The 72089-nt window shown below is 41.5% G+C and overlaps 1 long non-coding RNA gene across 1 annotated transcript; it reads right to left on the bottom strand.

Annotated features, from left to right (window-relative positions):
* Positions 1–36815: 36815 nt before the first annotated feature.
* Positions 36816–47813, bottom strand: LOC309822836. The gene is made up of 3 exons (XR_014296775.1): positions 47690–47813; positions 45150–45318; positions 36816–36874 (listed from the first exon to the last, which is right to left on the bottom strand). It is a non-coding gene; the product is annotated as an uncharacterized lncRNA (long non-coding RNA).
* Between the last annotated feature and the right edge of the window lie 24276 nt (positions 47814–72089).

Genomic DNA, 72089 nt, shown 5'->3' with positions numbered 1-72089 from the left:
AAAGACCCAATGCAGCCAAAATAAATAAATATGTTCAAAGATTTTACTTGGAAGTTTCATAAAAATTCACTACTTCCTATTACATAATATAAGAAAAATGTGATGCATTTTTTTCACCATCCCCTACATAGATGTCTCCAGATAGCCTCCAGTTCTAGCTTTTAGTTCTGGCATTAGCCCTTTCTATGTAATTATGATATGCAAATGATTGGGAAGCTTTGGGACAGAAGAAGCCCCACTGCCGCAGGGCCCACACCAGTTCAGACCCACCTTTGGAGGTGGGGAAAGTGAGCCGAGGCTGTGTGCTGAGCTCCTCTCAGCGGAGTGGGTACCGGTGAGAGGCTAAGAGGGCATTCTACACAGACAGCTAGACCTTGCCACCTCCTCTCCCACCAAAAAGAGAGCTCCGGCCCCACCACCAAGGCCAGACTCTGTTTGCTGCTCCCTCCTTCTCCCCGATACTTCTCCGGATACTCTAATGCAGGTGGTGAGTCTTCATCCTCTGAGGGTGAATTAATTTCCCGAAAAGATTTGAGTCACCGGCAGCTACATTCAAATGAATAGAACACATTTTAAGGGGCTTCCCTGGTGGCGCAGTGGTTGAGAGTCTGCCTGCCGATGCCGGAGACAGGGGTTCGTGCCCCGGTCCGGGAAGACCCCACGTGCTGCGGAGCAGCTGGGCCCGTGAGCCATGGCCGCTGAGCCTGCGCGTCCGGAGTCTGTGCTCCGCAACGGGAGGGGCCACAGCAGTGAGGGGCCCGCATACCCCCCAAAAAAAACAACAAACAAAAAAAACGCATTTTAAGATGGATAATAACATTTGGAGTCCCAAAGAAGCATGATATAAATTGATTTTTTTAATATGTTTTCTAAATGGACTCGAGGGCAATTTCCTAAGCCAAAGGCTTTGATGCCTGTAATAATCATATTGGTTCCTGTGATTTGCAGGAAAAGTGTCAATTAGATACATCAGGTCCAAGATGTTTAATTAAAATCATTCCCATTGCTTTATAGCTGTGCCTCTCAAGATACACAAAACAAACTCTCAAAATAGAGGCTTCCAAGAGGCGATAAAATAGCTTTACTATTGTTTCCAATGAAGTTTTAACAATTTCATTTGGGGGTTTATCTTCATAAAGAAGTAGAAATGATAAAAGCTTCAGTTAAGAATGATTGCAAAACATTAATGTTAATTATTTATATTAATTTCAGACTAAAGGTGGTTTGCTCAGAAGACAATTACAATTCATAAGAGAATGAGTGAAGGAAAAGGAGACAATGGATGTAAATACAGATGTGGAGGCCTCCGGGCAGTCCCTGGTAACAAAGCAGAAAACCTGGACCGACACTGATTTTTCCCAGAACTCCAGAGCAACTACAGGATTTTTCCATCATTTTGCTCAGTTTGTTCTATCTTTCCCATTTGTTTTAAATATATGTTTATTTGCTGTTAATTATGAAAATAATGTCTTTTTGTTCCGAAAAAAAAATCAGAATAGTGCAAAGTAAAAGATGAAAATTCCCCGATTTTTTTTTTTTGCGGTACGCGGGCCTCTCACTGTCGTGGCCTCTCCCGTTGTGGAGCACAGGCTCCGGACCCGCAGGCTCAGTGGCCATGGCTCACGGGCGCAGCCGCTCCGCGGCATGTGGGATCTTCCCGGACCGGGGCACGAACCCGTGTCCCCTGCATCGGCAGGCTGACTCTCAACCACTGCGCCACCAGGGAAGCCCTCCCCGATTTTTTTTTTTTACATGAAATATGATTAATTACAATTTTGACACCCTCCCCCTCTGCTTTATTCAACAGTTCTCGCTTTTCTCACGTTCCCTCTGTTCTGCTTCCCACTCCCCAAGGCCTCCTCCTTCTCCCACTTTGGCGCTCCGTCCAGATTTCTTTTGTGGGTTCGGTCCAGCCTCTGAAGGATCATTCCTGGTGCAGGCGGCTCTTTTAAGGCGGGCTCTCCGCTCCACTGGCTCCCTCTTGTGGCTCTAGAAGGGCACTGCATGCCACAGAAGGGAGGCCTGACCTTGGGAGAGCAGATCCTGCATAGGATGGTGAGCTGAACAATTCTGAATACCATCAGGACTCAGCCAAGACTCTACCGTCTAACTAACTCTAAAGACATGTCCAGAGAGCGGTCTTGGTCTCCTAATAAATGGGATGTCACCTCTGATTGCCTCTCGATCCTTAGATTTCTCAAGCTGTCCTAGGCTTTCCAAGAAGTATCCAAAGAGCAGAGCCCGAACACTGCACTGTTTAATTGAAATTTGCTACAAGACTAGAACTTGAAAGTTCTCACTAAATAAATAGAGAGATAGAAAATGAGGTGATGGATGTGTTACTTAACTAAACGGGGAATACTTTCACCATGTATATGTATATCAAATCACCACGATGTACACTTTAAATATTTTACAACTGTATGTGTCAACTCCATCTCAGCAAAGCTGGGGGGCTGGGGAGTATAGCCTGCAGAGTTGAAGTGTGTGTGTGAGAGAAGAGTGCGGTTGTGTGTGTGTGTGTGTGGTTGTGTGTGTGTGTGTGTGTGCAGGTGTAGTCGGGAGGAGAGACCAAGGAAGGGGGCTTGACAAAAGCTGCTACCTCACCTTACAAGTCTTCTGGTGGGACTTCAAAATTCATTTGCTTAACATCCAGATATTAAGCACTCAGAATACGCCAGCACTGGGGCTGCCAAAGCGAACCAGATACGTTGCTGCAACCAAGGTGCTCTCTTACAGCAAATGGGAGAGACAGCTTATGGGAAACAGGAACAAGCTCCGAATGACACGGAATCAGAAGATCTGAGGTAGAGCCTCTTCTCCAGCACCACCTGGCACCAGGACCTTGCAGCAAGTCACTTAACCTCACTGCGTCTCAATGCTCTCATCTCTAAAATGAGGACAAATGCCCCCCTCATTTGTCTTCCTGGGGTTGTTATGAGTAAGTCGACTGAACTAATTAATTTATGAAAGTGCTCTGAGAACTCCATACAAATGCAAGTAGATGCTGTTAGTATTTTCAATATAATGAGAAAGGCTTTACCAAAAAAACCTGCATATCCATCACTTCCCTACAGCCTACGCCTGAAATTCTCACCCAAGGAGTCACTCTTTCAGGGGTCTTTTTCACAGGGATCATGTGTTGTTACCTGAGGGCACGGTGTTAATTGGTCAGATTAACCCATCCATGGACCACACCTCCTGACACCCCTGTGGAGAGTCTCACAAGAACCGGCTAGGTGACTCACCCCACACGGCAGTGCGGTATTCCAATCTTCAGCTGGAACTGTAGTTCCTGACCATCATGTCATCAGTGGCTCCAGCGCCCAGATCATTCCGTGTTCCTTTCCCCAAGAGTTTCCAAGCACCGTCCGCGTTTGGGCTGGCTCTACTCTGGATTTTTTTTTTGTTTTTGGCGTTGCTGCTGAGGCCATGGTGAGGTGACCATTAACTCCATTCTGTGACACAAGGTTGTAGCAGAGGCTGACATGCCCAGCCCACATCTCCTTAGCACTTGCCTTGAAATTCCAATGGCTACTTTTGTGAACACCTGATTTTTGTCTGCTGAGGGCTGTTTTGAGCTGCCAGGGAGTTAATGTTCTCCAGACACAGCCCTCAAGCAATGACAGCTGAGGTGTGGGTGGAGAAGCACATCAGCTTCCTCATCCCTCAGGGCAGTGGGTAACTCTGAGGAATGTTCCAGAGTATTTCCCAGTGCCATTAAGCCCCAGTGTTCCCAAGAGGGCGACTGCTGGATAACACACCCTTTATTAGCTACCTGCCCTTCCCTGTCTCTACCGGTGCTTCCTGGGATCCTTGTGAAAATAAACTACTTACACTCAAATCCTTGTGTCAGGGTCTGATTTGGGAGAACTCAACCTAAGACAAGTGGTGTTGGAAGTTGTCTTGAGGCAGAGCCTCAGGATGGAATTGTGGAATAGGGTCATTCCGCAGCCCAATGTTTGCAAGACCCCATTGTTGGTGCTGAGTGGAGTTCTGAAAGATTCTGTAAGATCCCCATCTCACTCAGCTGTGGATGAGTTCTCTAAGATTCTCATCGGCAGTGAGTTGAGATGGAATCTGCCGGAAGGAGATGCATCAGCTCATGCAATAGCTCCGGCCCGTTAGAGATTCGGTGGCAAAGACTGGAGAGTTGCTGAGTTGTTGTTAACTATAACTGAAACCCTGAAGGAAGAAAACGACAGGCTCAGTGCTGCCAGCCATCAACTTAGAACACAGTGCGAAAGACATAGGGCTTCCACGGCAGCATTTTTTAAAATCCTCGTCTCCTGCAGCTGGAGGGCGGGTCAGGAAGAAAACCAGGTCTAGGACCCGATTGTCAGAGTGTTGCAGTAACAGAGGAGGCTGCACCACAGCCTTGGCATGTCTCCTATGCGGAATTGAGGGCCCTGAGAAGAAAGAGTGGGACCTGGAACTTGAGGGAGGTGAGCCTGAGATCCATGAAGCCTCTGGTTTCCTAGAGGCTCTGGGATGGCAGCAGTCGCCCCCTCCTCCCACTTGCTAGAGGAGACCAGCTGCCCCTCACCTGGAGGTTAGACAAAGGCCTCCTCCGAGCCAGAAACCTTGCTAGGCTGTGTTCGCTGTCCTGAAGACCTGCTCTTGCGTCTCCTCACGGCTGCTGGATCAACAATTAGAGTCAAGGGTCAGTGATGCTTGGGTGGTGAGTAGTGTCCCTGCGTTGGGAGGAAAGGGGTCATTCACCCAAACAGCCACAGGACCTGGCCTGAGTGCTAACGGGCTCCAGGTGAGTTCTGCCAGCTCTTCCGTGCACCCGTCCTGATTCTACGCAGAGGGACTCAGGCATCTTTTCCCAAGTTCACGTTCAATGACTTCCTGTTGGTGGCTGGAAACCGGCCTTGGCGGGAGCATGTACAACATGAAAATCAGCCAGGGCCACACGTCCGGGTGAGGCTTTTTTCCTTTCTCCCCTTCCTCCCCTTCCTGGTCTCCTTCCTCCTTCTTTGGGGAAGCTGGTTTACAGGATACCATTGGAATGAGGAAGAGACCCCAGTGTGGTTCATGGACCTGTCTTGGACCCATTTTGAGACTGACTTGGGCCATTTATCACACTGTTCTCTGTACGCCACTCGACCAGGGAGCCATGGTGGTGTTTTGGGTCCCCTGTTATCAGTAACAACTCAGATCCTTGAAAGAGCTGGGTATTCTCTGTTCCCCAGTGTAGAATTACTGGGGTAAATGGCGATGGGGTTTGGAGGGCAGGGTTAGGGGAAGAGCTACCAAATATGTTTGGTGTGGAATGTTGCAGGATCCTTCCTGAAAAGAAACTGGCCTCTCCTTCCGTAATGTGCTCTTGGTCTGAGAACCGACTCACGCCTAAAAACTGGATGAGGGATTGTGATTTTTCATGGTGGCAGCTGGTACCAGCCTTCTGCTCGTTTGCTCTTGACCTTTTCGTATACATAGGTCAAGCAGCACCCCCGTGGGCTGCCTATGACCTCATCCTTAGACACACCATGGTCTATCAGTCATCACCAGAGGCCCTTGCAGGTCAAAGCCCTTAGGCTGTCCTTCTGCCTTGCCCCTCACCATGACAATTACTTCCGGCTTGCCTCTGATGATTGCCTCCACTTCGCCTTTGGTCTTCCAGAATGGTACCAACCCCATTGACCATGGAACCCAAGTCTAACGCAGCATCTCCTACAGTCAATCTTGGCCTGCAGAAGACAGCCACTGCTGTGCTTCCACGGTTGTTGGTGCCTCCCCGGCCGTAAGTAATGGATTCCTTGTTACTCTAGTAAAGAGAATGTCTTCTGTGTCCTCACCAGGGTAGGGATCCTGAGTCATGAGAAAGGGCCCTATATCAATCAACTCTGCCTTATTTTCTATCTCCCAACCCTGACTCAACACTCTAAAGGTCCATCCCCTAATATGTTCTCCCATGCCTCCCTCACCCGGAAGTTTGTTAGAAATGCAGAATCTCAGGCTTGTCCGAGACTTACTGGATCCGAATCGGCGTTCGAATGAGATCCCAAGTGATTCATATGTACATTTAAGGCTGAGAAGCACTGCCTCAGAACTCTCCAGAGACTCCCAGCAGAAAGAGTGTTCAGCTCCTTACGCCTGAGTAAAATAGCTGTGACTTTCTCCATCACCATCATCCCCACCCCCATCAATGTCATCACCACTGACTGTCATCAGTACCCCCATCGAGCGGTGTCCATTGCATCTCCACATAATCAAGGACCATTTTTATAGAAGCCTACGCTGAGCAGACAATGCCTGGGCCTAGCTGACATCATTTCCACAGATAATTTTACAGAGGAATGAGGTGTTTTCTTTTTTCATCCTCTGACAGGGTTCTGTAACTTACTTGCTTTCACTTACAGTTTTAAATCACCTTCCCCAGCCGTCCCCACTTCCCCTGCGCCCACACTTCACTGCTTCTCAGCTACCCAGCGCGTCCGGGTTCCTGCCTCTCGCTGCCCCTCCACCTTTGCCCACTTACTCGCGGGCTTCTGCTATTGTCAGAACAGCCAAAGACAACAATGCTTCAACTGGCAGGAAACAGTCTTCACACTCTCAGGATTTCCTATTATGTGATGTGCAGCCTTTTCCAGAAACACAATTGCACCTAAATATAGAAACTGCCTAGATGCACCTTCATCTCAACACAATGACTCCATGGCCACTGGGACTGGCCTTGAACAAGCGCCAAGCACTTTGAAATGCAGAGACACTCTCTCAGTGGAGGTGAAGGGAGCTGCTTCCAGGGATTTCCATGTGAGGGTAGGCAGCTGTTTACTTATTCCCCATTCTTTTGTTATTTTGTTTGATTTTGCCAGTAAAGCTTGGGTAGGAGGAAGGAAGGAGGTAGAGAGGGGGCCATGGACCAAAAGGAAGGGATGGAGGGGAGGGGGCTAAGGAAGACCAGGAGGCGGGAGTGATAACTATGGGATGGAGGAGATGACTCAGGAGAAAAGGAAAAGTGGCAGGTGACTCGTTGAAGGAGGGAGGATGAACTGCAGGAGGAAGAGAGGAAAAGAAAGATTGCAATATGCTTTGCAGCCATCTCTGCACAGCTGGAATGGTCAAGACTTCACAGCTGGTGGGCTTCCCTCGTGGCGCAGTGGTTGAGAGTCCGCCTGCTGATGCAGGGGACACGGGATCGTGCCCCGGTCCGGGAAGATCCCACATGCCGCGGAGCGGCTGGACCCGTGAGCCATGGCCGCTGAGCCTGCGTGTCCGGAGCCTGTGCTACGCAACGGGAGAGGCCACAACAGTGAGAGGACCACGTACCGCAAAAAAAACAAACAAAAAAACCCAGCATCTTCACACTAAAGAGGATATAGTTGTCGGTCTCATCAACCTGAGGCCAGAGAAAATAAACTGCAATTGAATTGCATGGAGCTAAATGCAATGAGATGGTATTAGGGAACTGTTAGAGAAAAAAATCCAGTTAAAAAATAAAGACCTGGATTGGATATTTTAGGAGGTGATCCTGGAAGAGAGTTTTTCAATGATGATTCTGGGAGAACACTTTAATGACCTGGAAATTCAGAAGAAAACAGAACTGGTGAGAAGCCAGGAGACAAGTGAGTTTGAAGTTACCTGAAGAGAAATAGGCAGAAGGCTGTGAGTGCCCCCCCTGGGCGGGGGGTTGGCAAGCTGTCATGAGTCAGAGTAAAGCAGACTCAGGTTCTAATGCCATCTCTGCCCATTACCACCTGGAACTTGCTTCTGGAAGTACCTGGACGCACTTGCTTCACCTCTCTAAACCTCGGGTTTCCCATCTGTAAGATCAGGACAATAACATGCATTCCACAAGTGAGGATTACACAAGGTGTGAATGAAAAGTTCCACTTCCCAAGTATTCTGTTCAGGGGATTTACAGGCAAGATTCAGGAGGTGATGAGAGGGTAGTTTTGTCCCGAAGTCAGGCGTTGGACCAGAGAGAAAAGGAGATGCCAGGAGGCCCAAAGTAGAGGGAGTTTAGATTAGACCTGGTGAATGAGCAAAAAGTGCTGTGACGCTAAAGACCTAGACCGTGTGAGAAGTGGAAAAATGGTGGCGCAGGGGAAAGAGCCAGGTTCTGGTACACACTGTGTCTCAGGGCAGCCAGAGATGTAGGAAGATTCTCCCTCTGGGATCAGTCCAACTACTAATACGAAGGTAGCTAGAATCACAACCCCTAGTGAAATAATGGACCTAGCCAATGAGCATTGTGTCCCTTATCAATTTATGGCTTCTCAGCCCCCAATGCCCCTTTCAGTACCTGCTCTGTGATAATGAATTGGACTCTTTTACAAAGAGTGCAATGTTAAGCTTTATCGGTAGAGGGCGCTAGATGGACATCGCAGGACAAAGGGGGCTCTTCTACTAGGTCCCAGTCTCTCTCTCTCTCCCTCCCTCTCTCTCTCTCTCTCTTTCTCTCTCTCCCTCTCTCTTTCTTGTTTCCCTTGCACTGGCTGCATAGCCTGTCAACAGTGCCTGCCCCGCCTCAGCCACATGCCTAGAATGTGTGGTCCATCAGAGACCTCGGAGACCGCGGACGCCCAGCCTGGGCCCAGTGACCGCCTTGCCTCAGCCCTGTGCTGTAGACACTGTGTACCCCAGGCCTCACACCTGCAGTGGAGCCCCACCTCCTCCTGTGAGCTGTTCTCCAGTGTCAGCTGGCCTGCACCCCAAGATGCTGTTTCCCACCACCCTCCCAACGTGAATGCCACACACCAGGCCTTCTACCCATCGCGGTACCCACCAGCCTCAGCGTGCCTGCATCCGTGGATTCTTTCTTGCTCACCTGGTGGTTGTGACTGACCGAGCAGCCCTGTGAACTTAACTGCTAACTTCTAGTGTGCCCAGCCATACCTTCTCCAACTGATTGGGAGACCCAGCCTTGTGGGGAGGCCCTCTCGCCAAGCTTATCTTTCCTTGAGTACTCTCCCTTAGATAGAGGATACCCAGTAGGGGTCTCTTTACATCTTCACAGTTACTTTCCTATCAGAATTAATAATTCTTTATATTAAGTGTCCCCTATTTGAATTATTGTGTGGTTTCTGTTTCCTGAGTGTGCCCAGACCAACACAATCATGAATGGCTGCTAACCTCACAAAGAGACAGCCAGAGGTTAGTAGCCATTCAGGATTGTATAGGTGGTCTTGTTGGAAATATACAACACACCTATAAACTGTTCTTGTCAAAACAACAATCCCATCAAGCTTTAGATCTAACTACAAGCATTGAAGAAATATACAGGACACAGGAACATGTTAAATGATATCATCAGAGGCAATCAGCAAAACCCAGGCTGAGAGAAAGTCCATAGGAAAAATAACCAGAAGTCTTCAATACATGAGGGGAAGAGCCTATAAATTAAAAGAGACTTAAAAAGCATATTAACCAATTAAAATTCACAGACATTCTTTGGACCTGGGTTCACACAGATTGTTTAAAAAAGATTTATGAGGCAATGGAGGAAATATAAACACTTACTGGTTATTTGATGACACTGAGGTAATTATTTTTTAAAAAATATAAAAGCTAATGGAGGAACTTTGAACCCTGAGTAATTGACAACATAAGGGAATTATTTTTCTTATTAGATATGATGATAATGTAGATATTTCTAAGAGCTTTGAGTTTTTAGATTTACTAACTAAAATATTAACAAATGGAACGGTATGATGTCGGAGATTTTCTTCAAAATAATCCTTGCATGGAGATGGGAGAATATGTGGGCCATGAGTTGATAATATTGCAACTAGGTGATGAGTACTTGAGTTCATTTAAAAAAAAATTTTTAACACTCCTACAAACTAATAAGAAAAAAAGGCAACCTAACTGAAAAATAAGCAAAGCTTATAAATAGGCAATTCGTGAAAGAATATACACGGCCAACACACACGTGTAAGTGTGCTCAACCTTGCTAATAATGGAGAAATGACAAATATTAAAAAGCAGGGCTTCCCCAGTGGCGCAGTGGTTAAGAACCTGCCTGCCAACGCAGGAGACGCGAGTTCGAGCCCTCGTCCGGGAAGATCCCACATGCTGCGGAGCAACTAAGCCCGTGCGCCACAACTACTGAGCCCACATGCCCTAGAGCCCGTGCTCTGCAAAAAGAGAAGCCACCACCATAAATGCGTGCACTGCAACGAAGAGTAGCCCCAGCTTGACACAACTAGAGCAAGCCTGCGTGCAGCACCAAAGACCCAATGCAGCCAAAAACAAATAAATTAAAAAATATATATATATTAAAAAGCAGTGGAGAATCAATGAGAATATGGGAAAATGAGTATTCCCATTGGTACTACCACATTAAAGGATTAGTTGGCAGAATTCTTCAAAATTTAAAATGTGCATTTCTGTAAACCTAACAGTTTTGCTTCTAGATATACCAATCTTAGAGAAATGGTCAAATGTGTGGACAAGAATATTAGTTTACTGCAATATTTTTTTGAAATAGCAGCACCTTAAGAAGCAAACCAAATATCCATCAATGGAGAAGTGGTTAACAAAAAGAAGTAGTTAAAACACCATATAGGGACCCTCCGCAGCAATTAATAAAAAAGACTACATGGGCTGGCATGGTTAAGAGTTCTAGGACATGTTGTCAAGTGAAAAAAGCATGATACAAAGAAAGATGTTCCGTTTGATCTCGTGTCTGTAAAAATAAATCTAAACTAAAATACCTAGAATAAGTCCCCCTAAAAAATGGCATCTTTGTAAATGTTTACACATATACATGACTTCATATATATACGTATTCTGCTTTCTTGATTTTTCATAAGAATACCCTCATAGTGCTTGTATAATTTTCTTTTACTTTATAAAGTATTTGAACATTGAATTTGGCAACAAATAAATCGTTAGTGATCTGAGCACGAGAAGTTTCCATGGTGCAGAAGGAGACGGACCACAGTGGACTGGGAGGGTGGTGGTCCTTCCTCAAAGGCTACGGCCTCCCGCCAGGCCCTGGCCCACACTCCTCACCTGGTCCCATCCATACGTAGGTAACCAGCCAAGCTGTAAGATATAGGAAATCAAATATGTTTTTCTTATTTAAAAGGGTTTCCTAAATCTGTCTTGTCATAGGATTTTCAGTCCAGAAGGGATCTTCGAGAACAACTCCTTCAATTTCTGGCTTTTAAGGATGAGAAAGCTGAGGTTCAGAGAAGCTAAAAGAGTTACCCAAGGCCCCCAGACTATCTGGCTATATACCAAGAGGGCAGCCATAAAGATGTTAAAAAAAAGAAAAAAAAAAAAAAAAAGAGGGCAGCCAGGGAAGCATGCCCAGGAAACTTCTGAATGTTTGGGAACCAGGAGGAAGTAAGTAGGGAATTATGTGTTCAGGACGAGCGTCCAGATTAGAATTCCTGCAAAGTTGCTGACAGCCACGTATGAATGACCACATCCAGTGATAAATCACCAGGATCAGGACAATGAATCATCCCAGGCTTTGTTCTTTGTGGGACGGCACATTTTTCTCTGGCTCTCTCTGTTCTATATCAGGAGACTGTTTCCACCGGGGTCACCGGGCTGAAGGACCCACTAAATTTGGCCTCATTCCTGTCTTGGCAAGCTGCCGTGGCCAGGGTGATGGAGGAGTGTTTACACGTGTCAGGCCCCAGGAACATTTTTTGCTGTTCTGTCTGATAAAGCCCAGAGTCAGATGGGCAGAGTGGTAAAAAGAGCACTGGACAAAGAGTCAGCTAGCTTGGGACTGGTTTCTGTTCCGTCGTGAACACGCCTGTGTAAGCTGGAGCCAATCATTCAGAGGTTTCTAAGCATGCAAAATAAACAGGTTCAATGTGATTCCCCCAGGTCTCGTGTTTTGGGAATCTGTTTGGGAGTGAAAGTAGCTTCCAAGCTGAGTTACCATTTTCAGAATAGATTCGCTCAAAAAGAATGAAAAATCAGTGCAATGTTGGAGATATAATCATAGAATCAAGGCCAGATACTAAGGAAGGCAAAGGAAGGATCAAGATTGCCATCACTACTCCATCCAGGGAGAGCAAGTAGGTTCATCCTCAGAGCCAGTTCTTTGTAGTGGCTGCCTGGAGCAATGTGTTGGGAAGGATCTGAAATAAGGCTGAGCTCAGGGAAGAGTGTTCTCTGATCCATTAATGATGTCTGCCAGAGGTGAGAAGGGGACAGAATGGGGGGAGGTTCACCATGTTTTTGTTACTCCTGCACCCAGTTTCTACATTTATGCTCCTGTAGCCATGAGCCCATGGACCCAACGCAAAGTAGGAAAATGCACGTGATGAAATCTTAGAAAGAAAATTTCACGAAGCTGGCTCATTTGGGATAAGAGAGCAGGGAATCATGAAGCCTGGGTTCTGTTCTTTGGTCTGTCACTAAATAGCTAATAATCTTGGAGGAAATCAGTAACAGGTTGGGAGCCCTATTGAAACCAAGTCCCCCTAAAACCGAGTTCTCCTGTCAAGTTTATGATTAACTTGTCCTACCAAAATTTCATTCCCTTTCTTGTCCTGCCTCTGTTCCCCTCAGGATTGAGGAGTATGAAAGAAAAGGGGGTATTGAAGCTGAGCAGGACCCTGTGGGACCCTCGTGGGTACAATCCCCTCCAAGTCCCTGCATCTCATTTAACCTTCCCTGCGTTCCAAAGAGCAGACTCAAGCAGTTAGTGATTAGAAAAATGGAATCACTTGTCTCCTAGTTCCTCCTAAAGGGATAGACGTAACAATCTGATGCACATCTCTGAGTTTTTCTGCAGAAATTAAGATCTCCACCAGGTGGAGGATGGTGACTATGTGGTGACCACAAGCATGTAGATGCCAGAGTGGTTCGAACCAGAAGGTTGATGATTAAGGTTCCTGACACATCACCCTATTACCTCACCACCAACCAATCAGAAAAATGTCCATGAGCTGATCACCCTGAGACCCTCACTCCCAATGCTGCCTTTAAAAACCCTTCTCTGGGGACTTCCCTGGTGGCACAGCGGTTGAGAATCTGCCTGTCAATGCAGGGACACAGGTTCGAGTCTTGGTTTGGGAAGATCCCACATGCCACAGAGCAACTAAGCCCATGCGCCCCAACTACTGAAGCCCTCATGCCTAGAGCCCATGTTCCACAACAAGAGAAGCCACCTAGATGGGAAGCCCGCGCACTGCAACAAAGAGTAGCCCCCACTCGCTGCAACTAGAGAAAGCCCACGCGCAGCAATGAAGACCCAATGCAGCCAATAAATAAATAAATTTATTTTTAAAAAAACAACAACACTTCTCTGAAACCATTGAGGAGTTTGGGTCTTATGAGCATGAGCTGAGCTGCCCGCTCTCCTTGCTTGGTGCCCTGCAAATAAACTCTGTACTTTTCTTCACCTCAACCTAGTGTCAGCAGATTGGCTCTGCTACATGTTGGGCAAGCAGACTCTTGTTTGGTTCGGTAACACTATGATCTAGCATCTGTTATGGTTTGAGGTGTGATAAGGAAGGCCACTGAAGAGTCTTTGAAGTCAGGGTGGCATATGGACCAGCCCTAATGGTCCTGCAGCCACAGAAAGTGTTTCTTATGGGCAGTTTGGCCCAGTTTTGCCTTAATTAATGTTGTAATTGTACAGACTTTTAAATAAATAAGGTGATTTATATATTTTTCCATTGTGATATATTTAAAAGGGCAGAAAAAAGAGACCAAAGGAAAATTGCCTATACTCCTATCACTTGGATCCAACATTTGACATCTTGTTGTATTTCCTTGTTATAAAGAGAATTTGATGTAAATGTCTTCTTTAATAAGTAGTAGATTTACTTTTTTTTTTTTTTGGTCACGTTCAGGAAAGTAAACCACAACCCAGAAGAATGAGATATATTAAAAATTCATTAGATAATAATTACTTAATAAAGTTAATTGGTAATAATAATTTCATGTTATGATTATTACCATTATTATTGTTACTGAGCAACTAACCAAGGCCAGGTGAGCGTGACACTATTTATGCCAACATTACTTCTAAGTTTGCATATAGAATTGAGGCAAACCAGGACCTTTTGTGAAGTTATATGTAAAAGTGAATAAGGACCAGAAGGTAACACATAAAAATAATAAACTATTTTTTAAAACTTTATTTGATGTTTTGAAATTATCTTATTCAACAAAATAAAATAAACATCATTGCACATGTGAAGGGAAGCCCTAGGATGGCTTTCCAAGGCAGGGTGGAGCAGTGTAGCATACTGTACTGGCTAGACTTATTGGTTCTGAAGTCAGACTTGGCCAAATCCTGGCTCGCCCAAATGAAGAGGATAATAGTGCTACCTGCCTACAAAATCACTGTGAGGATTAATTGAATTAACACATGTATGATGAGTAATTTTATGTGTCAACTTGACTGGGCCATGGAGTGCCCAGACATTTGATTAAACATTTTTCTGGGTGTGTCTGTGAGGGTGTTTCTGGGTGAGATTAGCATTTGAATCAGTAGTCTGAGTAAAGCACACTGCCCTTCCCAATGTGGGTGGGCCTCAGCCAGTCCATTGAAGGCCTGAATAGAACAAAAAGGCTGAGAAAAGGAGAATTCTCTCTTTTTTTTTTTTTTTTTTTTTTTTTTTTTTTTGTTGTACGCGGGCCTCTCACTGTTGTGGCCTCTCCCGTTTTGGAGCACAGGCTCCCGACGCGCAGGCTCAGCGGCCATGGCTCACGGGGCCCAGCCGCTCCGCGGCATGTGGGATCTTCCCGGGCCGGGGCAGGAACCTGGGTCCCCTGCATCGGCAGGCGGACTCTCAACCACTGCGCCACCAGGGAAGCTCTCTCTCTCTCTCTCTCTCTCTCTTTCTCTTCCCATCCTCAAACTAGGACATCAGTCTTCTCCTGCCTTCAAACTGGGACTTGAACTAGAACTATACCCTCAGCTTTCCTGGGTCTAGCACATACTTAGCACTCAATAAATCTTGGTATTAAGATACATCATGTTGAATCAATCATCATGTTTATCAAACAGGACAAATCTTGTTACTGCTGAATGGACGGCTCCCTCAGAAGATCTTTGGTGGTGATACTCCATGCAGAAACTGTTGCTAAGATTCAGAAGAGGGGTGTCCTCACTGGCAAAACATAAAATGTGCCCACAATAAGTTCCCAAAATTTCTCAAGTTCAGAAGCCGTTGAAGCTCTGGTTCTTAGCCTCACCCTCTCTAATCTGTGCAGCACACCATTGCCAGGACACTCTTTCTAAAGCACTTTTTAAAATGCTACCAACGCCTTGAGGATGAACTCATTCATTTCTCCCACGGGTATTTATTGAGGCACTGGGCTCAGTTCTGGGGACACAACAGTATATGAAAATACCATGTCCCTTGGGACTTCCCTGGTTATCCGGTGGCTAAGACTCCACGCTCCCAATGCAGGGGGCTCGGATTCGATCCCTACTCAGGGAACTAGATCCCACGTGCGCAACTAAGAGTTCACATGCCGCAACTAAAGATCCCGCATGCCACAACTAAGACCTGACACAGCCAAATAAATAAATAAATATTAAAATCATATATATACCACATCCTTGTCATGGGAGCACATAGTATGTTAGGGAGCCAGACACCTTCACATACATACACCTCCCCAAGCCTAAACTGATACAGGGCAACAACAAAAAAGAACTTGGAACTGTGGAAGGGATTGCTGGGGAGACCTAATTCAGAAAGCCTTCCCAAAACTGCCTTTACTCATACCCTCCTCATCCCAGTAAGCCACTTTGATATATGTTAAATATGTTTAGCATAAATTCATTCATTTGTTTGACAGATACTACAGGCACTCACTCACGAAAGCTTTCAAGGGACGTCTTTGGCACTGGAGGAACCGAGGTTTCCAGACAGGACATGATTTGCCCATTGTTGCTGAGATCAGGAGTGAAGGGACCTGGGTCTGAACTTGGAACCAACTTCTTTCTCTTTCCAGCTCCCCAAACTCTCTCCCACTCTCCCCCTTCCCCAGCATCACTGGGGTGCCCTCAGTCTGCCTTTGTCCATGCTGTTCCTGGGATGTTCCCCTTCTCTCTGCTGCTCATCTAAACACCTCTGTGTGGTCCACCCTAAGTGCAATAAGAGAGGAGAAAAAGGAGCCACCGTCACTGGCTGAGTCATTAAGGAACAACAGGGGGTTTATGCTGGACCTTGAAGGATGTGTGGGATGTAGGATTTAATTAACTGAAATGTGGAGAAATAGAGCCTGGACTTGGAGAACACTGGGGAGAGGTGATGGATGGCTCCAGTGACCAATTATAGGTTGTTTTGAGTAGGCTGGGAGAACTATAGAAGGTGGGACATGAACTTGGCTGGGTGGGGTCGTATTATGGAAAAACAAACAATGTGCCTACCCTCAAGAAATTCTCTATTAACTGGGGATCCAGAAACCCCCCAAATAATTGCTCTGTAATAATTCTTCATGCCCAGAGGGCAGACAGCAGAAGCAAGAAGAACTACAATCCTGCAACCTGTGGGAAAAAAACCACATTCACAGAAAGATAGACAAGATGAAAAGGCAAGGGCTATGTACCAGATGAAGGAAAAAGATAAAACCCCAGAAAAACAACTAAATGAAGTGGAGATAGGCAACCTTCCAGAAAAAGAATTCAGAATAATGATAGTGAAGATGATCCAGGACCTTGGAAACAGAATGGAGGCAAAGATCAAGAAGAGGCAAGAAATGTTTAACAAAGACCTAAAAGAATTAAAGAACGAACGAACAGAGATGAACAATAAAATAACTGAAATGAAAACTACACTAGAAGGAATCAATAGCAGAATAACAGAGGCAGAAGAACGGATGAGTGACCTGGAAGACAGAATAGTGGAATTCACTGCTGCAGAACAGAATAAAGAAAAAAGAATGAAAAGAAATGAAGACAGCCTAAGAGACCTCTGGGACAACATTAAACACAACAGCATTCGCATTACAGGGGTCCCAGAAGGAGAAGAGAGAGAGAAAGAACCCGAGAAAATACTTGAAGAGATTATAGTCGAAAACTTCCTTAACATGGGAAAGGAAATAGCCACACAAGTCCAGGAAGAGAAGAGAGTCCCATACAGGATAAACCCAAGGAGAAACACACCAAGACACATAGTAATCCAATTGGCAAAAATTAAGACAAAGAAAAATTATTGAAAGCAGCAAGGGAAAATGACAAACAATACACAAGGGAACTCCCATAATGTTAACAGCTGATTTCTCAGCAGAAACTCTACAAGCCAGAAGGAAGTGGCATGACATATTTAAAGTGATGAAATGGAAGAACGTACAACCAAGATTACTCTACCCAGCAAGGATCTCATTCAGGTTCGATGGAGAAATCAAAAGCTTTACAGACAAGAAAAAGCTAAGAGAATTCAGCACCACCAAACCAGATCTACAACAAATGCTAAAGGAACTTCTCTAAGTGGGAAACACAAGAGAAGAAAAGGACCTACAAAAACAAACCCAAAACAATTAAGAAAATTGTCATAGGAACATACATATCGATAATTACCTTAAACGTGAATGGATTAAATACTACAACCAAAAGACACAGGCTTGCTGAATGGATACAAAAACAAGACCCATATATATGCTGTCTACAAGAGACCCACTTCGGACCTAGGGACACATACACACTGAAAGTGAAGGGATGGAATAAGATATTCCATGCAAATGAAAATCAAAAGAAAGCTGGAGTAACAATACTCATATCAGATAAAATAGACTTTAAAATAAACAATGTTACAAGAGACAAGGAAGGACACTACATAATGAGCAAGGGATCAATCCAAGAAGAAGATATAACAATTATAAATATATATGCACCCAACATAGGAGCACCTCAGTACATAAGGCAACTGCTAACAGCTCTAAAAGAGGAAATTGACAGTAACACAATAATAGTGGGGGACTTTAGCACCTCACTTACACCAATGGACAGATCATCCAAAATGAAAATTAATAAGGAAACAGAAGCTTTAAATGACACAATAGACCAGATAGATTTAATTGATATTTATAGGACATTCCATCCAAAACTAGTAGATTACACTTTCTTCTCAAGTGCGCAAGGAACATTCTCCAGGATAGATCACATCTTGGGTCACAAATCAGCCTCAGTAAATTTAAGAAAATTGAAATCATATCAAGCATCTTTTCTGACCACAGCACTATGAGATTAGAAATGAATTACAGGGAAAATAAACATAAAAACACAAACACATGGAGGCTAAACAATACGTTACTAAATAACCAAGATATCACTGAAGAAATCAAAGAGGAAATCAAAAAATACCTAGAGACAAATGACAATGAAAACATGACGATCCAAACCCTATGGGATGCAGCAAAAGTACTTCTAAAAGGGAAGTTTATAGCAGTACAAGCCTACTTCAAGACACAAGAAAAATCTCAAATAAACAATCTAACCTTACACCTAAAAGAACTAGAGAAAGAAAAACAAACAAAACCCAAAGTTAGCAGAAGGAAAGAAATCATGAAGATCAGAGCAGAAATAAATGAAATAGAAAAAAGAAAACAATAGCAAAGATCAATAAAACTAAAAGCTGGTTCTTTGAGAAGATAAACAAAATTGATGAACCATTAGCCAAACTCATCAAGAAAAAGAAAGGACTCAAAACAATAAAATTAGAAATGAAAAAGGAGAAGTTACAACAGACACTGCAGAAATACAAAGCATCCTAAGGGACTACTACAAACAACTCTATGTCAATAAAATAGACAACCAGGAAGAAAGAGACGAATTCTTAGAAAGGTATAACCTTCCAAGACTGAACCAGAAAGAAGCAGAAAATATGAACAGACCAATCACAAGTAATGAAATTGAAACTGTGATTAAAAATCTTCCAACAAACAAAAGTCCAGGACCAGATGGCTTCACAGGTGAATTCTATCAAACATTTAGAGAAGAGCTAACACCCACTCTTCTCAAACTCTTCCAAAAATTGCAGAGGAAGGAACACTCCCAAATTCATTCTATGAGTCCACTATCACCCTGATACCAAAACCAGACAAAGATACTACAAAAAAAGAAAATTACAGACCAATATCACTGATGAATATAGATGCAAAAATCCTCAACAAAATACTAGCAAACAGAATCCAACAGCACATTAAAAGGATCATACACCATGATCAAGTAGGATTTATCCCAGGGATGCAAGGATTCTTCAATATATGCAAATCAATCAATGTGATACACCATATTAACAAATTGAAGAATAAAAACCATATGATCACCTCAATAGATGAAGAAAAAGCTTTTGACAAAATTCAACACCCATGTATGATAAAAACTCTCCAGAAAGTGGGCACAGAGGGAACCTACCTAAACATAATAAAGGCCATATATGACAAATCCACAGCAAACATCATTCTCAGTGGTGAAAAACTGAAAGCATTTCCTCTAAGATCAGGAACAAGACAAAGATGTCCACTCTCACCACTATTATTCAACATAGCTTTGGAAGTCCTAGCCACGGCAATCAGAGAAGAAAAAGAAATAAAAGGAATACAAATTGGAAAAGAAGAAGTAAAACTGTCCCTGTTTGCAGATGACATGATACTATACATAAAGAATCCTAAAGATGCCACCAGAGAACTACTAGAGCTAATCAATGAATTTGGTAAAGTTGCAGGATACAAAATTAATGCACAGAAACATCTTTCATTCCTATACACTAATGATGAAAAATCTGAAAGAGAAATTAAGGAAACACTCCCATTTACCATTGCAACAAAAAGAAAAAAATACCTAGGAATAAACCTACCTAGAGAGACAAAAGACCTTTATGCAGAAAACTGTAAGACACTGATGAAAGAAATTAAAGATGATACCAAGAGATGGAGAGATATACCATGTTGTTGGATTGGAAGAATCAATATTGTGAAAATGATTATACTACTCAAAGCAATCTACAGATCCAGTGCAATCCCTATCAAATTACCAATGGCATTTTTTACAGAACTAGAACAAAAAATCTTAAAATTTGTTTGGTGACACAAAAGACCCTGAATAGCAAAAGCAGTCTTGAGGGGAAAAAATGGAGCTGAAGGAATCAGACCCTCTGACTTCAGACTATACTACAAAGCTACAGTAATCAAGACAATATGGTACTGGCACAAAAACAGAAATATAGTTCAATGGAACAGGATAGAAAGCCCAGAGATAAACCCACACACCTATGGTCAACTAATCTATGACAAAGGGGCAAGGATGGAGGCAAGGATATACAAGGGAGAAAAGACAGTCTCTTCAATAAGTGGTGCTGGGAAAACTGGACAGCTACATCTAAAAGAATGAAATTAGAACACTCCCTAACACCATACACAAAAATAAACTCAAAATGGATTAAAGACCTAAGTATAAGACGAGACACTATAAAACTCTTAGAGGAAAACATAGGAAGAACACTCTTTGACATAAATCACAGCAAGATCTTTTTTGATCCACCTCCTAGAGTAATGGAAATAAAAACAAAAATAAAGAAGTGGGACCTAAGGAAACTTAAAAGCTTTTGCACAGCAAAGGAAACCATAAACAAGATGAAAAGACAACCCTCAGAATGGGAGAAAATATTTGTAAACGACTCAACGGACTCCAAAATATATAGACAGCTCATGCAGCTCAATATTAAAAAAAACAAACAACCCAATCCAAAAATGGGCAGAAGACCTAAATAGACATTTCTCCAAAGAAGACATACACATGGCCAAGAAGCACATGAAAAGCTGCTCAACATCACTAATCATTAGAGAAATGCAAATCAAAACTACAATGAGGTATCACCTCACACCAGTTAGAATGGGCAACATCAGAAAATCTATAAACATGAAATGGTGGAGAGGGTGTGGAGAAAAGGGATCTCTCTTGCACTGTTGGTGGGAATGTAAATTGATACAGCCACTATGGAGGACAGTATGGAGGGTCCTTAAAAAACTAAAAATAGAATTACCGTATGACCCAACAATCCCACTCCTGGGCATATACCTGAGAAAACCATAATTCAAAAAGACACATGCACCCCAATGTTCATTGCAGCACTATTTACAATAGCCAGGTCATGGAAGCAACCTAAATGCCCATTGACAGGTGAATGGATAAAGAAGATGTGGTACATATATACAATGGAATATTACTCAGCCATAAAAAGGAACGAAATTGGGTCTTTTGTAGAGACATGGATGAATGTAGAGACTGTCATACAGAGTGAAGTAAGTCAAAAAGACAAAAACTAATATCATATATTAACGCATATATGTGGAACCTAGAAAAATGGTACAGATGAACCGGTTTGCAGGGCAGAAATAGGTACACAGATGTAGAGAACAAACTCACGGACACCAAGGGGGGAAAGCAGTGGGGCGGGTGGTGGGATGAATTGGGAGATTGGGATTGACATATATACCCTAATATGTATAAAATGGATAACTAATAAGATCCTGCTGTATACAAAAATTAATAAAATAAAATTCAGAAATTTAAAAAACAAAAGACTAGTTTTTTCTTCCTTTAAGAAGAAAAGAAATATTCTTCATGCCCAGGCACAATACTGCACACAGGGCAGTTTCCAAAGTTCAATACCAGATGGACTGATTGGCTGAAATTCTTCTGAACTCAGTTGAAAGCCAACTCCAGACCTTTCTATCTGCTGTCTCCTTCTTTGTACGAGAAGACCACATTTTCCATTTGCTTTAAGACAGCTTAACATTTTTGCGGCATTACTGGGGCCACTTTAATTTATCACTTTGTTTTAAAGAACCACACCATCCAAAAATAGCATAAAATTACTCATTCTATTGGAGGGCAGATGGTACTGCAGCCTTTATATGAGACGTGCAATCTTTCGCTGATTGGGTCGGTGTGAATTCAGTCGACTTTCTATGAGTTCTAATGGTCATGAATGGGAGGCACTTGTCTTTCTGAAGCAAGTTATAAAGTTTTTTTTTGTTCTTTGTGTCTTTTTTTTTTTTTTTTTAACCACCAAATCCACTGAAGAATGTCTGAGCAGCCACAGAGAGAATCTGGGCAGCTGGATTCTAAATTCCTCCCTTGTCTAGATCCAGGCAGGCTGAAATAGTTTAGAAAGAGTTGACTTACCAAACCTTCTCTTTCTCTCAGCTCTCCACAATGTCATTTCATGTATTTATTTCTAAAATGTTTACTTTTACATCAGATTTCGTATTTTAAGCATCCTGAAGAACTTAGTTTGGGATTTCATTGGAGCCTGGCAGATTATTCAAAGGGAGAATTTCCTGAGAAATAGGAATCAGGCTGGTTTTTCCAGAAGTTTTGTTGGGATTATTCGTGATTGCTCTCATTATAGACCCTTCTTGCGCCTTTTGCTTTCTGCCCTTTACGCCACCCCATGTACAGAAGAGGGTCTGGTTTTCGTGGTCTGTCTTGAAAAATCACCATAATGGAATATATATGAGGATTAGGCACAGAAACGACAGGCCTTATTAAATCTCAGTAGTCAAACTCGCTCTTGTGTTTCCCATTACCACTCGGTCTTTGAGACGTTCCAGAAAGGAAGAATCCGCTTGTCCCATGGGAAATGCAGCCCCTCCCCCAGGTTTAGCAGAACCTTGCCTGGGGTCAGTCATTATTGGAAGACTGAGATGTTTTCTCTCTTGTTCACTTTTAGAAAATCCTATTTCAGAGAAAACTTTTGGGAGATTCATGTCATCAAATTCTGTCAGGGAGGGGAAAGTCTAACTGTTCGTGGTACTGTTGAATGCCCTGTATAAACCACAGAATCTGGGCATTCATAATCCCTCTCCCCAGGGAGCTCAGAGAGCTTTGGAGGCATTGCTTTCTTTTACTTATCCTCACAAGGGACGCGAAGAGAGAGAGGGGGCCACAGTGCATTAACCCATCCTCCCGGCATGCTCAGCTGCTATAGGACCACATTCCTTCATTTTCATTCTGGGCTCCTCCAACTAAGGAGAAACGTGAAGACTTAACAAGGTTTAGAAGGAACCCTAAAATAACTACTAAAGGTAGAGCCTCCAGAACGGGGGCAGTTGTCAGGCTTTAGAGGCACCCCTGCTTTCGTAGCTAGGCAATGACATTGGCAATCCACCTGTGAGAGAGCAAAGGAGGCTTCTTACTTTATTTAATGCATGGGAATAAGCAGGTGACTTCAGGCCAGAAATGATTTACTGACCCAGGATACACCTTGCCCGAAAGGGAGGCTCTCCCACATTCTGCCGCCAAGGAGGGCGGCTGACACATCTCGCTGGCAGTCTTCCACTTTGAAGGACTAATCTGCTGATCGGTGTAGACTCATCTTCCTATGGGCTGACAAGAAGAATCTGGGTCAATGGAAGTTTATGGTTGTAGGAGCAGCCAGGCCAGGATGTGAACTACTGTGATTCCATATCTCACTCTGTGGCCAAAGTGACCAGGAACACACTCTCAAAGGAAAAAATCCCTGATGTCAGCCTGGTCTCTAGGCAAAAAGTAAATCCAGAGTCATCTCTTCCCTTTTGGCATCATATTCCCTCTGGAGGGTTGGAAACCTTAACAAACACACAGACTCTTCCCCGAGCCCGTATTAGCCCATGACTTTGCTCAATATGCTTTACAGAAAAGATTTAATGAGGTTGCCCTCAGTGAGATTGTGTTGCCTCTCCGAGGGGTATTTGCATTTATAGAAGAACCAAACTAGAGGTCGAAGAGAAAAACTGATAGAGATGGGAAATTGGCAAGTCAAGTGGAGGAGGTATAGTACACCCATCCCTCCCTTACACATAGGTTATAACAGAAGTGTGGCAGACATCTGTTCTACCTACTCCAAAATTCAGGGCATAGAAAAGTACAGAGACCAGCCTGGAGGAGACCTGAGTTATCCTCAGAGGTCCGCTGCTGGCTCTCCAGCGCAGTGGCTTGGGCCTGACCCTTCACCTCTCTGGGTGTCAGTTTGCTTCTCTGGAGAATGACAGATGGGAAGGAGATGCAGTCACACCAGTCCTTCTCCATCTCCTCTGCTCATCCCTCTTCCTTCTCCCTCACTGTTGGGGTCACCGTGTAGATATCAGAGTTTACTGGCCACCTGTGTAAGCCAGAGTGGAAAATCATGACCTACTGCCAGTTGACTCCAGAAAGTTTATATAGGTCAAGTTAGGGAGTAGCCATTTGGTGCAAGGGCGGAATTAGCACGCATTGAGCTTTACGTAAGAAGGTATCCAGTTCCCCAAGCCTTCTTTGGCTCCAATACTAACTACCTGGTCCCCAAGATACCTAGAGTTTCTTGGGGATAGTCTAGAGTTTCAGGATTCATAATGTCAGCCTCAACGCTGGGGTCTGATCTTCTGGCTGCTTCAGATGGACTCTCTCTTCAGCTCTTCTGTGCTCCTTTATCTTCCCTTCTTTTCTGCTCCAGCAGTCTGGAAACATGCAGTCCCCTGCTGGGCGCTCCCTGTTTTACATGGGAGGGAGAGTGGAGGCCCTGGAAAACTCATCAGCTCCTACCAGACCTAGCGGAGGCTTCGGGATGGGCAGAGCCGCGGCCAGGAAAGGGCATAACCCAACCGGTTTTATCAGAGCTACCTGCCTGAGAACTATCAGGCAGGGCACAGGTAATGATTTTAATAAAAATTAAAAATAGAACCTGCAGAACAGGTCTTGTTCTTTTTTCGGGGTGCTAGAGCCTACTGCCAAGATCAAAGTGATCCCCGTGGATGTGATGAGTGTGGGGAAGACCAGAGAAGGCACTGGTGAATGCCATGAGATTTGTGTTGTTTTAACCTTTCTGCAAGAGGTCCATGCACCTGGTTCCATGCTCAGATGCTGTCCAGATGATTCATAATCTAGTGTTGTTGGCTTCAACACACATTGAAAGGTAACTAGACCAAGTGTACACTAAGTCAGGAGCTACTCATCTGCAGGCCCTTCAGTTCAGGGCACCAGTTGTGTCACGGGGCCCCTATCACGTGCTAACCATGCTGCTAGGAGCTGAGGATACACGGTGAACACTCCACTCTCCATCCTTCCCTCCCCTCGGGGGCCAGGCATATAGTCAGGTGACTTTAAAATGACATGAGATGCAGAGAGGGCCATGGGAGCACAGAAGCGGGCCCCTTTCCCTCTCTTGGTGGTAGGGCAGGGTCTTGGGGAGACAAAATGTGAGGTGTGCCTTGCAGGATGAAAACTTACCCAGGTGAGAGGGAGGAAGGAAAGAGCATTCCCAGCAGAGGGAGCTCTCTTTTTGTATATCGTGGTTGGGAACTCAGGTGGGAGAAGGGAAAGAAGTGATCAGGGGGAAGAAAAGGATTGCATCCTCTCTTTTTTCTGTTCTCCCCACCTCCACTCTTATCCCTGCAGGAAGAGAGAAAAATCACATTGAGGGGTGAGTTTTTGCAGCTTAAAGAAGATATAATATTGGAGTACTGTTTCTGATAGCAACAAAACCAACTAAAAAAACCCAACCTGCAAACAACTTGAATGTCCATGCACAGGGAAATGGTTAAACATATATGGTGCATCCGTCTGTATTACGGAACAGTATGTAGACATTAAAAGGAATAAGATAGATCTATATGTACAAACAGATATCTAAGAAATATTAAGTAAAAAAGTAAGTCATAGAGAAAATAAGATTAAAAAAGTAAGTCATAGGGGCTTCCCTGGTGGCGCAGTGGTTGAGAGTCCGCCTGCCGATGCAGGGGACACGGGTTTGTGCCCCGGTCCGGGAGGACCCCACATGCCGCGGAGCGGCTGGGCCCGTGAGCCATGGCCGCTGAGTCTGCACGTCCGGAGCCTGTGCTCCGCAGCGGGAGAGGCCACAACAGTGAGAGGCCCGTGTACCGCCAAAAAAAAAAAAAAAAAAAAAAGTAAGTCATAGAAGGATATGTATAATATGTTCCCATTTTTGTAAAGAAATAAACATTTCATTTGAATTTATTTACATTCTGTGCGTTTATATGCATATACATATATAAACACAGAAAAAAAGTTCTGGAAAGATATTCAACTTCTGGGGAAAGGAGTCGGATTGGAGGATGACAAAGAAAGAGGGACTTTCACCTCTTATTAAATTCACTTCTGTATTATTTACATTTTTACCTGAGCATGTATTATTTGGGTAATTTTTTTTCAGTGGAGGAAAAAGCAATCGAATAGAAGGACAAAGTTCTTCAGAGGAGTGCTCACAAAGTCTTCTTTGTTCATGCCTTTCACTCCCACATTCCTGCACTCTGGACACTCACCTAAATCCAGGGGAGACCGAGATGCCCCAGAAGCTCAGCTTTGCAGCTCTCACCATAAATAAAGCCCAAGTGAGAGAACCAAAGTGAGTCAGTGTACGAGGAGCCATTGACCCGTTTGCAAGCTTCCACGTTGTTAGAAGAGGGTGGGGTGGTTAATTTGATTCTCTCTCAGGGTTATTTTTCTAGTATTAAATAATTCTGGGGAGCCCTTTTGTGATCGCCTACAAATGAAGAAGTGAAAATGTCATTAAAATAAATCATTAATCAACTTATTTATTTTAATATATATTTAACATATATATGGCTGAATCACTGTGCTGTACACCTGAAACTAACACAACGTTGTAAATCAACTATACCTCAATTAAAACAATTATAATGTTGTGTCAGAGGCTATCGTACCCAAGAGCAGTATTTTCTAAAATAGTTCCTCTCACCCATCTCCCACTTCCACCCACACATCAATAGATTTCATTTGATCCAATGTAAAACCAACCACAAAACAGAAGTCTGTATCACTAACAATGCTTCAATGATATCATGTTAAAGATTTCCCACCAATACTAGATCATCTAGTTCTTTAGCGACTCCCCTGCAGAAAAGTTCTAGGTAAGGTGCTGTATCAAATCGACCCCCCTAGACGAGGAGTCCCTGATTATACTTGAGATTCCTTTCCTGGACCTCTGGTTCAAGTCAGATCTAGTGAGAGCTTCTGGCCTTCTTAACCCTTTAACTTGCCAGGGATAGAAAATGACCGTAAGTAACAGCGCTTTCTCCCAAGTCTAGAAATCAGAGGCTGTGGTGTTTGATGGTCTTTCCCGCTGTTTGGTTCTGGAGGTCTGGTCACTTAACCTACTTATGTTCCCATTTCCTCACGTCTAGAATGGTTATGCAGTTTTTATGGCAGAGAATGTGTTTAAGCTGGGTACCACCCTCAAGGGAAAAGCTCTGAAAGTAGAGAAGAGAATGGTGGTCTCACACCAAAGCAAAGCAATCCATAGAGGACCATTTTCTTTTGCATAAGATATTCCCCAAATGAGAAACTAGAGGTAAGGGGTGTTGCCCTGTTAGTCAGAGACCCTTATGCCCAAGTTTGTCTAAGTCTGAGGTTTGTAACTGGGGTCCCAGGACATAATTCAGAGGGTTCATGAACTAGCTGGATGCAGGAAAAAATTCTGCCTTTATTTTTACTAATCCCTTTCTGAAATTTAGCAACTTTCCTGTTTTAAACGTGCTCACGAACCACAGTAGTATTATTCAGTCAGTACCTGTGACTTGGTCACCAGTAAGAATCACAGATAATCTATAGAACATTACAGTTATCCCAGATATTTGCACTCATCTTTACCCCAAAATTATAGTAGGTATTTGACCTGCAGTTAGATCTTGTTATTTAATGCTTAGTCAAGAAGCACATCTATTATTACTATATCACAGATTTTTAAAAAATATTCCAATAATTTATTTCAATATAATCAGATTCCTTTATAACCTAATATGTTTTCTTTTACTGTCATCTTTAAAGACAATATTCTGAGAAGGGTTCATAAACTTCACCAGACTGCCAAAGGAGCTCATACCCAATAAAGATTAAGACCCTCTGCTCTAAGTGGGGTTAGAATGGAGCTTGCAAATGTTCCTAAAGGTCTGTGTCAATGTCACTTTATTTACACATTCCTGAGATTCAGCCCCCAGCTCACTGAGCTCCTCCTAACCAAAAATGCTAAGGAAGAAGCTACATCTGTATAAACACCATCTGACTAAGTGTCAGGTTTCTTCTTCTTCTTCACAGTTGTTTGAAGCCAACAGTTAATGGCATTAGAAGGATCAAATATCCTGTGTGGCTGGAAGAAGAGAGAGAACCTTCTATGAGATTACAACCCAGGCATTTTGGTTTCACTCTACTACACTGTTTGCTTTGCTTTGAATTAATAAGTGTTCTGAAAATGAAAGAATAAGTCACAAGCCTGTAAGTTGCTAGTTTATTTTCTCAGTAGGACATTGGGGCATCACCTAATAGCTGCTTAACAGCACAATTTTGAAGAGTCATGCCTCGGATCAGTGCCTAGACCAGGCATGACAAATGGATTTTGCCCTTATCTGATCAAGTTACCATTATGTTGGGAAGGGTTCTGAGGCCAACTCCAGGCTTGAGGGCCTGTGATTGATTGTTGATGTCTGCTATGGTAAAGGGATGTAGCTATGTGCATGCCTGTGATTATCCTGAGTCCAGTCCTTACTGGTACCAATGGCCACCTTTACTTGAGACCCACATAGAAATACATTCTTAAACAATCCTTCCATGTCTCCTCTCTGTGCTGAAGAGAAAGGGAAACCTCAGTTCCTGCAACTATTTTGCCAGCTTATTGATTTAAATTGATGAACAATTTAGTGATGACCATTAAACACAACATGACATTGTAAAAAGCTGCCTGAGAAACCAAAAACCATTTTAGCACAATTGATGAGGGAGAATTTACTCACGATAATTAATTTGATCAAAGAAAATGTGATTCCTGTGCTTTCCTACTGCTTATTTGTATCATAAAGTTTGATCTCATGACTTCTGCTCAGAAACACATCTTCCAAATCTGATGCTCATGGACTCGGTTTCCCTGGCTTTGTTTCCTGTAGACCATGCTAGACAGAGTTAATGCCACACCCTGTGTTTACAGAGGGCTTTGGACTTTACAAAGCTGTTTCTAAAACACTCTCTCTTGTGGCATCTCTCAGCAGGCAGGGAAGGCTCAGTTGTTATCGTTATTCCTGTTTCACAGATGAAGAAACTGAGGGTCCAAGAAGTCAGGTGACTTACCCAGAATCCTATCATCAGTTCAGTGCTCTTTCAACCACAGATGTTGCCTTGAAGGATTCTGCTTGCTGATATCAGGGTCTCCTGATATATTAGGGTTACAGTTATGGTTAGGGTTAGGGTTTCCTAAATAAAGGAAGTCTTTTCAAAAGGAAAAGAAGACAAACCAACATTCCTTTATGGTTCAAAATATACTGTCATCTACTTATCCAGGCTTCCCACGTTGGCCAGGATGAAGGTGATTTCTGGTTTTCTTATTTTTACACCTGTTTTAGCAAAATTTAAGGAATCTGCTTAACTATTTGCACTTTGTCCTTCCACAAGTCTGATTCCAATTAATGGACTCTCAAGCCAAGATTATAATACATCTAATACAACTCACCAAGCATCCTAGCTTGTCTGTGATTTGGGTTAGTTTTTGCTTGTTTGTTTAAGAAATGATGAAATAGGCAATTTGTCTGACATGTAAATATTGACAGGAAGGGGAGGACTATTAATTTCTTCTAGTTAAAATATGCAAGGAAAGAAAATGGATGGATTTGCTAGATTGCCTCAGACAAACCTGATTAAGGTGGTAGTTTCCCAAGTAATTCATGGTTCCTAGCAGTCTTGTTTGACTAGTGATTGGGGCCCTGGCCCATATTCTGACCGAGATTCTAGTCCAATTTTCTGATTTCCCTTAGCCCATAGCTGTGAGCTCTGGCTACAGAAGTGGTAGAGTTCCATTGTTTCTTCTAATCTCATACATACATTGTTTGCGCACCAACAATGTGCTTGTCACCCTCAAGGAATTTACAGTCAAGTCAGAAACAGACAAATTAAAGAGTCATTCAATTTAAAATAAGGAACTCTACAGTTCTTTAAACTCTATAGTTTAAAATAAAAAGCTCTAAAAAGGGAACACTACTACACTGTTGGTGGGAATGTAAATTGGTACAGCCACTATGGAAAACAGTATGGAGGTTCCTCAAAAGAATAAAAATAGAGTTGCTATGTGATCCAGCAATCCCACTCCTGGGCATATATCTGGACAAAACTCTAATTTGAAAAGATACATGCACCGTTATGTTTTCGGGGGGAGGTTGTTTTTGTCATTTAATTAATTTATTTATTTTTTAATTTTTTAAATTTAATTTAATTAATTTTTTTATACAGCAGGTTCTTTAATTAGTCATCCATTTCATACACATCAGTGACACCCTTATGTTCATAGCAGCACTATTTACAATAGCCAAGATATGGAAACGTGTTTATCAACAGATGAATGGTTAAAGAAGATGTGTTACATATATACAATGGAATATTACTCAACCCTAAAAAAGAATGAAATAATGCCATTTACAGCAACATGGATGGACCTAGAAATTATCATACTAAGTGAGATAAATCAGAAAGAGAAAGACAAATATCATATGATATCACTTATATGTGGAATCTTAAATATGACGCAAATGAACTTATCTACAAAACAGACTCACAGACATAGAGAACAGACTTGTGGTTGCCAAGGGGGAGAGGGCATGGGGGAGGGATGGCTTGGGAAGTTTGGATTAGCAGATGCAAACTATTATATATAGAATGGATAAACAACAAGGTCCTACTGTATAGCACAGGGAACTATATTCAATATCCTATGATAAACCATAATGGAAAAGGATATGAAAAAGAATATATATACATATATATGGGTATATATGTATATATATGTGTGTGTATATATATATTTATAAAACTTTGCTGTATGGAAACTAACCCAACATTGTAAATCAACTCTACTTAAATAAAATAAATTTTAAAAATAAAATAAAGAGGTCTACAGTGTCTGATTGAGAACCTCAGTCTTTGGGGCTCACAAAAAAATCTCTTGGAGGAAAAGACATTTAAACTAAACCCTTAAGGAAGAGTAGGAGACAGCAAGGGGAGGGGCTGAGGAAACTCATGTAAAAGGTGAGAAGGCAAAAGAGTGAGTTCAGGGAAGAGGGGTTGGCTCTGGAGCAGAGTGTGTGAGCGATGGGATGGAGGTAGGGGGGAGGTGGTGAGAACACGGCTGGAGCAGTAAGCAAGGGCCAAGACCATAAACAATCTCAAGTGCATACTAAGAGTTTGGAGTCATATCCAGAGAGCAATTATAAAATATTACTTTTATAACGTTTGCTTTGGCTGCTCTGTGGAGAATGGAGTTCAGGGAAACAAGATTGCAAGCAGGGAGGCCAGCCTCAATCCAGGCCAAGGGTTCTAGCAGCCTTAAATAGAGTAGAGGGAGTGGAGATGAAGAAAAAAGAATTCAGGACTCACCAGGTCAGTATTCCAATGTTGCAGGGAGTTCCTGCTGGTCCCCTTCGTTGGGTTACCATTTCCATGTTGGCCTTGCCCTGTTTCACTCACCCCTGAGCTGCAGGCACTGAGAGCATAAGGAAGGCCCACAGTTAGTAAGAACCAATGCTGGTTAAGCACAGTGAGTCTGCAGAGGGTTTTTTTAGGGTCTCAAGTGAAATCACCAAGTGTTTGTAACTATGTTTCATTTCAGGCGCCAATTCTGATGCGAGAGGCTGAGACAGGTGTTGGATGTTTGTTTTAGGACACACAGGGAAACAGGGAAGCAGAGGGAACCATCTTGACTGTGATGAAGCCAAGCTTCATGGAGCACTAAAATGTTCCTCAAGACACCACAGTCCCCCAAGAGGCTCAAAGCAGTCTGGTAGCCAGGATTTCTCTGCCTCTGCTTTTATTCCACCATCAACTATAATATCAACTCCCTGGGTACCTCATGGCTTCTGCTTACTGCCTTTAATGTGTTGGCCTCGGCCTCTACTGCTTTTTCCCCACACCTCGGCAGCCCTAGCTTAATATCATTCCAGGGTCCCCAAAGGCCAGAGATCATCCTCCTTGATGGTTCAAGCAGAAGACTACTAGGGAGGATTATTAGTGGTTCGTTTTGGGTCACATACCCCTATCCCTGCACCAATCACTGAAATTAGGGGGACAAGAATATATGTGCAGCTGGGGACTGGGGGCCCTACCGCAACTACATCTCATGGGGAGGAATTCTGCACAAAGTGGTAATCCATGAGCAGCCCAAAGCAACTTTTCTGAAAAGAAAAGAGTGTCATTGGCAGGTCCTTTGGGCTTTGTGGCCTGTCCTGAAGATATTTTTCTAAATATAGTAACTGCCTGCACAACTTCGAGTTTCAATTTCTTCTGCTAGAGAACAAGAATTTGTCAGCTTAGATGGTAGTCAGTTTCTTAAATAAATCTCCAATCGATAGAATACCCATCAGACTTCGGGGTATGGGCAGAAGGAAACGAAAAAAAGAAGAACTACTATATACTGTCTTTTTCTCAATCAAGGGTCTTTTAGTAACAGACTGTACCAGTAGTGTTTCTTTGATTGCAAGCAACAGAAATCGACACTGGCAAACCTAAGCAAAATAAAATGTATTGGGAGAATGTTGGAAGGTAACAGACAGGGCATCTCTGAAGGCTATGAGACAGGAATCATAGGATTGGTAGACTTTGTAGCAGAAAGAGTATGTCAGAGAATACCACTGGGACGAAGAGCTCCAGATGCACACATAGGTGATGAAATTATAAAGAAAAGCAGGAAAATCATCTTCATAAAAGTCAGGATAATGGTTACCTCAAGAAGTGAAGACAGGACCAGCTACCTAATTTGCAGGGCCCAGCGCAACATGAAAATGCATGACTGCTTGGTGAAAGGTTATTAGGAATTTCGAGATGGCGACTGCAGAGCATGAAACGAAGCCTGGGACACTTCTGAGCATGGAGCCCTGGGCCACTGCACAGGTCGCATACCCGTGAAGCTATCCCTGAACGAGCGAGAGGGTTTCGATCGGTGAGGGACACACAGGAAGGCTTAGGAGGATGATAATCTTGACGTTGGTTCTCGTTTTCAATTATTTATAAATCTTTCATGTAGTTTTATGCACTGTTCCCTAAGTGTCGTTATATTTCACAATTAAAAAAAAAAATCCAACCACATCTTCTGTCCCATGTCCACCATACAACATTCAACATTCCAGGGGAAAGAGTGAGTGGCAAAGTTCAGACCAAATGTCATTGTCCCGGCTGCCATAGGAGGATAGTAATCTAATAATAATAACGAAAATGGGAAGGCAAACTAGAACAAGATGAAGAACAATAATAGCAAGTAGACGACCTAATACTACTGAGCAGTTGCTACATGTTTCAGATGAATTAACTCAGTAAATACACATGACACCCCTATGAGATCGGGACGTCCCCCTACAGCTTCCAGAGTGAGAAATGGGCCCTTGGACTTATTGATCACTAAGATGTCACACCATGAGGGGGAGAGAATTCTCCAAAAGGAAAGTGGGTATGTTGGGGTATAGAATGGGTGTGGACAGCCAAGAAATGCCGAAGTCCATGACACAGGTCAATGAGACAATAGGGCTTTGGTACAGGCTGTTCTTTTTTGCATTTAATAATCATTGGTTGGTTTTCCAAGTTTAATGCCCTATGGTAGGTAATATACAGAGAAAACAAAGCGGAACAAGAGAGAGGCCTTCAAGTTACAATACGTCACTTAAGAAAAAAAGGGGGAAAGAGGGAAAAAATACCTCTAAGGAAAGTTCACGTACATGGAAATAATATATAAAGTGCTCAGGATCTAAGGAAGATGAGTGCTGGATGTGTCCAGAGGCATTATTACCATATGACTTATTGCCTTCTTAAGGTAGCTTCAGCCCTGCAAAGATGGACTCAGAAACCTAACCCCGCTAAGGGGGTCATTTCTTCTACAGTGAGTCTGCCTTCAGAGTTAACCTGACCACAGACATCATCACTTTTTTGCCAGACTGGAACAGCTGAAGAGCATGACTGCACACATTAGATTCATGGATATGCAAGGCTGCCAAGTGGGGACTCATCAAGACACAGAAATCTGGAAATCCCATTAGCGACAGATGCAGCCCAGCATGCGTGTCTGGGGAGGCCTTGGCTACAGCTCTTGGGACAAAGACGGATTCATCTTGGATCATGACAGCCATTCCAGGCCAACCTGAGATCAGTGTGAGGAAGAGACATGGCACAGGAAGGAGAGGATAAAGCCAGGCTGGTCACAGCCATCCACTTGCCCCAGGGCAGGGCAAAGAGGCCAGCTGTTGGAGACAAGGGTTCAAATCCCTGGAGGTTCCCTAACCCAGTGTTTGAATTAGGAACCTGAGTGCCTGAGTTTGAATCCTACCTCTGCCACTTCAACTTGAGCAAGTTACTTCGCCTCTCTCTGCCTCGGTTTCCCATCTGCAAAATGGGGATGACGCATCCTAGGGTTGTTAGGATTAAATGAGATAACCCATATACACTGGCAGTGATGATTATTGGTACTGGTGTCCTGTATAAAGTGAGGGATGGAATAAAAGGATCTCTAAGTCTCTGTCTCATGCTAACATTCTGTGACAATCTTAAAGCAAAAGTATTTATGACTTTGGATTTCTATCAACGGAACTTATTCAATTGAAGGCACTACCTGTGAGTGTACTTTTGCTTCTATTTTTATGTCTATTCAAATCTCTGGTGATATTCATGCACTGGCTCGTGTGAAAGACGAGTATTTTAACCTAACCGCTTTAACATTTATAATCAGTGAAGCCAAATGTTGGATAGGGAGGGAAACTTGGAGACCTTATTTGTCTATTTTTACTCAGCCCTACCTTTTACAAAGGGTTCATTCAGGAAGGACTGAATTGAAGCTGAAAGGGGCACACGTAAATGTGAAGATGGTCATAATGACAGGAGAATTCTAGATTTAGAAGTTCAACGTGGAGATTATACTTGCTGAAAATATTCTTAATGTATATTTTAGTGGTAAATTGTTAACATTCTTTCCATATTTCCTGACCTCAGTTATTCCCTTTCCTCCACTGTGGTTAAGGGTAAAATTCAGGAATGGATAACTTTCAGAGAACCGAGGAGACAGAACTTTGCCTGTGGTCAGAAAAAGGGGGGGGGGAATTTTAGTTGCTTCGAAGTTGGTTTATGAAAAGTCAGGGGAAGGAAGGCAGTGGGAGGAGGCCTCTCCGGGGGCCCAGCTGAGGCTCCAGCTCCCCATTTGTCTTAATTTGGCTTGTGGTTCTGAAGGCCCAGGGAAAACACAGACTTCCACTAATGTAGCCCAGGCAAAATATTGGAAGAAACAAAGCTTAGACATTTTGTACAAACTATAGAAAGTAAAAGCAATAAACTGCAAAAACAGATGAGACTTTCCTGATGGAGGTACTGTAATATCTCAAAGTCAGTAAAAGAGTCCTTCAAATACATCCTCAAAGCAACTAGACTATTTATCGTGGTGTCACATTTATGACCCACGTAAGTATCCGTCAACTAATATCATTATAAAACTCTGATTTATAAGCACTTACATTGGATTTTTCCTCCTACTGGAACCTCAAATTAGACAGGACCACCTCCCTATTTGCATGAGGAATTCCTGTCGTAACTGGGGACCGTGGATGTCCTGCAGTCAAGATGGTTCCTGTTGATGACAGTTTTACATATTCCATTTTTTTCCAGGGGCAAGTCATAGGCATAGGTTGAATTCTTGGTAGGGGCTCTTTCAGTTTCCATTATGTTGATAATCAGATACAGAGAATTTCCCTGGGAAAAGATCTCTCATAAAATGATGAATAAATCACTTGGACTGATCCCAGATGGAGAGCCCAACGTGACTTTTAGAAGTTGAAACCTTTAGATTCCTCGGCAACATTTTGGTAAATCCATGTTTTAAAACAGCAGCGAGCCACACGTTGGTTTTGTGAATTACGTCTGCCACCAGATTTGTGAGGCCGGGGACTAGGAAAAGATGACGACGGTAACCTCGCAAATGTTTCATTTCTACCCCCACTCCCACCCCAAAGGAACAACTCTCCTTTCAGAGCCAAGTCCTGACTTCAAGGCTGCCCACGGTGCCGCTCTCTGAAAACTCCGTAGAAAACTAGGGGATGGAAGGCGATCATTTAAAAGAGATCACATTCAGTTTTATTAAAAAACCAAAACAGCTGGGGCATTGATTTGCAAGCTCTGTCATGCCATTGGTATGCCTGACCTGGCCAAGATATTAAAAAGATATTTAAGGCAATGTCAGTAAGTGTCTCAGGCACAAGCTTTGGCATATTCCAACAGCATTATGGAGCTGCGGGTAATTCGTCTTCCTTTATGTTTCGCTATGCAGAGAGAAGGGAGGGAACATTTACAAAATGATTTACTGTGACACATCCATTCTAATGAAAGCCTGTGCCGCCCGCCAGCACTCCTGGCCGATCTGCCCCCTCCCAGATGCTCGGCCATATGTCCCATGCTTGGCGTGAGTGACAGTTGTGTTGGTGGAGAGCGATTCCTGGGATCTGGGTGTTTTTAATAGCAATCCCAGAAAGCTCTGAGGTTGCTGGCTTAGGTAAGAAGGGCAGCAGGAAAGGGCCCATTAGTCTGGGGCTAAGTGTTTTTAAAGATGCTGCAGCGGTATAACGGTAGGATGGAGTAAGATTTACTGTCTCCTCGGGGCCTGGAGGATCGCTGGCAGAGGAGTTCCGGCTTAGTTGGTACAAGTTTCCACCATTGCTGGCCTCCCCCGCTCAGGTTCTCCTCTTTCTTACCTCCCCCCAGCTGGCTTCCCTCTGACTTCCTGCAGCAGCCGCATTCCTCAGTTGCCAGAAACTCGCATCCTAGCTCCGTCTCAGCTGCACTGTTACTTACCGCTTGCTTCCTGGAAGCAGCTGCTGCTTTGACCACGTGCATTTCTAGCCCCCTGCCTATTGCGACACTAGCTTAATTGCCTTTGCCTCTTGGAAGGAAATCAACGTTTATTGAACACCGACTATATAGAAGACATCATGCTTGGCCCTGTGAAAGACAGAAAGAAATCTGGTGTAAAGATGGGTCTTTGTCTCAAAAAGTCTACAGTCTGCGTGTGAATTAATGCTCCCAGCTTAGTCTTTGGGCAAGTTTCTTAACCTCTCTGTACCTCAGTTTCTCCATCCATAAAATAGGGAGAATAGTAATACATAGGACGGCTGTAATTAAATTAATGTGTGCAAAATGCTTAGAATAGTACATGACACGTGATAAGCATTTAATAAATGTTAGCTAGTTTTGAGCCGTAGTTGGAGGAAAGAGAAAACAAGAGAAGTAACATAATATTTATCTGCCATACCCTGTAATAGGAGTTTATAGACGTTAACTTAATCCTCACAATACTACGTAAGGTGGGTATTACTATTACCCTTTCATTTTGGAGTCAAGGGAGATTGCCAGGTTAATAACTTATGCGAGTTTCCACTGTTGACAGAGCTTTCAGTCAAGGCCAAAACTACTTGGTGCCAAAGCCCATGATTTTGAAAAGTCAAATGATTTAAAATGTAAATAATGTTTCCAAAATACTAGAGGATGTATGGCAAGGTGATATGTCATTGATTTCCCAATAACTTGCACAGAAAGACATTCCAACAAAAACATCAGGGAGGAAAGACTAACTGGAAAAGGTGGGGCTGGAAGAGAATCTTGAGGGATGAGTGTAATTTTGGAAGCGGGCAGCAGAGGCCCGTTTACTGTGTGAGCGATCACAGGGAAGGAGAAAATTGCACCATCTTTCAAGAAATGGAGCACAAACCGGTTTGACCAAACCTGAGAGCTCTGGAAAGTCTAAAGATGGCATGTTTGAATACTTTCCTATGGAGGGATGGGGTCAAACTAAGTGTCTTAGCAGTGCTTTAGAAAGATTTGCTCCACAGATATAGAAATCAAACTTGGTTACCAAAGGGAAAAGTGGGGGGAGGGATAAATTAGGAGGTTGGGATTAACATATACACACTACTATATATAAATAAAATAGATAACCAACAAGGGTCTACTGTATAGCACATGGAACTCTACTCAATATTTTGCAATAACCTATAAGGGAAAAGAATCTGAATAAGAATATATATATGTATATATACGTGTGTGTATGTATAAATGAATCACGGTGTTGTACACCTGAAGCTAACACAACATTGTAAATCAACTATACTTCAATAATACATATATATATAATTTTTTTTTTTTTTTTAAAAAGGAAGGTTTGGGCTTCCCTGATGGCGCAGTGGTTGAGAGTTCGCCTGCCGATGCAGGGGACACGGATTCGTGCCCTGGTCCGGGAAGATCCCACATGCCGCGGAGCGGCTGGGCCCGTGAGCCATGGCCGCTGAGCCTGCGCGTCCGGAGCCTGTGTTCCGCGACGGGAGAGACCACGAGAGTGAGAGACCCGTGTACCGCCAAAAAAAAAAAAAAAGAAAAAAAAGAAAGGTTTGCTTTACAAGAGAATACAAAATAATCTGGAAAGTAAGAGTACGTTGGGGGTTAGCATAGTCCTCTTAGCAAGAACTACCAGGGTCTGCCTGAGGATGGTGACAGGGGTAACAGGTAAGCAGGAAACAGATGTCATCCTCAGAAGGGGTGACTGAAGGGGGTGAACAAAGAGGCTCTTTGCAGAGGGGCAGAGGGCCGGGTAGGGCTGGACTCTACCATCAAGGATAGGGTCATCCTCTCGAGCTAGCAACAGGGAAGAGCTCTTTCCATCAGTACGCCTGAAGGCGCTGAGTGCAAAGAGCAATTCCTGGACTCAGGGAGAGGAGCTGGACGGGGAGGACTGCCTGGCGGGAGCTGTGGCTCTGGGCAGAGGGACACAGCCAACCTGCCGTAAGCAGTAGACAGACGCCAGGAAAATAAGTACCCCATCCTTGTCTCCTCCCTCCTATCTCTTGCCAGTGCCCCTGGGCAAGGGAGCCCTTTGCTGCAGTCCATACAGATCATGGTTCCTGAGCAGGGAACAGGATGGAGAAGAGTAGAGGGAAGACTTGGGCATGCAGATGGAAGATACCCAACACGAGAGATTTGTTACAGGATTAGGTAATTGACATGGCACTGCGCCGGGCACACAGAGGATACTCAACACTTGATGGTTAGTATTATGTCTTATTGTTTTTCCTGCTTTGGTTGGCTTGGTACTCATGTGTCCAGCTCAGCCCCTCTGGCCTCACCACAAAAGAAGAAGTTTTCAAATCCCTGCAGAAGCATGAGAAGTGAAACACTAAAAAGTCAATTGAGTTTTTTTCCTGCAATCTTTGGCCTCTAATATTTTTTTCTTAAAGAAAAAAAAAAGGAGACTTGGAAATCATCTCTTTTAAACACAACCATTGTGATTGTTTTATTGGAAGTTCTTAACAGAGGAAAGGGACTTGTTTGTTTAGATTGCTATGCAACAGGAAGCATTGAGTAAATGGTTTCTCAGTTTTTATTATTTTAAACTTCACCCAGGAGAAAATCGATCCAAGTTTAAGAAAGAGAGGAGGAAGGGAATCTAGGCTCTAGTGTTTTCAAAATTCGAAATGGCAAATAATAGGAGCTTAAAACAAACATTCACAGACAGAAAACTGCCTTCATAATTCTCACTTTCAAGGTAAAATCAATAGATAATGGCTTCATCCAGCCAAATAATTTTTTCCAGCCAATTTATACACTACCTGCTAAATAATCGCTGAAAGTTGAAAATGTATCAACTTTCAATGCAAATATGAGCGAAAGGTTAAGTGGCTCTAGAAGAATTCTTTTTCATCGCCCTTCCTGCCTCTTGACATGCACAAAGCGCAGCTAAGGCAGAAACAGTCAGAGGTAAAAGGAGAAAAGGGGCAGATGCCTCCTCAAATTCTCACCCTATTTTAAGCTCCATCTTCAGTTTTGTTTACAAAAGCTTCAAATCCCCCCCCCCCATTGAACTATTTCTCATTATGCCTAGAGGTTTCTGGTTGACATTCACACTGATGCTAACTCTATCAGATTGGCAGCCCTCATGTAGTTTCTGAATTTTCTGTACAAGCTAGAGGGGGAAAATGTATGTGAGTTGAATGCCCTGAACTTGGTTAAATCGGACATCTGGAAGCCCATGGTGAGGAAAGAGAGCAAAGGTTAGGAGAAAACTAACAGCAGCAACTAGCAAAACAAACTTTTGTCTGGAGCAACAAGAAGGCACTGCAAACAGAGATCAGCCCCTATGGCCCAGTTCATCATTTAAAACACAATGTCTTACTGCTTTATCTAATATCAGAATATACCACAAAGTATAAAGAAGTCAATAAAAGTATTCAAATACAGCTACCCAAAGACTGCCAATACGGACACTTTGATACATTTCCTGCCAAGTTTTTTTTTTAAACATGTATATATTCTACATGCATATGCATGTAAGTTAAGATTGCAAAGAAACACAATGAATATTTTTGAAACTAAAAACCAGGATTATTTTACACATGCAGTTTTATGTCTTGCATTTTAGGCCTAACATTATATTTATGCATTTCCCATATCATTAAATATTTTCAGAACGGGTATTTTTTTAAATTAGCTACATAATAGCTTGTCTTGCTGAAGTAGCATAATTTATTTAACCAACCTCATATTGTTGGCATTCATGTTGTTGCCAGTTTTGACTGTTACAAATAATATTTTGATGAAGATCCTTAAAAGAATATCTTTTTTTAAAAAAATTTATTTATCTTTGGCTGTGTTGGGTCTTCGTTGCTACACGCGGGCTTTCTCTAGTTGCGGCGAGCAGGGGCTACTATTCATTGCGGTGCGCGGGATTCTCACCGCGGTGGCTTCTCTTGTTCCAGAGCATGGGCTCTACGTGCACGGGCTTCAGTAGTTGTGGCACGTGGGCTCAGCTGTTGTGGCTCGCGGGCTCTAGAGCGCAGGCTCAGTAGTTGTCGTGCACGGGCTTAGTTGCTCCAGGCATGTGAGATCTTCCCGGACCAGGGCTCGAACCCGTGTCCCCTGCATTGGCAGGTGGATTCTTAACCACTGCACCACCAGGGAAGCTCCTTAAAAGAATATCTTGTATTTCTGTCTGTAGGGATAAATTCCTAGAAGTGAAACGACTGGGTGAAAAGCAATTAAAACATAGAATCCAAACTGTCATCTAGAAAAGTTATGCCAACTCTTGGTCCTGTGGGCAGCTTATGAAAACACTCATTTCATTACACCCCATCATTCCTGCAGACTGTCATCTTTAAAACTCTTTGCCTATCTGAGGGGTGGAAAATGGTGCCTCGATATTTTCAAATTTCATTTTCTTTCTTAACATTTATTTGCCATGCCAAACCAACTTTTGCCACCTTTGAAAAATCTGATTTTCTTTTGAGTGGACTTTGGAATGCCAACTCCCTGGGAAAAAACTTCCACGAGACATGAGAATACAACCTTCTTAATATAAATGTCACCAAATCTCCATCAGCCTTCATTTTAATAATAATGCCAAACAATGGATTCTTTCCTGTCACGTTTGTAATATAGTCATACCAGCTTTCAAAGGCTGGTGCATCCTGGAACTGCAAGCAAGAGACACTGGCGGTTCTCCAATCCGGAATGACAAGTGAGCATGTCTGTCACTCTGAGCCCACAGGGTGATGGAACAGACACATGGGATCGAGTGACATGAGTACCCATCAGCAACCTGACACTCGTTCACCCCTCATATGTCAGGGATTCCCAATCTTCATGCCAAGGACCCTTTCGACAGTCAGATGAATTCTACAGATCCCTTCTCGGAACAATGCCTTTAACTGCATAAAATAAAATACCAAGGATTATAAAGGAATCTAATTATATTGAAATTTTGTTTTCAAAATATTTATAAAAATCTGTAACATAGCCAAATATGTGCTTATTTATTAAGCACTAAATAACAAACTCTAGTGGCAGATCGAATAACTACCGTAATTGCAAAGTGGTAATGAGGGTAAAGATATTCCAAGATATCTACCAAACTAATATAATATGAGAATATTTATTATTTCTATTAGTGACAAAGTCCAAGTTCTGCAAATACTGTCTTGGTTTGTTGCCTACATTCATGATGAAGGAAATGTTGCCTTTCAATAAGAGGTTAGTAAAAGATGTAATTTTTTTTTTCCCATCATGGAATGCCTGAGCTCTCTCCATGGATCCATGGTTACATGAAGTGTTCTGAAAGTAGGAAATTATGTAAACGCATTATCTGTACCTCCTCCCACTTCTAGAACTGTGACATTTTCTCTGGGCCCTGTCCATTATTTTTTTTGCTCTAATTACTACGGTTCTGGGAAGCTGTTGGAACAGGGCAGTAGGGTTGGCCACAGTGGAAGATCTTAGTCAAAGGGTTGAAGCCATGTGTTAAAAATACTGTCCTTGACGAAGTTGCAGACCTGCACTCTGATCGCATGCCATGTCTAGGACTGCTCCACCAAGCCTGGGAGCCAGGAGCTCAGGGTTCTAGCTACAGCTTTGCCACTAACCAGTGTGTCACTGTGAAAAAGCCCTTTGACATCCCTGAGCCTCAGGTTTTCTTAACTCAAAAAAAAAAAAAAAAAGATTTGGAAAATACAGTCTCTAAGTTCCCCTTCCATCTCGCACAATCTTTGACTTTAAAACTTTCAAAAACTTCCATTGTATTTTGATGATTAATGTAGCTTTCCAAAAGAGTTCTTTAGTATCCAGAACAGAAAGCCTTACTGTTTTCTAAAATAAAGTTTATCTGTCACTGTCAGTCTCTTTTTCCATTTTTTCCTCATCCTCCTTCTAAAACAGAGACTTTTTCTGTTCCTGAGAGCAACGGAACCTGAACTCTTGTGTTGATTCTAAAGTACAACTAGAAGTTTCTCTGGAAACCACTTCTCCCCACCAGGTCTGAGTGCCTAGGACAGCCAGTCTCCATGTCAGCATCGGTTCTAATGGTCCCCAACCACTGCTCATAGAGCATCCTTCCTTCCTCAATAGGTAAGTTTCCCTTCTGTGCTTTTTCCCCTGAAACACTAGGCAGGGACTTAACTCTCTCTGTGTTGTTGCAGTGAACAAACTGAGTAAAGTATTCTGTTCTCCTACTCAAACAGAGTTCACAGAGTAAATATTTCTCATGGATTTTCCTTCCTAATCGCCCAACGTTTTAAAACACTTGGCATTCTGCTCCATTCAAGTGGTCGGGGCCACATTCAGGGAGAGTCTGAGCTTCAGGTGTCAGAGTAAACAGGAGTTCTGGGTGAATGAGGGGGCCTGGTAGGAGCACCCGGAGCCCTGTGGGCCCAAGAATACTAACAAGGCTGAAGGGAAAGGCTCAGAGGCAGTCCTGCTCTTGGCAAGCCCAGGCAGGGTTCCCTTTGATGTGAAGTCTTGCTTGATATTGCTTTGTGTGTCTGCATTTGTCCTTGGCAGGCAGAAGGCAGTTCCTTTCCAACAATGAGGTGCCCTTGTGTATTGCTGCCTTCCACTGAAACAGTGATGCATGCAAGCAGCTCCCAGGGTGACAGGCAAGTGCAGGGGGGAGGCTGGGGCTGGTGGGAGGGGTGGGGAGGACGCTCAAGGAGAGCCCAAGTGCCAAGGATATTAACAAGGAAGCTGAGACAGCCTGGGAGTTTGTACCAGAGCTCTCAAAACATTTTACCTTGAAGTAGGAACAATTTGAGAGAGATACAGAGTAATTAGCAGCAAAACGTTGAAAGTGATTTCCTTTGACTGGAACACAAAGAAGTTTAGAAATATGAATTGCAATCAAATAGTGGCTTGTGAATATTAATAGTCACAACTGACTAGACTTCTCTTAGGTTTTGTGGATAATATTAGCACTGTTCTCTAAATATTTCCAGTTCTCCACCCTTTCAAGCAAAGTGGGTTGCACTTCCTGGTCTCCTTGTGGTTGGGTAGGGCCATGTGACTAGTTCTAGCCAGTGAGTAGAAGTGACATGGGTCTCTTCCTGCCTGGAGTATTGAATTACTGATGTAAGGCTCTCTGGAATGGGGACCACCAGTATTTGAGATGGTAGTTTCTCCCTCAGCCTGAGCCTTTAAATAACTATAATATCAGAGTCCCCCTGCCAACCTACAAGGGACAAGTAGCATGAGCAAGAAATCAGCGCTTTTGGTTTAAAGCCGCTCATAATATTTGAAAGCTGTTGGCTACTGCAACATAACCTGGACTATTGTAATTGCTAAAGGCACAGAAGATGCTCCTTTCCTTGTCCTGTTACGTGGAGATTAGATATTGAATTGTATCAAACTGATCTTGGACTTCCATGAGAAAGTATCCTCACTTTATTTAGGCAATAGGAGCTTTCACAGCCAGGGTATTTCTCTAGGGAGTGGCATTGCAAGTCAGTTGTCTGTGGATGCATCTCTAAGCCTTGACCTTGGGAAGCCCAAGGTGTTGTAGATAAGAGCCATGATAGGTCCCAGAAGATGCAGAAAGACGTTCATTGGGGTCTCACTTAGCTCAAACAGAGCCAAGAGAGAAACTTTATCAACGGAATGCATGAACTAAGTGTCTCTTTTCATATCTTTCTATGGTCAGAGGGCTTCAATCCCTGAGCCACTTTGAATGTAAGAGTAGAAAAAGTGGAAAAGGAAAAACTATGGCTGGAGAAAACTCACAGATTAAAAAGAACTCTGCAAGAATGTTGGCAAAACTGGAAGAGATGTGATTTACATTACAGAAAATAGTTTACAGTACTGGTAAGGCACAGAAGAAGGGAGATTTTTTGGGGCTTCATGTGAGGTGTACAGAGGGCTGCAGTTAGTCCAAAAAAGCTTCAAGGAAGTTGTTTTCAAGAACTACTGGACTTTTGGAAGGAAAAATAGAATGGAGGGTCAGGAGAAGGGCAATACAACCTGAAGCCCTTCTAGAAGCCAGGTCAAGGTGACTCTACAAGAAGGCATTATAGAAATTTGGCCTGAGGGGTCTGGTGGGGTGTTCCATTTTTTGGTAGACATAGAAGAGGGAAAATTCAGGTGGTCAGAGGTAGGCTGATAGAGAAAGAATTTTAAAATAATTAATGCTAGGAGAAGTACTCCAAGCAAAATGTTCCAGGTAGGGGAGAGAGGGTAAAGTGACAAAAAATGACAAAAGCAGCAGCATTAAGATTACAACCTGGGATGGGGATGGTGTTGGGGCCTGAGGGAGCAAGAAACGGGAAGCTACCAGCCTCCATAGGAGGGAAGACTGAATGGTTACAGTGATGTGACTGGGAGCGCTAACTGTCTTCCATATCCTTCCTTGCCCCCTTCCTTAATGGTACTCCCTATTTTAGCTGAGTATACAACCGTGCAGAATAAAGATTACCTTGCTTGCCTCCCTCTTCAAATAGACGTGACCATTTGAAACAAAGGACATTGGTGCCCTTAGTAGTGCCGAAGGACCTCCAACTTCAATTTCTTTTCTTCCATCTCACAATGACTTATCCTTGAATGACTATTTCCCTCTGCTATGCAAGTTTCTTCATCTCTTGCTCCTGTCAGCGTTCAGTGCAGGAAACAGAAACCATTTTAGGTACCTCAAGTAGAAAGGAATTTAATACAGGGAATTGAGTGCTGCAAAATTACCGGAAGAGCTAAATGTAAGTGAGGAAGACCTCTCAGATGGAAAGCTCGTGCCTCTGCTAGGTTTTGAGGTTATAACCCTGTAGCTCTGAACCGGAGGTCAGGAAATCACTGTCAACACCCAGGGGTCGAGGAACTGCTGCCAGTTTTACAGTTGCCCCATATCCGTGAGGCTGGTCACAAGAAAGTGGGATGTGAAGTCTGTCCACAGCAAAAACTCAGTTCTGCCAGAACCTGTCACTGCTGCAGAAATAAAATTGGCCTTCACCTGCATTTCACCTTCCAAATCTCATGGGAGGCATCTGAAACACTGGCAGCAAGGGAGCCTGAGAAATGTAGCTGTTAACCTTCCAGCCCCTGTGATACAGGGGCCATGCAGAAGGGGATGGGTGTGAATAGTGAGTGCCGACACGGCATACCTGATCCATCCCTGGAGATGTCAGACATTCTCAGTAATATTCTTAGATGGCTTCCCTGCTCATGTACTTCTTTAATAGCCAATTTAAAAATATTGTCATCTATTTATTACATGCTAAGACTATGTTGGGCACTTCAAAGTGAACAGAGTGATAGCTTGGTTCCTATCATCTGAAGCGTCTTCCACTTGAAAAACATGTGTTCGATTTCTGTCCGGTACTCAAGAAGCATCGATAGTTTCTCATTATCTACCAAATAAAGTCCAAGTGCCTTCACTTAAATCTAACAGACTCTCTAGAATCTAACCTCAATGCTTGTTTTCATTTTTATCTCTCATTTTTCCACTTAATGAACTCTTATGGGCCTATAAACTGGATTGTTTTCTATTCTCTATACATATGCCTCTCTTTTCTGCCACCAACACTTTAGCCACACTGTTTCTCCTCCTTAGAATGTCCTTCTTCCCGATGTCTCTCTAGGTCAAAGCACCACTGATCCCTTAGTATCCAGCTCAGATGTCACCTCTCTGAGGAAGCCTTTCTCAACGCCGTACAGCTGGGATACTCCTTCACATAGCAGAGTCCATGGAACTTGATCTATATTCCTGCCATGGAATTTAAAACAGTCCACCTTGTATTACAGCTTTTTGTATAAACATAATTTCTTCTCTAGTAGACCATGGACTATAGAGGAGCAAGGATTATATTTCTTATTTATTTTTGATCCCCCACAGAGCCATAAAGTTTGTTGAGTGAATAAATGTAAACCTGGAAGACAGTCATTATTCTCAAAGATTTTATAATCCAACAGTCAGATATTTTTTAAAGTACCTTCACTCTCTTTTTCTTAGCATGTGAAATCTGAAATTCTTTGCTCAGAATTTCATGCTCTCCAGCTAAATGACACCCCTGACATCCTATCTCGTAATTCTTTAACTTTCAGTGACAATAAATAAGCTTTTTTGTTCTCCTCACATGTCTTGTTCATCTTTCACTTTCTGTTATTCCTGCAACTTAGTGTGTAATTTATATGATGTCATTTTCCATTTCCTCCTAAACCCCAGATAAGATGGGAATGCCTCCTTAATGTCTATAGCAATAAAAAAACAATTAGCAGATTGTGTTTCTAATCTATACCAACAATTAATGCAAAAGATGTAGCTTGATTATACATGATGAAGAATATATTTCACCAATATATTTTAAAATTCCATGTCAGGTAACTCTATTCACCAACTCTTTATTTATGAAACACCTCCAATTATAAAACAAGTCATAGGCCTTAATCTTTTTTATCAAACAAAAGACCTTAGACATGGAATTAGACACAAAAGCATTATAATTTAATTGTACCTTTTTTCTGCCCTACGTCAAATTTACCCTTTATTAAAACAACAGCGTTTGTAAATGTTTTGGTTTCCTTTCTCAGATACAATATGCCCATCCCCACAATTAGTTCACAGGTTCTTCAAGGGAAAATACATCTTCCTTCCCTTGAACTTTTATCCTCTAGTGTCTAACCCACTGCATCTAGTATTCCAGTCTTTAGACAATAAGAATTCAAATAATGCTTATTTCAAGCCATCACTACTAAAAAGAGCATGAAGGAAGTTGTCATTGATTTCTTTGTGCAAAGTTGTCTCTCCAGATATTATCTAAGCAACCTCTACCCACTGTTCAATAAAAGAATACTTTTTCTAGATATTTCTGAGAACATACCTGTCTATTATATGAAAAATAGCATGGTCTTGGGCTACAAAATGAGTAGGCTTATAACCAGTAATAGAGCTACATAAATCTGGACTATACATGCTATCATGGAGACGGAGATGCAGCGCTAAGGGAATAGAGTGGAAAGAATGATTACCTCTTCTTCTTGGGACTCATCTTCACCAGTCAGAGAACATTTATCCATCAGGCATACATGTTGGTTATGCTTCTGAATTTGTAGAAGGAGCACTTAATCCTCTCCTCTCACTAGCAGGTTGTTAAAGCATCTATGTCTGCTCTTATCAGCAATGTAGGCTTTTATGTTCCAGGTAGGTTTGTGCTGGAGATTACAACATTTAACTCCCTGTGGTCTCATTCTAATTCAAAGTCCAGTTGTGAGAAATAATATTTACAAAGGAGTGGTACAAGGACATTGCTGCCCATACATTACACTAGCTAGGCTAAATGTTGCCCTTGAATTAAACGAGATCATAACAGGGCTGTGAACTTGAGTTTTGATTCCTTGTAGACCTCCCTTTTCTAAATTTGTGCCTTAGCCTAAGCCATCAGCCTATAGAGAGAAACATGAAGTCTCATGGAACATGATAGTACTTGCTGCTGCATTTTCTGCATGGATTGATGTTTAGGGCATAATCTGAGGAACCACACAGTATCCCCCTTTTGAGGACACCCAGAAGTGAGGCTGCTCTACATCAGGAAAATCTGTTCATATTGTCTGTAGAAGACACTAACCCAAAGCCATTCCCAAGGCCCTTGCTTGCCCTCCTTTCTCTGTAAAGGCCAAAAAGTCAGATGCTCACTTTTCCAGTCTCTCTTGTAGTGGGGGGAATTCATATGATCCAGTTGTGGCCATGAAACATAGAAGGAAGTCTGCAAGGAAGCAATGGCAATTGGCAAAAGGAAGGGGTGGCAATTACTTTCCTGATGAAAAATACATGTGGGAGGAGAGATCTCTAGCCTGTCCTTACCTCTTCTCTCTACCTTGGTCATGGATGTGATGTCTGGAGTTGTAGCAGCCCACTTGAGGCAGTGAGGCTACAGAGTGATAAAAATCAACACCCTAAGGACAGTAGGGAAGACAGATAGAAAAAGCCCGGGTCTCTGATAACATGACTGAACAAGTGTCCACCTCTGGACTTCCTGTTAGTGAGAAAAATAGCCCCTGATTCATGTAAAGCATTATTAGCTGTGTTTTCTGTTACTCGCAGCCTAATAGATAATTAGTTTTTGTTTTATCAAATGTTATAAGTCTTGTAATTAAGCCTGTCTTTGTCTTAGCTTTGGCTACCAGAAAGTTACAAAATTGTAACTAACATCTACCATGACATATACTCTGCTAATTTTTGTCTCTGAATTTTGTGGGCTTTTTACTCATGTTTTTATTTCACCCGATTCCTCCAAGTACTTATTTTTTTATTTTGTATTATATGCATTTTACAAGTCAAAATTTTTTTCTAGAACACAGCAACGTATAAATAATACATAAACAAAAAATCCAGCCCTGCCGGAAGATTGAAGAAGTCATGTTTGAATAAAGATTTCCCAGAGGGACAACACCTGTGCCTCACTCTTCAGTTAAATTCAGTAATTACAGTAATTCCTAAGGTTGTAACTGAAGTGAATCAGTAAGTAGTTTAAATAGTGGCCTATTAAACGTTGTTCTCTATTAAAATTTCAGAACTCTAAGATCTTAAAGTAGGGGGAGCACAGACTTCAGGAGATCTATAAACCTTTTGACATAAACACAATTTTGTTTGTACACACAAATGTGCGTTTTCTGGGGTAAAAGCCTGAGACTTTCATCAAATATGCAAAGTCTGTTATTCAGAATAAGGTTAAGAACTTCTGGGTCAAGTTACATTTACCCTTTTTGAGTCTTCCTCCCCCTAGATCACCATTGTGGTTCCTTTGGGGTTTTGCATTTCTGTCAAGACCCCGGACTTCTGTCACAGTGCAGATGCCTGCTTCATCCTGAGAGTACACACCCCATCCACGTTAGTGGACTTGCATTGATATGTAATTATTTACACTGCATTTGGTGTCTGGAATGGCAGTCTCCTGTTGATCATTCTGGAGGCTCTGAATCCATCGGCTGCCTCCCAGTGGGCTCGGTGTGTTGTAGACACACAAATCAAAGTAGTGTGAGGGAGGAGAAAAATCATTCCCTTCCAGGATAATGCATTTTTCATGAGAAACAGGTCATTAAGAACCATTGCCTGATGGTTGCTCTCATTCTATCTTTTCATCCTTCCTCTCTTGTCAAAATATTTGGCCTCCTTCTTCTTCTCTCTGTGTTTCCCCTCAGCTTCATTCCTCTGCATTTGATTAGTTTACCATCTCCTTCTTTCTAATATATTTAAATGATTTCTACCTGATATGCATCTTTGAACTATTTTCTTGCCTGACTTTTGTTCCTTTTCCATCACGTGGCATCTGTCTCTTCATTTGCTGTTGTGCATTATACCCACATTCTAGCTGATACATTACACAGGTTTTCCCAAACTTATCATTTCAGTTCCCAGTACATAAACAGACAATGCTCTTACCTGTTTTTCCATGATACTTTGATTCTCCCTGAAGTTTTAATTTTACTGCCCATTGTCATATATTTCTATTCCCTTTTACGCCTGTGAATACAGACTCAATAATTTACTTGTGCCAATTTTCTATGCTGTCATACAAATGCTGTGGCAGTTTCCTCCCAAATGATGGACTTGAAGTGATCAATCCATCACATGTCTTAGAGCAACTTTCTCTTCTCCGTTTAAAATCAGGAGTGGGTTTAAGTGAGCCAGAGATTTTTGAGGAAGGAGATTTCTGTCATGAGAGGAGTGACTACCGTGAAGGGAAAAATATCTCAGTGAAAACTTCTTTCATGTTTCTGTTGACAGTTCTTTTTTTAAAGCAACTGAGCCAGTTATAATTTTTAGCAAAATTTAATTACATGCAGAGAGTAAACATCTGGAAATCATCTTGGGTAATCAGTGTGAACTTATATGGTAAATCAGAGACTTACATGCCAGCGTTTAGAGATTACAATCTTAATGATCATTATTCATAAAAACCTTTGTTTTCAATCTGTCTTTAAGAAATAATTAGAATTCAAGGCATTCATGAAACAGGAAACTTGCCACTTTATTTCTTACTTTATGTATATCTCCCTCAGGACAGTGGGGTTTTGGAAGAAGGAGTTAAGTACTGGTTTGTTTTTAGTGTGTAAGCTTTTTTCTTTAAGGCATTTATTTGTGAAATTTAAGAAGCAGTAGGAATTCTAAGTCAGGCAAGTAAGCTGGAAAACAATAAAACTTGAAAATTACCCAGGCGTGAAATCCCCTTGATCTAAGGAATCCTTCCAACATTAAGTTCTCCATAAGCGTGAACTATAAATGATAACATTCCAAAATCAGTTTTTGAAGGAAGGCTCATAACAGGAAACTTGATCATCTGAAATTAACCCAACCTACCTTCTCACTAACCTAAAATAATAGCCTCCGCCCCTACCCAATATGACCTAAAAATAATAGATTGCATCTCACCCCAATGTAACTTGGCTTGAGCCCAAGGATTAATACATACATACAAGACACTCAGAATTGCACCCAAAAGAAGCAGCAGCATTCTCTTTCTCGTGAGCTGTCACAGCGCGGTAAGCCTCCCTGGCCCTGTAATCCTAATTAACATTAGTCGTCTACACTGTGTTCCAGTGTGAAACGCAGAGCGGCGACACTCTTTGCTGGGAATCAGTCTCTCAAGAGGCTGCAGTTTCAGAAGGTGTGTCTCAAACTCTCTATTCTGAGTCTTCCATTCTCAAAGGGATTATGTGTCTTCACTCTGAAAGCTGATAACCCGAGGAATTAAAAGGCTGAGACAGGAAAGAAACACAAGGAAAATGCTTGTTTTTATTTTTTCATTTTACACGAGATGGTCATACGGATATAGACCAGAAAATGCTAGAGGTAGGAGAATAATCGGTTTAAAATAGTAAAGAGTGGGGAGAGGCAAGGAAGAGATGAAGGTGTAGAAAATAATGGAAAACAGAAAAAGTGACCAAAGGGGAGAAGCAGATAGCAGGGCTGCATTCTGACTTTTGTGGGCCTTGGGAACTTTTGCCTTATGGGTTTCATTCTCCGTAAGAAAATATTAAAACTTAGATTTTACTACGGCGTTGGAATAAAGGTGAATATACTGATCTTTGTAGTAAATTGTTTTAACCTGAAAGGTCATTTTTTTCTTCTGATTTTAAAAGAAATAAAAATATTTTTGTGTGCTTCTAAATTATTAGGGGCCCAAGGCACCCTTCCCCTCTGCCTAGTGGAGAAGTGGGCCTTATAGGTAGAGTGAGGGAGAGGGAGTTAGCAAGAACTCTGCTCAGAAGTGAGTTTAAACTAGCAATGAAAAAATTAAATAAACACAGATATCAGTGCCTCACCATAGTCTAGTTATGTGTCATCCCTAATCACTCCAGCTAACCGTTATTGAACAATTACCATGCGTTAAACGTGTCACCTGCTTTATCTCACTCATTCCACACAACAACCTGAAAGTTAAGCAGACAAAGATGTGCCTTGAAACCTTAGGGCCCCTCACTTGCTCTGCTTCCTTCCAAGCCTCTGTACCCAGTTTTTAAGAGGGTCTCTCAAGATGGTCTATGCGTCAAGCCCTACAAAACCTGAACCTGTTCGTATAGGTGTATATGTACAGTCGGTGTATGGACAGACAATGTCCTCCCAATTCACTGTTCAGCTCACTGAAACACACAAAGGCTAAATGATTTGTAGGTTGTTCAGAGTCACAGGGCTACTTGTTAAAGGATAGACTTACGGAGATTGAGTTTGGCTAAAAAATAATCTTGATTCATAGGTTAGAATCAGATTAGATGCAAAAATAAGTGTAAGGTGCCCAGAACTCCATTCTCAGCCTACGCTTCCCAGGTAATCTCTTTAACATCTCCAGCTTTAGCTGTCACCCCATAGCTGGTGACCACCAGATGTATAGCTTCAGCCGTTTCAGTTAGGATGCTTTCAACTGCCACTAAAAAGATCCTCACCCAATGATCATAAAAGATATGAGAACGCTCATGTGAGAGGCCATCCAGCGGTAGAGTAAGCTTCCAAGATAGCGGATGCACAGATTCAACAACATCGTCAAGGAAACGAGTTTTCCCTCTCCACTCTGCAGTCTTCAGTGTTGGCCACATCCTGTGGCTTAGTACCTTTGTGTCTGTAGGAAAGTTGTCAGCAGCACCAGAGCTATAGGCTTCCTCATCCAAATCCACTGAGAGAGAAAGCCTGGCTTCCCGTGCCTTTCCAGAAGCCTCCTTGCCTCTCATTGATGGGAATTAGATCACATGCCTATTCCCAAACTAATTTCTGGCAAGTAGGATGATTTGGGGATCAATACTTTTAGATCAATCAGGCCTACCTTTGAGATGAGGTCAGTTTCCTAAATCACTGAGAGAGGAGTGGAACGGGTGTTGCAGAGTCAGCAACAATGTCTGCAATTTCAGCTCCAGCCCTGGTCTGATAAGTGCCCAGCAAGCATCTCCCAATCTTACCATCCACAGTCATATTTGGTGCAACATGTCCAAAGGGGAACTCATGGTCTGCTTCTAGAAACTGCTCTTCCTCCCATGTGCCTTATTTGGAAAAATACAAAACCAGAACTCAGAAAATAACCTCTTCTTCACCCTCCCCATTACCCAGTCAGTCATCAAGGCTACCGCCTGCCAGTATCCTCGGCATCACCCTATTTCATCCCCTCATTACTCCTTACTTGAATTATTGTAATATCCCCCTACGTGGCCTCCTTTGACCCATATCCCTATTGCTACCAGAAGTATGTTTCCAGATGGAGTAATAAGGTAAAGAAAGCTCATGTCATTACTTTAAATAACTTCCATGAGTAGCTCCCCATTAGCTTCTGGATACGACTCATTTATTCAATATATACTTACTTGGGGTCTCCATAAGGCAGAATCTGGGCTCAGTGAGATGGATAAAAGGATGAATAAAATCAGTGGGGTCCCTACCTTCACTGGGGTTTACAGTGCAAGGGACTTTGGAGGGCATGGAGAGGAGGCGCCTGGAGGGAAGTCCTGATCCAGTTTTTATCGGAAATCAGCACTTTGAGCTTGCACGTGGGAGGGAGCTGGGGAAAGAGCAAATAGCAAGCAGTGTCCCCAGCTCCCAGTGTCCCCAGAATTTCCTGAACCTTAATAAATTACTCATTGTATTGTTCTCATAAGTGTTTGATTATGTCCCCATCTCTCCCTTTAGACTATTGTCTTGTTCAACTTTACATCCCCAAAGACTAAAATTTCTGTGCAGCTTACTTTTTCATTTCATCAATCTGTTCATTTATACCCTGCCTTGGTTCCCCCCACCAAAAAAATATTTGGGGCTGCCTGATCCACAGTAGAAATGCAACAAATATGGAACACTTTTACAAGTAAAAAGACCCCGAGACCCAGAAAGCTTAAACCTGTTGACCAAAGTCAACCAGGTAAAATTCTTCTGAAATTTTCAACTTTCCTGTGAAAGTTGGAAGAGTTATCACGAAAAGTGAGCTCTCAGTCATAGGAAGTATCTGAAGACAGGCTGTATGTTGTGGGTCATTGGTTATTCTTAGGTTCTTGTGGTCTTGTCCAAGCTGTGATTCTACAAAGCACAGTACAGGTAAGTGATTTACAATCCCTTAGAGAAGTTCTTAACTTTAAATACATTTTACAGTGATTTTATCTCTCAAGTTCAAGATTTTAGGGAATTTTTGGTTAATACCTATAAATAATATTTATATAAAGAAGTTTAATAGTCTCCAGGTCAATACATACTCTAATGAGAATCCAAAAGTATGTTTACCTATATAAATTTACCTTTTAGAATATGAATGTGTATAATAAAGATAGCACATTTTGGATTTTGTCCACGAAAGCAGTTTCAAGTGAGGGAGTTGTGCTGAATGGCTTTAAAGAATAATGCAACTTCTGGAAATCCCATGGAGGCAGCCAAAGTTGTCGATGCAACAAGAAGTAACCTTGAGGGATATTTTAATATACGAATGCTCCTAATGAGTATGCTAAAATCATGTGAAATATCTCATGTGAAATATCAGTATCAACAATTTGTGAGGCTTATCATGTGGATGGAATACTGAGGATATGAAGGCATTAAATGTCCAAAGGCATGGCCTTAGGATGCCCCTTGGATTCTTAAGTGCAATTTTTACTTAATTGGAGTTCATAACTTTTCACTGGACATTCTACCTCCAAATTATAATTAAAGTAATTTTGAAAATTATTGTTCTTATTTTGATTGTGTGACCAAAGTTTCTGCAGTACATTTTGTATGGAGCAGGGTGAAATTATTTTTTAAAAAAAATTAAAAAAAAAAATCTTTGAAGACATTTTGATAGAATTTATCTCTCTTAAAAACTTTTTGGTCTAATCCACGATATCTAGCTGAATAGCATTGCCTACATTCTTCTTTATCTGTTAAAGAGTTATTTGTAGACTCTATGATGAGCCTTCTCCTACCTCTCTAGAAATGCCAGAAATACTACTAAACCCATGAGATATAGATATCTCATGGGTTTAGTATATATAGATAGATAGTTTAGTATATATAGATAGATATAAAACCACCTAATCAAATTCCTCCTTTCCAGGCATTTTCTGCTTTGTGGAAATGAGCTGCAAAAGACCTGGCAATTCAACTCTCAATTATAAACAAAGCCTACTTATCTTAAAACTTGGTCAGGGCAGAACTCAGTCCACAAATCTCTTTTCAAATTGTGCCTAGTAATTTGCTTTGTGTTTGTGGAAAGACACAGCTTGTTAATAGTAGGGCTCAACTGCTAAACTTAGAAAGAGAGTCCAAGAGGAAGAACCCAAGGTAAACAGAAACTTCCAAAAGTTGTAAATAACAAAAGACACACAGATGATGTGTGTTTCATTGAGTTGCCACATCATAGGCTCATAGTAAATGAGTACAACATGGCTCAAGATCTATGTGTACAGTTTCTCCTATTACCTAACACAATGTAGACACACTTATCACACTCCAATCCTTGCCTTCAACTAAGAAAAGTAAACAGTGTCATGACATCATTCACAGCCAATCACAGCACAGCCACGAGGACGAAGGAAGTGTTGGGAGAGTCCTTTTGCAACTGAGAGACAAGGTGAGAGACAGTATGTTTGATAAGTTGTCCTAACACATTCTTGGGGGTTCTGAGCTGTATTTATAAAGTAACATTCGTTGGTGGCTCAAAAACTGTCCTAGGAGGCGGGCAATATGTCACGTTCCATAAGAGGAGTGATTGTGGTGACGGACCTAAGGTGACCAGGAGCAACCTTTGTTCACTGTTCCATCACATGGCTCTATAATAAATATTAGTCATCCAGTGTACACATAGGATGTGGTGAGGCTTCCTGTTGAGGGCAAAACCTTCTTCCAGAGATCAGAGTACACTCCCTGTTCTAGGCAGATCCCTAATCAGATTTACCATCTTTACCTTGGAAAAAACCACAGCTTTCCCATTAAGTAGAAGCTGTCACAGAGCAGCATTGGCGCCTGTATATTACAGTTGCTTTCAAGTTCTCCTTTTTCCTTCGGAGTCCCAAAGAGTTCATGGTTTCCTGGTTTTGATTAAACCAGATTGTATTTTAAAGTTGTGCTTCTCTCCCTTATCTAGCCTCCCCTAATTTAATGTAAAATGTTCCAAATGATCTCACCTTGTGGTTTCATTGACTAGAGATACTGCAAAATCAGAAGGCACCTCTATTATACTAGGAGGCACACGCGCATTTTATCAGACTCTATCTCTTCTGTTCTCTACGAGAACACAGTTCTCTCAACACAGGTTTGTAGATCCTTTACCGGACTTCAGCAGACATTTAAAAAAAAAGAGAGACACTATGATATCATCAACAACCTAAAATATTGTATTATTTCTTTGGCCGATTTTTACTTAAAAATATAAATATAATGTGGTTTTGACTTTTTCCCTACAATAGAATAGCCCGTTACCTTAAACATTCTCAGTATATAGGACACATCATATGCTATCTCTTCCTATTCAAAAAAGTAACAGTGAGTTAGAACTGACAGAAAGAACTGACACTTGATACCTACTTGGGATTTATGGAGGAAAAAAAATAACATGTTATATACACAGAGCAAATCCTCTGAGCAGCTTTAATGACCAGCAATACACCCACTTTACTGATACTGCCTCATAGAGGATGAAGCCTGAGCCAAGTTAGATCCTTTCATTGTGACTGTTGCCTTTCTAAGAAGGATTGTAGAGTTTTAAGGAAGGCCAGCCCCTGTTTGGGCAGCCTGGTGACTGTAGCAAGACTTTCTCTTAGACCCCAGCCCATCCTTCACTCTCACCAAGCACTTCACACTTGCTCCAATCCTCCTAGATGGAGCGAAATATTAATAATTAGAACTCATTGGGTAGCTGGAGTCTCTTGGTATATTTTAAATTCCTCCGCCTTCAATAAAAACTCTCTCGGTGACACTGGCATTTAATAAGATGTACAGCTGGTTCCGCATATAAGGTGCCTGAAAGTTGCCGCTGTGTCCTAACAACAAGTAAAAAGCCGAACAGACTGAAAAATCAACAATTCTTCTTAGATCCTTAAGAGCAGGGAGGACACAGGGCTAATCACTGCCCCCAAGGTTGAAGAGAGAGACATGCAAACACAGGGAGCTGCTGCTTACCAGAACAGACTCAGGAGTATGTCTGGGTAGGAAAATTACCTGATCTGTAACTAATGAATTGCTGGAGGCTGAGTGAGAAAAAATCTGAGAGTTAAAAACTCCAGGGGCACCCAGTCATACCGGGACCCCAACAATATTGTAAGATTTACCTCCAGGAGCTTGACCAGTTTCCCACAGTAAATTTGGGGGGAAATCTTCTTGAGCTCCCTGCAGGAGGAGGGGAAAATAAACCATTTTGAAATATGCCAGAGTATTTTGTTCCTAACAAGACCTGCCCTCAGGGGGCACTATTTAACCAGACCCTACCTGCTAGGGTATTATCACAACCTAACTGACATGGGGAAGGGAAATACCCAACTCCAGCCCACTCTAGCCATCCTGCTCCACCTAAGAGGGGAGAAAAATACAGAGAAACACTTGTGAAGTCCATAGTCTAGAAGCATAGGCTCACTGAAAGACTGAGAGCTAATCATAGGAGTATAGAACACTTCCCCTCTCCCCACACCTCACTGTCACATTACTAAAGGTTTATTTACAGCGGTTCCTTTTATCTAGTACATTATGCCTAGCTGTCAACAAAAACATACAAAGCATACTAAAAGACAAAAAATTTGAAGAGATAGAGCAATCATCAGAACCGGAAGTGGCAACAGTATTGGAATTATCAGACCAGGAATTTAAAACAACTATGATTAATATGCTAAGGGTTCTCATAGATAAAGTAGAACAGATGGGCAATGTAAGCAGAAAGATGTGAATCCTAAAAGAAGAACCAAAAATAAATGCTGGAGATCAAAAATATTGCAACAGAGGGCTGCCCTGGTGGCGCAGTGGTTGAGAGTCCGCCTGCCAATGCAGGGGACACGGGTTCGTGCCCCGGTCTGGGAAGATCCCACATGCCGCGGAGCAGCTGGGCCCGTGAGCCATGGCCGCTGAGCCTGCGCGTCCGGAGCCTGTGCTCCGCAACGGGAGAGGCTACAGCAGTGAGAGGCCCGTGTACCGCAAAAAAAAAAAAAAAAAAAAAAATTGCAACAGAAATGAAGAATGCCTTTGCTGGGCTTATTAGTAGACTGGACACAGCTGAGGAAAGAATCTCTAAACTTGAGGATATCTCAGTAGAAATCTTGAAAACTAAAAAGCAAAGAGAAGAAAGACTGAAAAGAAACAGAACAGAATATCCAAGGACTGTAGGATAACCAAAAAGGATATAACACATGCATAATGGGAATATCAGAAGGAAAAGAAAGAGAGATAGGGACAGATAAAATATTTGAAAAAATAATTTCAAATTACTGAAATTCATGAATGGTATTCAAAACTGAGAATTCAAAAACTGAGAATTTCCCCAAATTAATGTCAACACAAACCAGAGATCCAGGAAGCTCAGAGAACACCAAGCAGGATTAAAAACAAACAAACAAACAAACAAAAAACAAAAAAACACAAAACTATACCTAGGCATATCATTTTTCAAACTACAGAAATCAAAGAAAAAAAGTCTTGAAAGAAGCCAGAGAGAAAAAACCTTGCCCACAGAGGAACAAAGAAAGATAAGAACTACATCCAACCTCTTCAGAAGCCATGCAAGCAAGAAGAGAGTAGACACCAACCTAGAATTCTGTACCCTATGAAGTTATCCTTCAACAGTGAAGGAGAAATAAGGACTTTCTCAAACAAAAATTGAGAAAATTTGTTGCTAGTAGACCTGCCTTACAAGAAATGTTGAACGAAATTTTTAGAGAGAAGAAAAATAATATAGGTCAGAAACTCAGATCTACATAAAGAAAGGAAGATCATTGAAGAAGGAATAAGTGAAGGTAAAAAAAACCCTTTATTTTACTTATTTTTAATTGATCTAACAAATAACGGTTCAAAATAATAATAGCAACAATGAATTCAATTATGTATGCATGTGTATATTGCTCATGCGTATATATGCTTATGGATGCATATATATAAATGAAATGAATGACAGAAATGATAAAAGGGATGGGAGGGAGGAATTAGTATTATTTTGTTATTATAAAGTACTCACACTCCCCATGAAGTGGTAGAGTGTTATCTGAAAGTAGACTTGGATTAGTTGTAAATGTATATTGCAACTCTAGGGCAATCATTAAGAAAATGGAAAAGAAAAAGCATAACTGATATGCTAAGAAATAAGAGAAGATGAAATCACATAAAATGCTCAATAAAACCATAAAAGGCAGAAAAAAAGTGGAAGACAAAAATGGGAACAAAAAACAAGGGCAACGAATAAAAAACACAGTAACTAATATAGTAGATATTAATCCAACTATATCAATAATCATTTTGAATGTCAGTAGTCTAAATGCACCAGTTAAAAGACAGAGATTGTCAGAGTGGATACAAAAACAGGACTCAACTATATGCTTTCTACAAAAATTCCACTTTAAATGTAAAGATGCATATAGATTAAAAGTAAAAGGATAAAGAAAAATATACCATGCTAACATTAACCAATAGAAAGCAGGAGTAGCTGGACTTCCCTGGTGGCGCAGTGGTTAAGAATCCACCTGCCAATGCAGGGGACACGGGTTCGAGCCCTGGTCCTGGAAGATCCCACATGCTGTGGAGCAACTAAGCCCATGCGCCACAACTACTGAGCCCTCGCTCCACAACTGCTGAAGCCTGCACACCTAGAGCCTGTGCTCCACAACAAGAGAAGCCACCTCAGTGAGGAGCCCGCACACCACAACGAAGAGTAGCCCTTGCTCACCGCAAGTAGAGAAAGCTTGCATACAGCAACAAAGACCCAACATGGCCAAAATTAAATAAATAAATAAATTTATATAAAAAGAAAAGAACGCAGGAATAGCAATATTAACTTTAGACCGAACAGAGATCAAAGTGAGGAAACTTATTAGGGATAAAGAGGGGCATTCATAATGGTAGGGGCCAAGTTTCTGAAAAGACGTAACAATCAGAGCATCAAACCTCATGAGACAAAAACTGATAGGAGAAATAGACGAAACTACTATCATAGTTGGAGATTCAACACCCCTCTAGAAGAAACGGACATACCTATCAGACAGAAAATTAATAAGGATATAGTTGAACTCAATACTGCTATCAACCAACTGGATATAATTGACTCTTTCATAAAACAACAGCAAAATATATGTTCTTCTCAAGCTCACATGGAACATTCCCCAGGGTAGACCACATTCTGGGCTATAACACACACCTTAGCAAATTTAAAAGAATAGAAATCATACAATATCTGCTCTTGGACCACAATGGAATTAACTAGAAATCAATAACAGAAAGATAACTGGAAAATCCCAAAATACATGGAAATTAAACAACACACTTCTAAATAACACATGGGTCAAAGGAGAAATCTCAAGAGAAATTAAAAACGAGATTTACATCTACCACACACCTAAAATCCAGGATTGTTCTTGGCCAGAAGTCACTCACAAGCCTGAGCAGTTCAAAGATCACTGACATCCATCTATGGACAATTCCATCTTCCCTGTACCTTAGTCCTCAAGCTAACCATCGCTGTTCCCTTTACCTTGGCTTGCCTACTTCCCTCTAATCTCTGGGAAACTCTTCCTACTTTACTGATCTCCCTCTGTTCTCTATAAGGCAAATGTTATGTCTCAGACCTCCAACCACATATGCTATCACAGTCAGGACCAACACCAGGATGCTAGGATGCCCAGGCCTAACTATCAACCCTCATCTCCTCCAGCTTTATAAGCGCTGCTCTGAGGCCATTATAGATTTGCCCATTTTACTTTATTCTGATCTTGTGTCCAGAGTTTAATGGGGGGAAGGTGAAGGTACCTTCTGTCAACCTCAAAACCTATGGTCCTCAGTCAAAAGGATTTCAGGGACAACTGATCCCAGAGAGCATCCACTCTTTTCCATCCTTACCCCCAATCCAAGACTTTATCTGAGCATCATAAAATAATATCAACAGCCCTTTTCTGTTTCAGTCAGTTCAAGTCAGTGATGTAGTGATCTTGCACTTCCTGATACTTTAAAGGACTTTTGAAAGAAAGTCCTAAAATTTCTTTTGACCTTGTTAAAAGAGTTGTTTTGGAACAACTTTAGAAAAGATTCCAAGATGGGAGTGGGAGAAAAGCTATAGGCATAATATGTTTTATATTCAGAGTTTCTCCATATCAGATAAGGTTATTTTATAGAGAATTTCTTTTTCATATGCTTATTTTTTAAACCACATTTTTTTTGCTGAGATGTGTCCAATGGAATTATCGAGCCCTAGACTTCTTTCCTACAAGGGGCAGAAAGTGCACTTCCTAGAGAGAGATGACATCTCTGAAATGGAGCTATTTGTGGAAATTCCTAAGTCTCTCAGGGGGAATTTTTCTTTCACTCAGAAGGATCGACCACAAAGCAGGTGGTCTATGCTCTGGTGAGTTCCAGGGCTAGCCTTTGACAAAACTGAGTAACTGGCAAAGTTAGACTTTGCCAAATCCTCCTACACATCCACACCCACGGCCCAGACATACACCAAACACCACAAACCCTAGTCTGGCCAATGTCCAGAAACCTCCCACCTTCCTTCTCCCCTTTCTATGACAATATCCCCTCAGGAGGCTTACCTACTGTAAACAGAGAAAATAGGATCGCATTACAGAATATTGAAAGTCATTGGAGGTTTTACAGTTTTAAAAACACTAAAAGTCATCTAGTAGAATTATTTTCAGAGTTGTTCATTTGTAATATTTTAGCTGCAAAACTCTTTCTTCAAAAGAAAACTTGAAAGGAAGAAAGCAAATAATACAGATTATGAATATATATCAAAGAAAAGCAATATATACACAAAAAAAATCAATATATAAATAAGATAATCAAGAGCTGCTAGAGCCCTCTCCTTTCCTAGAGGGGAACCTGAACATCCCCAGACTTAGAAAACTACCAACCTAATCCAGTCTCTTCAATTCACAGATGACGATCTTGAGCCCCAAACTGAACCAACTTGTCCAACATTGCCCAATGAAATGATGACAGGGGTCAAATGCTCTTCAGGGACATGTCCTTACTATCACCGAGCCTGACACAGGCCCTCAGAGATCCTGCAATAAATGTTAATTATCTGAATTCAACAATTTATGCTATGGTGTTAATGGCTGGCACCATCTTTATACATTACCCCTCTTAGCGGTGTTTGCTTTCATTTGAACAGGATTCCGTTCCTTAGATCAAAGAAAGGAATATCTAAGAGCAAATATGCAGATGCCACGATAGGTTTCTTGGTACAGAAAACTGAGTGTAGAATAACAAAACCTCTATAGAGGGCTATGCTGTCATTTGAAAACCATGTACAATTTTATAATATAATTTGTGTGCTGGGTCAGGGGCAGGGGAAGAATCAAAAGCAATACTTGTTGTTTTCATAAAAGTATCTAAAATAAGAAAACCTAAACCAAAGCATACTGACTGGTCCGATGTGTTAAAGTTAGAATGAGGACGTATTCAGAGTTGGCCCTTCAGGATAGGACAAGTTTGTTAGCTACTTGTGATGTTAGCACCCGTGTGGTACAATACACACTGTTCTATGTCATAACATGAGCAGAATGTTTTCTGTTTGAAGATGAGTGTAAGTTTTATTTTAAAGTTTGCCTTGATATTACAGTAATATAGTACAAAAATAAGGCTTTCAGGCCTTCAAAATGTATTTCTGTCTCTTATTCTACTTCTTCCTGCCCATAAATTGAGAAAGTTGCAAGAAATAAGTGGGGGTTATCGAAGTAAATGATGGCAGGTATTATACTGTGAACAAATGCATCAATGGAAAATCAACAAAAATTCAATTTCTTGTAGATTTAGAAAAATTGTCTTTGAAAAAAAACAACTACACTACCCATCACCACCAACAGCCTCATTCATTACTCAACCAAGCTGACTATATACTTTCCCTTCAGTCCTTCTCCTTTTTACATTGTTACTATTATTGGAGTGTGGTTTGTGACAACGGGAAGAAAAAAAGAAACTCATGTCAATTATGGTTTCTGATTTATTGCAAAAAAAAAAAGAGATTCAACTTCCCAGTGTGTTGTAAATCCCAACACTCAACAGCTCTGTGTGACTATCATCTTGATAGTCAAAATCATGCAAATCTAATATAAAATGCTATGAAGTTGTTTATTTTTCTTCAAGTCACTGGTGTCAGCAACACATGAAATTGAATAAGGAAGTCACAAGGGTGGTGAAAGTTTTCTATCTTGAAGTTAGAAGTTAAAAAAAAATCCATTTTACATTCTGTGTTCTGTCAAAATTATAGCTGGCGAGAAAATTAAGAAGAAATTCCAAATTATTTTCCTGTCCAATTCTACCATCAAATGACGAACATCAGTTTTTGCCCTCAGTCAAATCATTGTCCTTTTCAGCCATTTTGATGGCTCCATCAAAAGGGTGTTCTGTTCAACTGTTTACTCATGTGTCCAAAGATGGTGGGGAGGGAAAAATTGTATAGTGGATCCTTAGACAACAGGGGTTTGAACTGCATGGGTCCACTAATAATGGAGTTTGTTTCAAAAGTAAGTACTACAGATTACAGTACTATATGATCTGTGGTTGGTTGCATCCAGGGATTCGGAACCACGGATACAGAGGGCCGACTGTGGAGTTATACTGGATTTTCCATTGCCCTAACCCGCACCTTGTTCAAGGGTCAGCTGGATTTTGTGAACTGTGCGAGACTATCATTAAGGCTTAAAGTAAAAATGATAAGAATGTCTGCGGAAGGTGCTCCGACCATCAGAATTCTTGCTGGAAATCCAAGAACAAAAGTGAACTTTTGTTGCCAAATATCAGCCCTCCAATCTGGCCAAGGCATCTGCAGGAAGACCTCAGCCTTGCTTCCAGAGCACTAGACTGTCTACCTTGCTTTGTGAAGATCTGCAGGCTCGTCACATATTTCTAGCCTTTGTTGAGTTCTAGGTTTTTTGAGAAATATGATTGGCTGCATTCAAGAATTTAAAGATTCAGTTGCCCTATTTTTGGAATGCAGAGAAAGCGCTAGGAATAAGTCTTCAAAATACTTAATAATCAGTACTGCATGGGCAAGGACAAGTGAGGACTCAAGCTGGCCACAAACAATAGGTATGGCTGCATTGGACTGTGTGTAGTGAATACCAATTTTTTCACCCTTCAGAAATAACAGTGAGATCGAAACATAGGTATCAACATGAAAAGATGTCCAAGTTAGATACAAGCGAGAAAATAAAGTGGAATGACACTATGTATAGCATGGCTCCATTTATAAGTGTTTAGAAGCATCTAAAGAGACTTACAAAATACTCTCATAGAATTTTGACAAACATGTGCAGAACCTTGGGCAATAAGATCTCTTGAGTCTGATTCCTAAATTCTAGCCCTGATTCTACCATGTTGCTTAACCCTTTCATGCCTCAGGTTCTGTACAATCAAGGAGTTAGATTAGAAAATCATTACACCTATCTACAGTTCTAGTTTGCTGTGAGTGAAAGAGTATTCTTCCTTAGTTTCCTTTTGTGAAATAAGGGGTTAAAAATAGCTTCCTCAAAGATTATTGTGAGGCTTGAAACAAGCAGGTTTGTAAAAGTCCTTGGTAAACTTTTATATTATATTATAATATAGTATATTATTATATTATATCAATAATAGTCCATAGCCTTAAAAAGCCTCCACTACAATTTATTAGTTGTTGGTACTAGTTCTTCCCAACTTCAGCTCAGCTGGGGATATTACCTACACATATTCTTCATCATCAAACAAAGAGCTTTAGATTTAAGGTTATTTCAGGGGCTGAACCATATCAAATGTCAGCCTCAGGAAGAAAAATCTATTGCAGCAAAGTTGACAATTAACCTCTGAAAAGTGAATCCCAGTTTCACACTGATGTCCTTAGTGAAATCAGAATCATGTTTCCCAGAAAATATTTCAGTGGATTAGGTGAAAAACTCATTTTCCTATCTGAAAAGTTATAGAAGTCGGATTAATCTTTGCAGGGTCTCTGTCAACTAAAATAGTCTATGGTTCTGATTCTATTTTAGGATTCAGTCCAGGAGGTACTCTCCCTCAAACTGAGATGCCAATGAATGGGACCCGCTCAGATTTCCATAGTGTCTTAGGAATGTGTATCCTTTCTTGATGTCAATCCAGTAAAGTTGAGTTTATTCCAAATTTGCTTCTTATGAAACTGCGTGAGAACAGAAATAGGATTTGGTGATGGATGTCACTGAGTAGACAATTTAATATAAAGAACTTCCTAACAACCAGAGTTGTCCAATATACTGGGTTGGCCAAAAAGTGTGTTCCGTTTTAAGTGAAAATAAGAGACATTTTTCATTTTCACCAAGAACATTATTGAACAATGTATTCATTAACCAAACGAACTCTTTGGCCAGCCCAATAGAAATAGCCTACCATTGGATGAATTGAGTTCCCTGGGAGGAGAAACAGTCAGGAGAGGGATCTCACTGCTTGTTGGGGAAGATTGTCTATTTTGTATAGGGTACTCGCGTTAATCTTTCAATTCCTCTAGTGAATTGTCATCATGCTGAGAACAAGTTTTTTCCTTTGGTCTGTTTCTGGATTTCTGGACACATTGTAAACATTCAATAAATATATCTTTAAAGAATGAAGAAATAACACAGAGAGGAAACTTGTATTTATCAAGAGGGGCATACAGAAAGTTTAAGATCTCTTAACTGTGAAATTCTTGGAAGGGTTCATTGTCCCTTGGAAAAGTAAATTCAGTAGTAAAAGTGCCATGTCATAGTGACAGTTTTGAAATTTTTCAGAACTCTTTGCTACCTCCAAACAGCTGTCCATTTTTTCTTTCAGTTGTCTGCTTAGACTATTCACTTTCTTTATAATTTCAGGCCCTAACTTTATACTTGGACCTTCTGGAACTAAGAAATGATTCTTTTTGCTGTACCATGTATAATATTTAAAAGAGCTATACTGCCAAATCATCTTTTACCAGTGGAAGCCACATATTGATTAAAAAAACTCTTGATTCCAAAAAGTTTGAAGTCTTACATTAAGGCAAATAAATCACAAAGTTGGTAACTTATGAATTCTACAAAACTTGTCTGATTTGAATAACATATTCTTGAATCTCATGTTATTGAGTCCATCCAGTACCCTGATTTGCTCATGTCTGTGTTTCACACCCTGAGTCTCAACTCTTTAGTTGGTGGTAAAATCAATGTAATGGGTTACAAGCCAGAATTTTGGGAAAAAAAAAAAGAGTGAAATCGCAAATATCAGAATGCATCATATCTAGTAAGGCGAAGTATTTTTTCACAAAACTTTTATTTTAGTAATTTAGATTTCTGTGTATGTGTGTATATACATGTGTTGTGATGTAAAATAAATTTCTTACAATGGATCATGAGGGAAAATAGTTTTGAAAACCACTGGTTTACAGGCTGTTCCAGGACACTTAAAATAATGTCAACAGTATGTCTCTGGCTTAAAAGGTCCACTCACTATCCAATTTTCTCAGAAGATTCTTTTGATAGATAATCAGGCTTATACATGGTAAAATTACTCAGTTCAAAATTTTTTATCAGCAGTAGGAAGAACAGATGACCCAGTTCTCAAAGTTCACGCACTTGAGCCAACTGGAATGAAAATAAGAAGTGTAGGATGTTATTTATTTTACATCATCCGCAGATGAACGGAAGGACAAGTGCTTCATAGCGCCAAGGGTCCCGACATTTATGACCTGCTTCCTTCTCTGGTGTCTACACACAGGCATCCTTCCTTCCCTGGATTTAACTTTGTTGCCTTTCTTCTTTCTATCTTAATAGCCCACTATTACAGTCTCCCTTATTTCTTTTTCTCAGGCACTTGGCAAATACGGGAGGCAAAGTTTACATGAGTTAAATATTTCTAAGAATCTTACTTTTAAAAGGTTGTTAGAAAGGAGCCCTTTCATCTACCCTCCTGACTTTCTTTTCCTTCTCTTCCCCCACTCTCCCAAAACCACAAGAGAAGTGGTTAAGGCCACTCCTGTTGCTTAAAGTGGGCTCTGTCTCCTCTAGAGTATAAAAAACTACAAGCAGTAGTTGGAAGAAGTCAAAATTTTTAAAAAGATAAGTGAATGTAAACAGTTTTAAATTGCCTTTTTAAATTTTCTTTCGGTAGCTTTACATAGCTATAAATAATATACAGTTCATAAGAAGAAGAAAGTTGATTCTTATAAATATTTTAATCTTTCAACAGAACTAAAATGTTGAACGCATTTCACTTGGTAATATATTCTCCATTTAGTGGTGCTTTTCAAAAAAGCTTTTTTCCCCCCTTTTCCATCTTATCAGTATGGGGCACAGAGAATATTTTACTTGAGGTTGAATCTATTTTCCCAATTTTTTTTGGAGTGTCTATTCTCTAAAGAAAGTATTATTAAAAGCAGACTTTTTCAAAATGGACTTTAACAGTAATTATTTTCTTTGAATATGAGAAGGATATTTTGATTTCCCAAATGCACGTTAACTGAATTCTTGAACTGGATCCTTTTGTGGCTGAATTTTCTCTATTTTTTTCTGTAATAGAAACATGACGTTGCCTCCGAGAGAATGCTGAAGCTTAAGACCCCTTGGTACGTGGCTTGCATGAACTAAAGCCGAGGATATCAACTTCATTTTTCTACTCTGCTGTAACTTCTAGAGGTCACCAGTAACTTTTGAACTATGGACATACTCAGTTCATCTTCTTGTCCAGCTCCATGAAACCGCTCTTCAGAGACAGCAAAAACAACTCAAGTTTTCTGTGAAGGGACCTCTGATGGTGGAAAAGACATTTTGTTTTTGGGGGGCCTCAGTAACCTCCACTGTATAAAGTAAGAAAGTTAGCTAGAATAAACTCCAAGGACTTTTTTTTTTTTAAACTTTCTAGCTCTAAAAACGCTTTGATTCTGTTAACCAATACTTAATCGTCAAGTTGACACAACCAATTTTTACATTATTGTTGTGCTACAAAGGTATTAGCTTATTTTTACGCTGCCTAGAGTGGACTTCTTAGAAATATATTGAATTTCATTGTATTATATGTAAATCTGAGCATTTGTCAATGGGAGAAAAAAGAGGAAAGCTAACACTGGCTCAATTATTAAATAAGCAAAGCCAAGACACTGGAGGAGTGTGAGAAAATTTCACAAGGCCAGAACGAAGACAACCTTTGGATTTCTTCTCTCTTTGGTTGAGACAGGTGACCTGTAAAATGTGCAAGATCAGAAAAGACTCACAAATCAGATGGTCAGGACAGTGGCAGCCCACGCCCACAGGACACAATACAATTTGGTCAAGGTACAGTAGTTCGGTTGTTAAGAATCTTATCTTTCTTCTAGTAGCTATATAAACAGTTTGATGTGTTTGCTCTTTTCAAAGCCTCAAAAAAAAGGAAAAGTTGCCAAGATGATTCCCAAAATAATTAATGAAAACCCTGCTCAGTCAGCAGCAGCTGATTTGAGTTGACCAGCGTGTACCTCGAGGCAACAGGAAAAAAGATCCTTGCAGCCCTCTCCTCAGGCAAGAATGCTGCCATTATCTTGTTTCCGATGAAGAAACACCTCCCCACACATTCCCATGGATTGCTGAAACTAAAGGTCATTTTCCTCCAATCTAGAAAACAAGGTAAAGGGAACTAAGGTAGGGAGCTCAAATGTAAGTTTTGAGAAGCTTCCAGAAGCCTTCACTTCTGCCTAGAAACTTCTCAAGAGGAGGCTTAGGGCTAGGGAGATAAACAGTACTATCACATTACTGATCCTAGAGATGTTTTCCCCACTCCCATTTGTCTTTGAAGTAAGGTACCCAGAAGCAAAAAAAGGAAGAAAAAGAAAACAACAACTTGGGAAAGACACAGGAACCATATTACATAGATCCCTATCTCCACCTTACCAATCTTTTTTTTAAGTTTATATATTGAAAATTTTCAATATACAAAAGTAGAATAGTATAAAGCTCCCCCTGTACCCATCACTCAGCTTCAACAATTGTCAACTCCTGGCCAGTCTTGTTCATCTCCACCCTTCCCACTACCGGCCCCCCTCCCAGATTATTTTGAAGCAAATCTCACACATCACATTATTTCACAGATTTTAGAGATGACTTTTCCTGATGACTTAATTCTAAGTCTTTCATTTTTCGGAGGTCAGGAAATCCCAAATGAAGGAAGCAAAATGAAAACTTTAGGTAAAATTATGACTGTGATTAAAATAAATTATATAAACTTGTTATAACCTAAGTGGAGTTTTCATTATATCCAAGAAATGGATGTCTGTTAACCATCAGGCAGTCAGCACATATTTACTGAGTATCTCTTATGTTCCTGGTTCTGAAACCATGCACCTCAGATTGGGACTTGAATTCATGTGCTGGGACTCGAACCCGGCCAAAACCCACGGTCTTCCAACTGGGATCACACACCTGGTTTCAGGACTTACTGAAGCTCAGGTTCTTTGTCTCATTGCAGAAAGAGTTCAGTGAGAGACAAAGTGATAGGTAAGAAGTGGGTTTATTTAGAGAGAAACACACTCCACAGACAGAGTGTGTGTGGGCCATCTCAGAAGGTGAGAAAGGCACCAGGGTATGGGGTTTATAGTGGTGGGTAATTTCACAGGCTAATGAGTGGGAGGAGTATTCCAGCTATTTCAGGAAGGGGTGGGGATTTCCAAGAATTGGGCCACTGCCCACTTTTTGATCCTTATGGTCGGTCTTGGAACTGTCATGGCGCCTGTGGGTGTGTCATTTAGCTTGCTGATGTGTTACAGTGAGCGTCTACTGAGGCTCAAGGTCTAGTGGAAGCTGACTTCTCTGCCATCTTGGACCCATTTGGTTCTAATCAGTTTATGTCATGTCCTTGGGCTATGTCATTCTTTCAAAGGTTGTACCCTGCTCCCTTCCCTCCTGTTTCAGTTCTGTCAAATCACAAAGCCTTAAAAAAAAAAAAAAGACCAATGCCGCCTGCCGATGCAGGGGACACGGGTTTGTTCCCGGTCCGGGAAGATCCCACATGCTGCGGAGTGGCTGGGCCCGTGAGCCATGGCCGCTGAGCCTGCGCGTCCGGAGCCTGTGCTCCGCAACGGGAGAGGCCACAACAGTGAGAGGCCCGCGTGCCACAAAAAAAAAAAAAAAAAAAGACCAATGGCTCTGATATATGAATATACAATTATTTTCCTAGGAAAAGACCAAAGGGGGTGAAAAGTGGAAGTACATGCACATCATTAAAGAAAACAGGTCTTTGTGGTCACAAAGTTAATAAGCTTTTATTATTTATTAGAACTCAAAAACAACATGAACTTAATTTATTAGACATTCTCAGGGATAATAAATAGAAGATCTGAAATCACGCTTAGACATTTGGTAAGGTTTTTCGGTAGATTTTTTATCTAGCAAAAATAAAATACCTCAGAAGACAAGGCCCTCCTGATTTTAATAGGGCTACCTTTTCCCAGCTAGCCTGCCAGGAGCAATTGCAATCGTGTCCACACAGACTTACATGCACCTACATTCCTGGAAAGAGTGCAATAGAGGTAAAGACGGGACTTCCCTGGTGGTACAGTGGTTAGGAATCTACCTGCCAATGCAGGGGACACAGGTTCAAACCCTGTTCTGGGAAGATCCCATAAGCTGCAGAGCAACTAAGCCTGTGCACCACAACTACTGAGCCTGCGCTCTAGAGCCCGCGAGCCACAACTACTGAGCCCACATGCCACAACTACTGAAACCCGCACACCTTGAGCCGGTGTTCCGCAACAAGAGAAGACACCACAATGAGAAACTCGTGCGCCACAACGAAGAGTAGCCCCCACTCGTTGCAACTAGAGAAAGCCCGCGCACAGCAATGAAGACCCAATGCAGCCAAAAATAAAATAAATAAAATTTTTTTTAAAAAAACCTTTCTTTAAAATAAATAAATAATAAAGGTAAAGATGAAGAAAGGCCTCATTATGGGGCCACTTTACAACTTTATATTTCAAGATGCAGTTCTTTATAATCTAACAGCCTATCTTTACAAGCTAGTAGTGAGGTTTTCTTTCAAAAAAAAAAAAGCTTAAGAATAAAGATTCTCTTATCTAAAAAATTTATTTTTCTTTCCTTTCTTCAATATCAATATTCTATTTTCTGATGAGTTGAAGATTTCTCCTGTCCTAAACTGGCTCATTAAAAATATCCATGGACTTCAAAGTTTACTTTAACTTGAAAAAAATTTACCTCAGTTTTGAAAGAACTGTCTCCTCCAAACATTCCCACTTCTGAATGCTCCCTACCTCAGGGAGAGCAAACTTTCAGCTTTCGGTAACTGTGAGCACAGCTCTCTGCCTCAGACAAGACGCAGATTCTCACAAAACCAAGACGGGATGGGACGAGGAATTCTCATGAGGTCTCACTGAGAAACTCATATTAGACCCGTTCTGATGTCTTCTAGATCTTAGACAGTTTGGACACAGTTTTGTTTTATGGCAGAATCTGTATGAACTGTTAAAGTTCTTAGATTCACAATCATAAGCATTTTTCAGTGTTCATTCATGGAACCAAAGTAGAAATTTAAAACTTTTGGGGGGAAAGTTTACTTATATTATAAATAATATATTTTCATCATCCTCAAATGTCTTGAACACAAACTGAATGTTTACTAAATAATGCTTTGTGGTCCTTGAGTCAAATGTTACTAAAACTTGATATGTTGAGAAAATTGAGTAAAGGAAGCTCCAAGTCAAGGGGAAGAAATACTTCAAGAATTTTCCATGAGTTGGATGTCTTCAGATTGAAAAATATGTAAATATGAACTTCTTTGACCTCTTCATGAAATAGATGTTTT

This window comes from Grampus griseus (genome assembly GCF_964374135.1).
Source record: "Grampus griseus genome assembly, chromosome: 5".
Taxonomy (NCBI): Eukaryota; Metazoa; Chordata; class Mammalia; order Artiodactyla; family Delphinidae; genus Grampus; species Grampus griseus.
The sequence above is the reverse complement of the archived record's forward strand: the minus strand, read 5'-3'. Positions and strand labels throughout refer to the sequence as shown.